This window comes from Eurytemora carolleeae, unplaced genomic scaffold, assembly GCF_000591075.1.
Source record: "Eurytemora carolleeae unplaced genomic scaffold, Eaff_2.0 scaffold416, whole genome shotgun sequence".
Lineage (NCBI taxonomy): Eukaryota > Metazoa > Arthropoda > Copepoda > Calanoida > Temoridae > Eurytemora > Eurytemora carolleeae.
Genome location: NW_019396362.1, coordinates 28831 through 100919, shown reverse-complemented (window position 1 = coordinate 100919; position 72089 = coordinate 28831). Strand labels below are relative to the sequence as shown.

The following is a 72089-nucleotide window of genomic DNA, read 5'->3' as shown; positions in this document are numbered from 1 at the left end:
AGATATATCTACAACAACAGAAAATTAGATATATCACACGTACTCTGTGCTGTAGGATAATAACTGCTTCCTTTATTAAGAATGCTGTTTCCATCAACAAACATATTTTGCGATATTTAACAGAAGCTATATTTATATCGCACAGTTTGTGTGATATTTCTTACTGTAATTTTCCCGTTCAATGCGAAAGCGTTTTTTTTGGCAATGTTTTAAAGCAGCAGTACCATTTAAAAAGAATTATTACAATGTAACAAAGCATCTGTAACCTGTAACAATTTATCAGTACAATTCAGCAAAACATCAGTGATCGTAACAAAGTATCATTACTTAGCAACAAAGTATCAGTACTCAGTACACTGAAAGAAAGCAAGAAACCCCTATAACAAAGCATCCGTTCTTTGTAACAAAGCATAGTACACTGAAACAAACAATTAGTACCCTATAACAAAGCATTAGTAGTCAGTACACTGCAATTAAGCATCAAAACTGTGAAAAAAAGCATTTTTACACTGTAAACAGACGCGCAACTAGTGGGGACCATGGGTTCAGCCCCCCCCCCCTAGCCTGATTAAGGGGTAGGCATGCCCCCCCCCCTATTAAGAAGGCTTTCCCCCCCTTTATGTGGGGGCAAGCCTTCTTTCGTCTTAATTTTCTCGAAAATTTGAAGGAAAAAAATAGGCCCCCGCAGTAATTTTAGTTTAACCTACACTCATTCATGCCCCCAACTCTTAAAGCAAACTCAAATTCCACTACAACATTTTTCAATATAAGCTCAGATTCATTTTATTTTTGCCCCTTTTCTAAAAAAAATCCCCCCAAATTGGATTTTTTAAATTATGCTCACACTTTCTTATTCAAATTGCCCCACCAGACTTAAATTTGCCCCTTTTTTAGAATGCCACCAAATATTTATAATTTGCACCTAAATTAAATGCTTTATAAATACCTCCAACTTTAAGGTAATAAATCGCCAATTAAGAAGTTTTGCGCCCAACAAAATAATAAAAAAGTCCCTTTGAAAATGCCCATAAAAAAATTTCCCTGAAAATAAATAATTAAGACTTTCCATACACAAATTTGCCCAAACTTAAAAAAGCCATCCTAAAACAAAATTTGCCCCGAAAACAAAGATTATGGTTTCCATTAACTGAGAATTGCCCTCAAAAAAAAAATTTGCCCCCTAAAAAACTTTTTGGGGTGCAAACATTTTTTTTCGCGTTTTGCGCGAACTATTTGCCCTTAGCGCCTTAGTACACAGTAACAAACAATTAGTATCTAGTAAACTGTAGCAAAGCAATTAGTATTTAGTACACTGTACTGTAGCAAAGCAATTATTATTTAGTTCACTATAGCAAATATTAGTATTTACTACACTGTAGCAAAGCAATTAGTAAACTGTAATAAAGGCTCAGCGCACTGTAGTAACTGTATTTGATATAACAAAGTCTTAGCAATTATTTCACAGAAACAAATGTTTATTTTTTTGATATATCAAAGTATTAATTATTAGACCTTAGGTCTAATTAAATGATATATGGTCGGCGCCTCCACCATTTATTAGACCTTAGGTCTAATTAAATGATATATGGTGGGGGTTTGAAATGTTTATTAAAACTTATTATGGAATATATGGGAGCGTTATGAAACTGTGGAATTAATTGCTGTAGGGGGATTTGGGGAGCTGTTCAACTGCTGGCTTTGATGAATCATTAGAACACGGAGCTGTCTGGAGCAGAACTGTTGAAGGCTGCTTCTGTAGGGAGCTGCTTGAGGCTGGTGTAGATGAATCCTAGATCCTGGAGCTTTCTGGTTCAGGACTTGGTCCGAAAATGATGTTTCTATTTTGATTTTAGAATATCAATAAAATCCCTTTTTGATGGTACAGAGTTGGTTTGGAACTCTGGAGCTGCTCAAGGGTTAGCTACAACTGCCCATATCATCTTTTTAAGATTTCAAAGTTAGATTTTATGCGTAGTCTTAACCTTGAGCCTATACGCAAAAATATGCACAGTGTTCACAGGATGTTCACAAAAAATACAAACATATAAATACATTTTAACCATTCATAAAAGCCCAAATATCAATTCTTAAAGCTAATCTGTTACATTTGTATGTGATTTTTACAAAAAAGAAGTTTTAGTTTATGTTAACACCCAGCAGAGTTCCCATATACAGAGATTATTGATTTCAACCATGTTCTAGCATTCTATGTTAAAAATACGTTCTTTGAACTCCGTTACATAATATTCTCCAACAAAGCACAGTTTTCCAGTTAGTACACTGTAACATGAAAGTTGTCTAACAAAGGCTGACTACTCTGTACTTATAATTATATATTTGTCTAAACCAACATTTTTATTTTCTTGAGAGACTAATAAAGTAAGACTTTGTTTTTGTTGAGTTGTTGATGGAGCTACTACACATTCTTTTAGTTCTCATTTTCTTAAACAATATTCATAACAAGGAAGATAAAGAGGAGTGACCTCAGAGACGACTGCACTAAATTTTTACTGTCTGTTTCCTTATGGAAATGTAAACTTGTTCCCTTCTATAAAATCGTTAAATAAGCCATAGAAGGCTTTATTTAAAGCAGAAGACTTAATTCATTCTTGGAATCCTCCTATTTTAATAGTTGCATGTCGTCTTCACAGTCCTTTGTGAACTATCCTGTAAACAAACATGCTATACTTCGGCGTCTGGCGTAGTTGTTTGTATTTCTCCCAGAAATTGCAGTACACTTCTTTCAATGTATCTTTACTGAATGAAGGTAATATCACTATATGTTTTTTTTTTAATGAAACCTTTCCAAATATATCATTTTAGTTTGGGTCGTATCAGAAACAGATTTATTTCTATTTTTTTAATCCCGAGAAATATTGACATTGTACAATATTTTCATGCACTTCAAAGTGTAAGAATGCTTTTTAAAAAAGCAGAATGTATTCACATAAGTTAAGGTAAGATTTTCGAGATTTGCGGAAAATTTGAATACATTTTACCCACTTGAACATTCGCTGCATATAGCGTGCTGGGTCAATTTTACGCTGGGTAGTCAAGACTGGTCAGTACGATGAATGCCTACATGCGCCATACAATTACACTAGACCGATGAATCCTTGTACCGGTTCGGATCATGCAACGATCGGTGCCATAGGAGTGCAAATAACCAATATATTTTAAAAAAACTTTAGCTAACTTTTTGGGATATCATGTTGTTAAATCGATAATTTTGTTATTTTTCAAAATTTCGTGTATTTTTGTGTTTTGTATTATTTTGTGTATTTTAGAGTCGGAATTTTAAGAAAATGTTGTGTAAGGAGCCTCCCGAATTTTTTATTAGGGTTTACGCATTTTGATTTTGGAAATATATAGAAGATAGTTGGTAACGTCAACTTCTCTTCGTAAATCTATCAAGCATTGATCTTATTCCTATGCAGGATAAATAAACATAAATAAAGGGATCAAGCATTTATTCTCAAATTTAAAAGTGTCCATATTGGATATCTAGTTCAAGTGTTCCAGATTAATGATATTCCACACAAAAGGTTCGACCTCTAATTTTTATAATCAGTACAAGACAGGCTCGGAAGGTTTAGAAGCAACTGATTTCAAGGTTTTGGGTTTATCTCCAGTATTGCTCAAGAATTCAGTATTAACGGTTGGGTTGAGGATTAGCTCCGAGGTTGAAGATTAACTCCGGGGTTCAGGTTTGGCTCTAGGGTTGAGCAGGATGAGTCTCGAAGCCCCTGGTTCCACCGCTTTCAGTTTTATTCTCCATCTTGGTTTGAGAACACACACAATATACTCCTTATAATAGGACCTGGAGATTTATTCTTAACAGTTATCATACAGTTAGATACTTGTTCTATCATCATATAGAGTTATGCATAAATAACGTCTTTAAAATGTTTAATTTTAGCGCTGTATGTATATTTTGATTTTGTTTGAATTTTGTTTAAACTCTGGATTAAGTTTTGTGTCTTATTAGTTTAATATTCCATATCCGATGAAACTTGAATTTATTAAACGGGTTTACACCCTGCATCACAGATTAAAGGGACTGTGAGCGAAATTTCAAGTAACCATTCATACACGAATGGTAATGCCCGATGAACAACGATACCCTTGAAACCATCTGATCAATAATAAATATTTTCTAAGTTTAAAGGTTAATAAAACTGATAACTCCCACATGTTTTCCTCCAGTAGAAATGCTCCAGTCACTTTTGTTGAGAACCCACAATTGAAAATAGTTGGTTTTCTGAACTATAAACTTTAATATCAAATAATACTTGATCAGATAAAGCTTTCAGGGGTATCGATGTGAATCAGAAATCCCAATCTTTGCATGGAGGGTCACTTGAAGTTACGCTTACAGTCCCTGTAAAGGTTTAATGAATGAGTTTTTATGTAATAGATTGTAAATTTAATTTCAATTTAATTTCTTGTAATTTCGAGGCTTTCTAAACAATATTTTTAATTTGGTGTTTTCATCCTTGTTGCCGACAGACAACATTTCCAAATTGTAAGAATTTACGGGACCGTATGCTTTTGAACTGTTTTAATTTCTAATGATTTAAAATATATTAAATATGGTCTGGACCGTAAAGGAACAATAAACAATATAATTAAATTGATATTCTATTTGTGCTCTATTTTGTGCTATCCCATAGACATCAAATTCAAATAATCATTTTCGTGATAACAGAAACATTTTTTGGTGCCAGGTGGGTTTTTTTTATAACTTTTATGAAATAATAAGTTTTTTACCTCATATATTATAAAAGTTAAATATTCCTCACCTTGCACCTTCCTCCCCTTCCTACCTCATCCCATTCTTACCCCCCCTCATATCTTAAGAAACTTTATAATCTTCCTTGGCCATGATGGATGTGACTTACTGAGACAAAAACAACAATTTGTAAACACAATCATAAATTTGAAAAGTTGTAAGTTAATACATGTATATATTAGGGGTGGAAGGAGATTGGCGTCTGAATAGCGCATTGTCATTGAAAACCAATATTTTGAAAGTAAGAGTTTCATGATTTGAGTTATTTTCCATTGTATTAATGACAAAGTATGTATATATATATATATATATATATAGGTAGATAGATAGATAATCAGATATATTGAATACTAATGTGAACATAATAATTCCATATAAATGCACTGTATAGTATGGTACATATATACTATATCACTTTACACATATAATGTTTGTTGTTAAATTTCATTTTTCTCTCATTCAAAGACACAAAGATTGAATTGAAAAAATGTAGAACTGCTTCCAATAATAAAAAAATATCTGTAACAAAAATCTGTACGATCAAATAATCAAAGTTTGAAATATTAAAGGCACATCAGGTTGAAAAGATAAAGAGATTAAAAAATGTGGCAAAAACTCCTTTCTTTCTGAAACTGTACTTTCTGCTCTAAGGCATATATGATAATATGATGCATACCATGTACATACAGGCATCAAAGAGAAATGATACATATATTGTACATATATTACACATATATTGTACCGGTCTACAAATTATCAATAAAAAGCACGTGAAAAGACTTAAATATATCTTGGCAGAATATTGGCGGGAAAAAGTGGTTGATGAGGTTTTGGCGGGCTTTTCTGAATATTGATAAAGAGAATATGGCAGAATTCCATATATTCATGTTTAGGTATAAGATGAGTAAGATGAATCAGGGGGGGGGGTCGTTTAAAACCATTCACAGGTTTAAAGATGACTTATTATTTTTTTTCCTATGAAAAATCTACAATTATATTTGAAAGCTTGCAATTGACGCGAAATTATCTGGTTGCTTAAACTAATTACGAATATATGATTTTGTAAAGAATACATGTTTTTATTTTAAAAATTATTTTCTCTGAACTTTTCACTTGTCATTTCATATTCTAAGAATATGTCAAATTTTATGATTAGTTTGGTTTTCTGAAAAATATTATTATACTCTAAAACAATTTTACATAAAATCTGTAAAACTTGTTGGTGATAGACCAAAAGGAAAAAAAGTATGAGACGACATTTTTTTTAAATTTCATAACACAAATATTATTTTTGGTATTTAGATTATTATTATCTTTTTTAATCATTTTTAAAACCCCTCTTTTTTTGCGAATACTTCCTGTAAAGTTTACTCAACAAAGTGAATAATATAAAAGAGCTAAGTATAAAATGACCAATAATAGGGTTAACTTTTCTAAAAACTTTTCTACAAAATAAGATTTCGAAAGTTTCTAAACTTCTAAAGACTAGAAAGAAAAATCAGTTAAATAAATAAAGACGAGAAATAAAGAAATCGAAAAATTTTATATACATTTTACTTCTCTATTAAATAGGGTTTAAAAGAACAAATCTAAAACAGATATTTCGACCATATNCAGCCAAGAAATCATTTTTTATCTTTTTTGAAATGCTGGTTTAGTATTTGAAAAGATTATAAATATGTATATTTTTTTATATTTTCTAAACATCGACCTTCCTACGCTTTTCATAAAAAAAAGTTTTAAAATAGAGAGCGATAGGACAAAAACATGTTGTAAACTATTTAGAAGGGGAGGAGGGGGGGGGAGGGTCCTTACCTACATTAGACCTTTCAAACTTCTTCAATTTTACAGCTTCATAATGTGCTTTCATAATTGAGCACATATTTTGGACAACTTTTTTTTCGATGCATAGGGTAGAGAAGAGGAATGCTGATCAAACGTCCGTGTTCAAAAAATCAAAAAGTAGTCCAGAACTTTTAATTTTATTTGTCAAAAATAAAAAATAAAATATTCTTAAAAATTTCTGACGTATTTTTATTTTCTTAAACCTCCCTAGGACCTTAAGTTGGTCTTTCCTTCCAAATAAGCAATTTTTTTATTTCGTATTTAAGAGTGTATGGTTAAGGTTGATATCGACACAAATTTCTAATTCCAATAACCAGTGCACTGCAATGCAGGGAGCAGCTGTGTTCATAATTATTATCATGTTTATTATGATCATTTTTATGTTATTTATTCCAGCTGCCGCCTGTATATTTTATATCCTTTTAAAGGAAATTAACGATTTCAAAAAATTCAGAATTTAAAAAAATATTTCTAATAAAAATGTTCAGAGCTTTAAAGAGAATCAGAGGATTAAAGTGATTTAGATTGTCAAAAAATATTAAGAGGATAATGAATATCATAATTCAAAGGATTAAAAAGATTAAGAGGAACAAAAGAGATTCAGAGGATTAAAGAGATTAAGAGCATCAAAAGAGATTCAGAGGATTAAAGAGATTTAGAGGATTAAAGAGATTAACAGCATCAAAAGAGATTCAGAGGATTAAAGAGATTTAGAGGATTAAAGAGATTAACAGCATCAAAAGAGATTCAGAGGATTAAAGAGATTCAGAGGATTAAAAGAGGTTCAGAGGATTAAAGAGATTCAGAGGATTAAAAGAGGTTCAGAGTTTTAAAGATTGGAGGATTAAATCAGGATTATTGAAAGTCACTCATAGGATTAAAAATGACGCAAGGGTTCTAAACTTCTAAAGGTACTGGTTTAGAGAATATAAGATTAAAAATGACGCAAGGGTTATAAACTTCTAAAGGTACTGGTTTAGAGAATATAAGATTAAAAAAATTAAATTTGGTTCGATAATTCTTTTTTTTTTGATTTCTCTTTTTTCAAAATCTGAAAAAAAATTAAATTTGCAAAAATCCAATTATCAGATATTGCAAAATTCAGTTACATCCAAAGTAAAGAACGTTTCAAAAAATTTGTCTAAAATATGATAAAATACATTTATTGAAAACCCCTAATACATTTTAAAAACTTTGATGTGAAATAGAAAAAACTGAAAATACACAGGTCCACTTTGAAAAGTTTTTGCAAAAAAATTTGCAATATTTTTTCTCAAAACTTGTGCAATCTGCTTACTTTTGTTAAAGGCTTTCCAAGAAGGTTTAAATGGTTAATGAATGGCACTAACAGAGTTTAGTTTGGCCAAAACAGAAAAAGTTCAATTTCATACTTCATAAAGGACTCAGGCAGTTAATTTAAAAGTCCGGTTTAATATAGAAGCTAGAGGTGTGAGATTTTATGAAAAGGCTAAGAAAACGTATTTAATCCTGATAAAAGCATATATTTATAAATAAAATAGATAGATAAACTAGATAAACTGTAAACAGGGTCAACAACTTTTTTAAATCACTAAAAATAAAAAAAAACGCAGAATTAACGTTTAAACCTTTTATTTGTGAGGCCTTCGCTCTACAAGGTTATAACATTTGTGAAAACATATCAATAGTCTTCCTTCATGGTAACTTTGAGTTTATTCAGTATATGAGAATGAGAATTTTTAATATTGCGCAGAATATCACCTTCTTTACTAAATTATCATTAATTATCGCAGGTTAGCTCCTCTTTTGATGGTGGGTCTTAGCTTCCAATAAGTTTCCATAAACCTAGAAACTAACCTCCTAATGCTATGACATTAAGAAATTTTCTTGAAAGGGTTTTATGAAGGCATGAAATTTCCTCCTTACAAGAACAACAACAAAAAACCTACTTTTTAGGCAAAACTTTAGTACTAAATTTCCACCAATTACCGTTCACTCTCTGGTCACAAGGCTTCGTCGACTAGATTACGTATATATGAGGTTTTGTATAACTTTGACACAGTTTATATCAATTTCTTGAGACAAGGACATCAGATAGAACGAGTATCGGTCGCGATCAACTCCTTAAATGTTTAGTCAACCTATACCCTCTTTCATTTTACCTTAACAGTCCCTTCAAGAAATATTTATTCAGTATATATGGCTATACTGTTCAGCATATATATTCAGTATATATGAATATACTGTTCACTATATATGGATATATATATAAAGATTTATTCACACACAAAGATATAAATACATATATAAATGGTGTAGTTAAAATTTGTTTAAATAAATTTTTTTTTTTTTTTTTTTTTTGAAAACACAGGTTTCCAAAAGAAAAGAGAAAAAAATATGCAAAATTATGCACAAATAGAAAACAATGATTTTTACTCACTACATAACATATTTATCATTTCAGTTANAAAACTTGGGTATTTGGAAATTGAAAGGAACTGTCACCACAACATTTCCATGCCCAGCTTTATCAATTTTCGATATCTTTTCCCAGAGATCTAGAAAAATGGTAGATATCTTTCGTTTTTCTTGGATATTTCCCTCTGTATCCTGCAGTTGAAAAGCTTGATAAAAATTTGATCTAGAGTTCTTCTTTATACTGTTGGTTTTGAGCAAACTGCACTTCCACAGTAAATCTAAAGAAGATTATGGATTAGATACAGCAAGTCCTTTTGATTGGTATAAAAAACAAGGGTTTTTACAATGCTTTATGTCTATACTACAATTCAAGGCAAAAATTTGCAGAACACATTTTTCCGTCACTATAAAATCCAGGTTTTGGAGTTTTTGTGAAAATGGACATTGAGACTTTTGTTTTTGCCTCTGCACCATTAAACAACATCATTTAACCAAAAGTTGAAATCTAAAGAGCTATTTGCGAATTTTTTATCTTCATATTAGTATGTTTTTTGCACCTTTGGAAATTTTCAAAATATACGTTTTTTGCAAGATTATTGGTAGATTTATAAAAAAGATACAAAGTGATGATAGATAGATAAACTAGATTTGTACATATATTGTACATATGTTGTACATATATTGTACGTATATTGTACATATATTCCAATATATTCACACACAAGGAGTTCTCATACTCACAATTCTACTAGAATCTAAGAATTTCTCTGTTCTTGTTTATTTTATAGGGACTGTTCTCGCAATTTCAAGTGACTTTCTATGCAAAGATGGTAATGCCCGATTCACAACGGTACCCTTGAAACCATTATCTGATCAATAATGTGGAAGATATTGTCATTTTTCTAGGTTTAAAAGTGTTTAATTATGATAATTCATCTACGTGTTTGTATGTTTTTGAAGTAGAATTCGTAAGTCACTTTTGTAAAGTTCAAAATTAACATTTTATTGAAATTAAAACATTGATATATAATTTATACTTGATCAGAACAAGCGTTTATGGGTTCTGTTGTGAATAGGAACTAGTCATTAGTCATTAATTGTGATTATATATGTGAATATATCTATTTAGTAGTTCTTATCTTTAATTAATAACCTTGCAATGCAATATTCATGTAAAAAAAAACTTTAAATTTTCATAAACATCAAAATACAAAAACCAAATAGCTAAAGACAACATTTTTTGGCTTTTCCATATTTAAAGAAAACGTTTTGTTTCGCAACTACCCTAATGTTGCTTAAAAAAGAATAAAACTGCACGGGTAGTATTCCTACAGAGCTTTGAATTGGAACCCTCTCCTCTAACTGTAGATCTCTCCATAATAAGTCAGGATAAGTCTTCTACGTTTATTTGAAGGTTCAATCTGGCAAAATATAAAGACATATTAAAAACGAATAGATCACAGAAATGCTTAAGATAGTTTAATATCCAATAAATCTCATAATTGAATAAATCATAACATACTCGGCATTAAAAACTGTGAGGAAGACTATTTAAACGGAACATTTACATTATTTAATATATATAAAAAGGAACTCACCACGATGGTCCTCGGAATACAAGCACCCAATCATACGAACATCTGTATTTACTGTTAACATGAAAGTTTAAAGCATACTGAATATTCTAGAATACGGCGGCGTACAGTACAACAAGCCGGTTACATGACAAAACTGGAAAGTACGAGTTTTACCGACTCTTCTTTTGTTTCTAAGACAGCCGCTAATTGCAGGGATGAATACTGACTTCTACAGGGATAAATAGTTTATTTCCATTCGCTACGAAAGTTGCGAAACACGTTTTTTGAATCTTTGGCCAATGTTTGAATAAAAAAGCCTCATGGAAATTAAGTAATGGTGAATATATTTACAATAAAACAGTGTCAAAGGTATGCATCCATTTTAATTTTATCATTTTACAAGTGAACCTATTTAATATTACGTTTGGTATTAAATAACGAGTTCTTTTTCTCATGTAATTTTATTATTATTCATCATGACATAATTTTTAAAGGATAAAATCTTTTCTAAGAAGATTTGATCACGTTGAACACAAAGGATAACTGTTATGTTTTGTGTTATTTTCTTTAAAAACTGCACTTGTCAAATAGGATCCAGAGAAAATTCTGTAGATATAGCTTAAGAGAATTGTCAGTATTAATCTTCAGAAAACCCTTTTTGAATTCCCAGTGTTGAGATTGAATTTGGTTCCAATGTATGGACCGTGCATATTGTTTTATGCACATATTTAAACTGATGTATTCTGCAAACAAATTTTTCACAGCTCACAATTTCAGTTTGAAAAACGAGTTTACTTTTATTTTAAGCAATAATAAAACCACAATAATATATACAATTAACGCTCAACTAGTGGGATGACTTTGCGCCCTCTAAGCTCCCTTAGTTTTGATTTTAAGCCAAGGTAAAAGAAAAATAAATTTGTTTTTTGCATACATTTTTGTTATTTCGAATAGCTTTTCAATATGAGAATTAAGTTCTGATTGAAAACATATCAGATTTTAATCTCATTTGAAAATTTGATGTCAAATATGAAATTCAAAAATTTAACAAATGAGACTTGGCAGACTTTAAAGTGTCTTCTAGCATTTTGTATACCCCTGGTCACGGTGATTTCAAGCTTTAGATCAATTATTGGAAAAATCCTGATAAAGTTTTCCAGAAGCAAAATTCTGCGTCTAAGAAACATTTGAACTTTTGCACACTTTTGCGCGGAATTACTGACACGACTTTGCGACCTCGTTCTTTCTTTAGCTCTCATTTAAACTTACGGAGTTGTCTTTTTATATTTCTTAATTTAAAGCGCATCCGCCGCGCGACTAAAAACTCAAGTTTAAAACGCCAAATTGTTGGGATAAGGACCGAACTTATCAGTAAGCGTTAAAAATTATGAGTTTTCTTCAAAAACATATATTATAATATATATATCCAATTACTTAAAAGCTGATATAAAATTAGTTCTATTTTTTCTGTGTAATCTACGATCATGTTATTTCAAAATTATCATAAAAAATCAAAAATATATTTAAAATTTCTTTTTTTTTCTTCTTTTATCAAGAATTTGATAGATGTTGTTCATTTTAATGAAAATAAATTCATTTTACAGATTAGGTTAATTTTAAGACATTTTCTTTTTTAAAATATTAGAAACAAAAATTTTTTAATTTAACAATTCTTGGCGTCTGAATAGCGCATTGTCATTGAAAACCAATATTTTGAAAGTAAGAGTTTCATGATTTGAGTTATTTTCCATTGTATTAATGACAAAGTAANGGATTATTTGCATTCATTATTAAGAATTATGTTAATTTTTGCAAACAGTACACACCAATACTGATTTATTAATTCCTATTGTTTACTGTAGGAAAGGTTTTATTTAAATTTATTTTATTTAGTATTTTATAAAAAGAAAGATTGCTCACAAAACAAGAATATTAATCTTTAATTCGCATTGTTCATTTCTTGATTGATCAAAAGAAGATGTCAAATTAATTTTGTTCAAAAATAAAGATTTTTTTCTTCAGTTTGGCGAACCATTTTTTAGCTTTTTAAAGCCCGGAAAATGTTGACTCAATTAGGTTGCAAATCAAAATTAATGACACATTGTAAAGATTATGGCTTGCGCAAAACTTATTTAAACTAGGCTTAAACATCAAATTTTTTGCATTATTATAAAGAACACAAAAACATTTCGCTGATTTTCCCAATTTTATCATTATTTTTTTTCTTTAAAGTCCTTTTCTGCATTTTTAATTTTTAATCCAAAAACCTCTGGGGTCATATGAGAATATGTTCATAGTTTTAATGTCTGACAAAGATGCTGAGTTTTTGCCACAAATTCTAAATTTATAATCCCTCTATCTTTTCAACCCGATGTTGCTGACCTTAGATATTTTAAAATATGAGTTTTTTAGATCAAATAGTCTAGGTATAAAAAAGTTTTAAACCTTCAGGTTGCAAAGATGTAGGGATTTTAACAATCACGTTTTTAAAAAAACTCAAATCCGTTTCCATTTAAAAACATTGATCAAAGTTTTGTTTGTAATTATTTCTGTTTTTCTGTTTACACCAACTTACAGGTTTCAAAGATATAGGGATTAGAAAATTTGGTTTGTGGCAAAGAGATTTCCTTTAAAAATATATAGTTAATCCTTTAAAAGCTAAAAAGTTTGCTCTAATTGGATTGTACAAATCAAATTGTAGGATAAAAAACTTCTAGAATTTTCCCTCTATGAAGAAACTAAATTGATAGTATTTAATTTATTTCAAAATAAATTCCAGAGGACATACAATTTTTACAAAAATCTGGATGTCTATGAATATAATGAAAAAAATGTATTCTATTTTACTGTTTTAATTAATGTTATAACAATATTCTGCAGCGCAGTTATAAGGTTTCCTAAACTCTATATAGTGTTTTTCAATTCACATCACATTAGAGTAGAGTATAGTAGAGTAGAGTAGAGTTGAGTAGAGTAGAGTAGAGTAGAGTAGAGTAGAGTTAAGTAGAGTAGAGTAGAGTAGAGTAGAGTAGAGTAGAGTAGAGTAGAGTAGAGTAGAGTAGAGTAGAGTAGAGTAGAGTAGAGTAGAGTAGAGTAAGAAGAGTAGAGTAGAGTAGAGTAGAGTAGAGTAGAGTAGAGTAGAGTAGAGTAGAGTAGAGTAGAGTAGAGTAGAGTAGAGTAGTGTAGAGTAGAGTAGAGTAGAGTAGAGTAGAGTAGAGTAGAGTAGAGTAGAGTAGAGTAGTGTAGAGTACAGTAGAGTAGAGTAGAGTAGAGTAGAGTAGAGTAGAGTAGAGCAGAGTAGAATAGTGTGAAGGGTTCTGGTAAGATTGGATCCCGGTAATAAATTGTCATTTCATCGGTTCACAGTTCACACCAAAATACATAGAAATGGAAAACTCGGGGAACTATCGGAGGGTTGATGGAGACACTGTCGCGAAGGAAAGAAGTAGAAACTATCGTAGGGTAGAAGGAGAGGCTGTCGGAAGAAAAAAAGAGGAATCGTCGAAGGGTTTATGGAGCAAGTGTTTGAGGGTATTTGTAGGAACTGTCGGAGGGTAAATAGACGGCGTGTCGAAGGGTAAACGGAGGGAGTTTCAGAGGGTTTGGTAGATGAAGGAACTGTCGGAGGGATGATTGTAGCAGGAAATGTGTTAAGGAGAAGAAGACATTCAATCCTGTTTCAAGAATTTTGGGGAATTAGCAAGAGAATTGGAGTCAAAATAAATTGGGATGGAAGAAAGATATGAAGATAGGTTAAAACATGAAGATAGATTTAGATCATTAGAGATAAAGGAACATAATAGGACAAGTTACATGGGTGTTGGAAATTGAGATATGACGAATAATAAAACAGAAACAAAAAACACTCTCTGAAACTAAATTAAATATCCAAAACAATGAGGCCCTGAAAAAGTATGTTAAAAATTCAAATTTCATGAATTAATGATTAAATTGCGATTTGTTTTCCTTTTCAGAATGATGAAAGATGTGAACCTACATGAAGATCGAGATTTACAGATTTGTCTTGGACACATAACAGACTCCAGGCTCACACAACCAAACCCATCCATCCTTAACTCAGGTATTGGCTCATCCAGCTCAGGGTCTCGGGTCAGTCATTCCAGCTCATCCAACAATTGCTCAGATACCAGTCATCCCATCCGTTCTACAGATTCATCGTTTAGTCATCCTGCTCCCAGTAATAGCACAGATGTAAGACTAATGCAGGCTCAATCTCTTCTAAGCTCAGGCTCACGATTGAGTTATACCGAACCCATCTCCGACCCTCGACTCCAATATCCAGAATCCGCTCAAAATTCTGAATCCAGACTTACACACCATGACCCATCCAATCCCCGGATAATTCCCCGCTCCGATTCTCTTAAACCTGAATTAAATAATTCAGTCCAACCACCTGGTGGCACAAATATACTTCAAGTAAACCTAAACTCTGAATCCTGGATTCATCCGCCTCCGACAAATGTAGAAATTCATTCTGATTCACCTTTTATTTCTCCGCCCGCCAACCCTGTAATTTGTCCGCCGGAGTTTTCAGATTATAATGCGAGCAATCCAGCTTCTCCAGCCAGCCGATACAACATAAACCAATCCATCAATCAATCTGATACTCGTACAACTGAGATTAAACCTGTCAACTCTCTGCCATTCATTGTTCAAAACCAGCCCTGCTCATTTACCCACCCAGAGAAGTGGTCAATCCAACCAAACCCGTCACAGGACGCTAGAAGGCATTCTCAAAAAATCTCTAAAATTCATTCTGAAACTATCCGACGGCATTCTAACTATGAAAACTTAAATCAGAAAACAGATTCTAACTCACTAAAATCAAGTTTTAATCATCTAAATTTAAAATTTGATCAACCCCAATTAAGCGATGGAGAAAATCAATTAAAATCAAATCAAGAAGGAGTTAAAATTAAAACGAGCTTGGAATCAAATCTTTTAAATCGAAGTCACAACAACGTTTTCATCAGCCAAGAGAAATTTCCTCAAAACTACAGGTTTGAATTAAAAGATATCCACGATATCAAAGAGAACACGGAGTCAACAATTCTTTCATCACCTCATACCGAACCCTCTAGACATCACTGTCATTCTCATCATCACAATCTTACACAGGTTCATCCTATACCCACTCCTCAAACTGGATACCTGGAACACAAATCATCCAGTCCTAAACTAAACCTGGAGCAAGGATCATGGCATAAACTAGACCTGGTTCACAATTCCTCAAGCTGTAAAAAAGACCTGGAGCAAGGATCATGGCATAAACAAGACCTGGAGCTAGGATCATGGCATAAACTAGACCTGGAACAAGAATCAAGGTCTAAACTAGACCTGGAACAAGAATCAAGGTCTAAACTAGACCTGGAGCACAACTTATCAAGGTCTAAACTAGACCTCGAGCAGGGATCAAGGTCTAAACTAAACCTGGAGCAAGAATCAAGGTATAACCTAGACCTGGAGCAAGGATCAAGGTCTAAACTAGACCTAGATTTAGAATCAGAGGAAAACCAGACACTAGAACGGACTGAGACAAGGGTTTGCTCTTCTCTACAATTAGGCAGGAGGAAGAACTCAGGACACTCAATCATTTTCTAGTTTCAGTTTTACATATTTTTCTTTTTCTTAATAATTCCTTTATTTCTGGCTTTGCAGGGACTGTCGACGTGATCCCCCAATGAGATAAGAGAATGCCTTTAACAACACGACACTAAGCCTTTGTCCGAGCAGAAATTGTGGTTTCTTTACGAAAGCAAAAAGAATAAATGAAAATGTCAGAATTTAAAACTTTTTTATATAGAAAACCGATAATATCTTCTTCATTGTTGATCAGATAAAGGTTTATTTTAGATTTTCAAAATCCTGCTTTCAGCTTTCAGGTTAACTAACGGTTTTCCTTGAGTTTTGTTATCTTAATGTTTGATAAATACATGAAGTTATAAACTCCAGCTTTTATCTGGCCTCATGAGATTTAGCTATAACCATAGAGAGGAATTTACTAGAAAAAACTGTATAACGGCCATTTTGTTGTACTGTTTCCATACTGCAGGTGTACTTCACATATTTATGCAATATAACCTGTTGGGCCCTGGAATATCATTTTATAGAAAATCTAAAATTATTGTTATAAGAAAACCAGCACAGCACACTATACACAGTACACAGCAGTACACCGTACACAGTACACCGTACACAGTACACCGTACACAGTACACCGTACACAGTACACCGTACACAGCACACTATACACAGTACACCGTACACAGTACACAGTACACAGTACACCGTACACAGTACACCGTACACAGTACACCGTACACAGTACACCGTACACAGTACACCGTACACAGTACACAGTACACCGTACACAGTACACCGTACACAGCACACTATACACAGTACACCGTACACAGTACACAGTACACAGTACACCGTACACAGTACACCGTACACAGTACACCGTACACAGTACACCGTACACAGTACACCGTACACAGTACACCGTAAACAGTACACCGTACACAGTACACCGTTCACCGTACACCGTACACCGTACACCGTACACCGTACACAGTACACCGTACACCGTACACAGTACACCGTGCACAGTACACAGTACACAGTACACATTACACAGTACACAGTACACAGTACACAGTACATGGTACACAGTACACAGTACACAGTACACCGTACAGTGTGCAGTGTGTACAATAAGCAGTGTGCAGCGTGTACAATGTGCAGTGTGCAGTGTTTACAATGAGCGGTGTGCAGTGTACATTGTGCACAATGTGTAGAGTGCAGTTTGCAGTGAGCAATGTGCATTGTGCATTGTGCATTGTGCATTGTGTACTGTGTAATGTGCAATGTGCACTGTGCAGTGTGCACTGTGCAGTGTGCACTGTGCAGTGTGCACTGTACAGTGTGCACTGTGCAGTGTGCACTGTGCACTTTGCAGTGTGCAGTGTGAAGTGTGCAGTGTGCAATGTGTAGTGCAATAAAAGCAATCATGTTTTCTTGAAAATTATGCCAAGTACAGTTTGAAGAAGAATAGAATTTACGCCACTCTAGTTTCAAAACTTTGAAAACTTTCTCAAAAATACCGAACTTAAATTGCTTTAACAAGTTTTCGAGGTCAAATTTGGGGAGAAAGAGTTTGGGGGGCTGGGGGGGGGGATGGGTAATATTTTCTCAGGGGCAAATTACAACTTCCAGTCCCAGACACATTTTCCCAAGCACACATTTTGAAAATTACATATTCAATTTATTTATTCCAACTAATCAATTTTTCAGATACGTACTCCAAACTACGAATTGTTATACATGATAATTTTTTGCAACACCTAATCGTTAAAAAATTTACATCAATTAGTATTTCGGAAAATACCATTATAAGAAAAATCCATTATTGTTTTGGCATTTTCGGGAGACTTAATACATGATCTTGACAACATTACTCATCAAAGGAATAATGAAAGATAACTAATTTAAAGGGACTGTGAACGTAATTTCAAACAACCCTCCATTCATAGAGTGGCATGTTCGATTCACAACGCTGACATTAAAAGCGTTGTCTGATCAAGTATGAATTAAATATTTTAAGTATGAACATGAATAAAAATTTGCCATTTTATCACGCCAAATGGGTCTGAGAAATGTAAAAAAAAATGTCATTTCTTTTTAGTTTTGTCAAGCCAATAAGCACAAAAGAAATATAATTGGATTGGTATGCAAAGCTATATCTTTACTCCATGGGTAAATTAACTATATTATTTGGCGGATTTTCCTTGAAAAGTTACAAAAAAAGATTTGCTGAATATTGTTTATTGTAAAGGAATTCTGAGGTTTATAAATGCATAATTTTACGGATTTAATGCTAGAAAGCTTTTCAAATCAAGAGTTTTAGATTAATAACCTTAAATGGTCGGATTAGTTCAGTCGATTCTAGTATTCTTAAAACTTGTGGGACAGTAATCGTCAATATAAAGCAATTAAGCGTCGTCTTCAATTTTACTATTAACCGGAGATACCACTTTGTTTTTGCATTTAAAGATTCCGTTAAAAAAAAAAACAATATTTATTTTTAGAAAATCTTTTTTTTTATTATGTACAAGTTATACTAAAAATGCCACTTTTTTATTGCATTTAAAGATTCCGTTGAAAAACAAATTTTATTTTTAGTAAATCTGTTTTTGTATTATGTACAAGTTATACTAAAAGCGCCACTTTGTTATTGCATTTAAAGATTCCGTTGAAAAACTAATATTATTTTTAGTAAATACTGTTTTTTATTGTGTACAAATACTAAAGTATTTGTAAAAAGAAGAAAATTTGTGTTTTAAATAACTATACACGTTATAAAAGTATGCTTTTTTATAACTAACTTCACCTTCACCACTAAAATATATCTAGACAATTATGAAAGTCATGCATCAAATTTTTGTTCATCCTCGTCTTTAAAGCGCTGCAACAACTTGGGATTTTGTTGAACCTCTCAAACTCACTTATATCGTTCTTTGTAGCCCTAGTCATATACATTCTAAAACTTTAACGCGCTTGTTTCTAGCTTAAGTTTGAAAGGAGTGATAGGCAAAATATAACTCGATTTTTGCATGAGAGCGTCGACTTTGAAGTGTCTCAACGCCTTGGGCTTAGATTTTACCGCTCTGGCTCGCATATATTTTTCGGTAACCCTTTACATGTATATTTCATACATTTGGTTTTTAAGATTTAATTGGCAAAAATCTCATCTATTTTTGCTTGAGAGTGTAAGACCTTTAAACTACAGTAAATGCACTTCTTGGTTCTAAGTATAGGGTAAACTTATTTACAAATTTTTTTTTAAACGCCCAAAAGGGAATTGCAATTTTGACAAAATTTGTTTACAACTTTTTTTTTATTATCCTAAGTTCTGGTGCAGATAGAAAATTGGATGATCTGAAAGATCTGAATGAACTGAATGAACTGAATGAGGATGAAGAGGATGAGGATGAATCATCAGACAACAAACTTCTGATCATCCCACCCTTCTCTCCTTCCCAGTCATCCCTGTCATCCTTTCATCCTTTCCACTCCTCTCATCAGAAACCCCCCAGTCATCCTAACCTGGTTGACCGGCTCGTGAAGCTGGGTAGCCAGCCTCATCTATCTGACCGGCTTGGCAAACTTGGCAGTCAATCCTTTCTTCCAGACTTTATTACGCTCAACAATAAACCAAAAAGGTAAAAGGGACTAAAGCTCTTGTAGCCCCCCCCCCCTCCATGAGGACGCCTCTGTGTGCAACCTGATGGTGTAATTAAACAAAGTCAACTAATAAAACTACTGTACGCTAAGTTCATTCACAAATTATCAAGTACATGGTTACCCACAAAGGATGGAAGGTAAAGACGACCTAAAACTTTTCAAATATAACGATTCCATTTAAAGTTTTTTCCATTTAAATAGGTTATTCAATGATTTGGCGGAAAAAGAAAGAAGTTTAAACAGAACAGAAAAATACAGACATTTTAAATTCTGTACAGCCGTCTCTGAAGTCTCATCCTTTGTGAGTAACCCTGTATACTATTAAAGACTTTGAATGAAAAAAGCTTTCAAATCTCCAATTTACATGGTTTCAGTCCAGGTCGTCAAAAAAGTCTCTTGGTAACCCTGTAGTTCAAACACGTTTTTCTATTTGTAATATTTTATAATAATTAGATCCGTGCAACCATTGATATATCAACATTAAATATCTGATATTAGAAAATTTAAGTTTAGTCGACAAGTTATATAAATAAGTTTCAAATTACTAAATATAAATTCTGTTGGCCTGATATCCTTTATATCTATATAATCAGAGCTGGGAACTCTTGTATTGTGGATATCGAGATCAACGCTTGATTTTGATCTCTTGTTTATATCTGCAGATTAATTTAAGCTTTATTCGATATACACATGGTATAATCGTACCCAGTTAGGGGTTGAAGGAAGCTTTGACCAGAGGAGTAACATCGGAAGAGATTAAGCAGTGATCCTCAAATTAAAAGTGCCCACAGAGGATATCGAGGTCAAGCAATCGGGATCATGAGCATCCAACACAAGAGATTTTCAGGATAACATTTTAGGCAGAAAATTTATTGTGAAGAATAAAGTTTTTTTTATAATTTCATAGATTAATTTTGATTGGTTTAGAACTCCTTCCGAGCAGTTAGATGAAGACCTGGAGCTGGGTTCTCCGGGTTCCCCTCAGGAGACTATTCTTCCAACCCGGATACCTGGAGACCTAACCCTCGGGACTAAACCGGTCCGGGGATCATGCTTCAAAAACAGGAAATTCCAGATTTTATAAACAGTTGAGATTATGAACACAGATTAAATATGAAAACTTGTGAAAAATAACGCTAGGGAATATACTTTTAACAGTCAACTGAATTTCAAGTAATCTCCCCCCCCCCCCCCCCCCTCCCCTTCAATTTTCAGAGTTAAATTACAACTTTAAAAAACACTTTTGAACCTTTTTCAGAGTAAAAATTGATGGAGATATCTTTGCTTTTATATCTGAAAATTGATAATTTGTAAGTGCTTTCGGCAGCAGAGACAACTAGAAAAAATCACATTGTAATTCAAATAAAATTTTGAGAACAGTTGTAAATCATGGATGTAAATTTTGAATGGCGGGTATTTTGAAACTTTAAATCAATTCATTTCTGAAAAACCTAAATCCTCCCCCCTCTTTCACCGGTGTGGTACGGGTTAAATCCTTCCCCCCTTTCACCGGTGTGGTACAGGTTAAATCCTTCCCCCCTTTCACCGGTGTGGTACGGATTAAATCCTCCCTCCTTTCACCGGTGTGGTACGGGTTAAATCCTCTCCCCTCTTTCACCGGTGTGGTACGGGTTAAATCCTTCCCCCCTTTCACCGGTGTGGTACGGATTAAATCCCCCCTCTTTCACCGGTGTGGTACGGGTTAAATCCTTCCCCCCTTTCACCCGTGTGGTTGCAGGTTAAAAAATATTGTTGTCATTTTTTAGAAATCAATGTCTATTGAGACTTTTTTATTAGTTTTATTCTGTCTTCGTGTATATGATGTATCTATAGCTGGTATAGGAAGGAAGGATTACTCTTGTTTATTTACTATATAGTGTTCACATGAATAGAGAAGGCATTGAAAGTAATTGATGAATAGATTTATGTTTATATTGAAATATCAAAAGAAGGAAAAAGATAAACCAGAATTTGTTTATACAAATATACAGAAATGTATACAGGGCGAGCAAAAAAGCTGGAATAATCAAGATTTAATAATTCTATTAAAAGTTTTATGATGATTCGGGTTCTAGGTTTATAAGAAAAAATTACAGTTTTTAAAATTAAGAAATACTATAATTAATTTTCACAAAATTTTCACAAAATGATGCAAAAGTTTGTCTGGAAGATGGCTGCACTTTTTAATATAATTTTATTTTTTTGCTTAATCTCTAATTTCAGGTCATTATACAATTTTTTCAACTTTTATAAAAAAAATATTATATCTATCTATCTTCAAATTATTATAATAGTGGATAGCTTAGTGCCAATATTTACAAAAGTTTCCCCCTCAAAGTTAAAAAAGAGAGAAAATGCCGTTTCTCTCTCTAGGGCATTGTTTAGCGATGAAAAAGGCTTAGTTTAAAACCTGTCAGCTCAAGTTCAAGAAATTATGTTTTTTTACTAACCATGGCACAATTCCGATCCAAAGGAGAAAAATATTTCTAAAATTTCTTTAAAATTTTTTTTAATCTGGTTTCACTGATCCAGGGTGGATTCATACAGTGGATCTTTGTGTGATGCTTATATCAGGAAAATATTTTAATAAAGTGAAGAGGGAAGGTGGACAAGGGCAGAAGAAACAAGTTGTTATCAACACAGATCGAAATACACAAAGCTACGGACATCTTTCAAAGACCAAAGGTAAGCATTAAAGGAACTATTGACGTAATTTCAAGTGTCATTAAGTTTATAGATTATAACTTGCATACAAAGTTATTAACAATAAAAAGCGTTGCACTACGTTAGCACTCAAGTTTCTGTTTGAAAAATAAGGATAAATCAGTCATCCTCATCCTCAGGGTCGCTTAAAATTATGTCTACAGGCCCTTAAAAAAAAAATTATTAAACATTTTTGATTCGTTAAAATGGTAAAAATGAAGCAAGTTATTGTAGATTTGTATTTTTTGCTCTTTATTGCCAAATATATTGAGTTTACGAGGTCTAGCAGATAAAAAGTAATAAACCAATTTACAATGGATTAGTATTTTTATATAATATAATTATTTATTTTTGTAACATTCCTTTTGTGAACAGAAATTCATAAAACATTCAGAAATGCGACTAATGAATTCTTCAAGATAATATGATATTTATTATTTATATTAATATTATTAATATATACAAGTGTTTATTAGCAGTCAATATAAGATTTAGGGTAAATCAGATACTTTCACTTTAACATTAGGCACAAATTTGAGACTTTTAAATGGGGGGGTGTTTTTGTGATGTGTGTTTGTGACTGTTTTAGTATTCCCATAAATCAGTTATGGCAGATTTGGCAGAATCTTCTCTACTCTACAGTTTACACAAGTTCCATCAGTTTAAATTAAAGTTCAGATAAAAACTGTTTTTCTTCATTTGTTTTATATCCTGTATCCTGTACTTAGTGTCCTTTATTCTTTATCCTGTATTCCCTATCCTGTATCACGTATCCTGCATCCTGTATCCTGTATCCCCTATCCTGTATCAGGTATCCTGCATCCTGTATCCTGTATCCTATAACCAGTGTCTTTTATTCTGCACTTGTATCATGTGTTATGTATTTAGTATCCTAAATACAGTATCCACCTGTATCCTGTATTTTGTATCCTGTATCCTGTATCCTGTATCTTATATCCTGTATTCTGTATCGTGTATCATATATTTAGTATTCTGCTCAGCTGATCCGAATTTTTCTAGTTCAGGTTTTGGTTTGCCTGCTTTTGTATAATTTTTCCTGATAAGAGACTCGGTATTGGTTCTGCATTTCCTTGGAAAAGCACGGGGAACGATTCCACCAGCTTCTATAATTATTTGTTATTTCAAGCTTTTAGCTAAAACAAGCTTTACAATACTGTATGTATTGTATGTATTGTATGTATTGTATGCATTGAATGTATTGTATGTATTGCATTGTATGTATTGTATGTATTGTTTAGTATTTATTGTATGTATAGTATGTATTGTATGTAATGATTGTATTGTATTTATTGTATTGTATTGTATGTACTGTATTGTATTTATTGTATTGTATTGTATTGTATGTACTGTATTGTATGTATTGTATTTTGATGTTTTGTATGTATATAATTTACATAAATTATATAAGAATGAAGGATGCAGAAAAAAGTGAAATTTATGGCCATAAGTTATTTGCGGTGATTTTTTTAGAGTGATTTCTTCGAAAGTAGAATGGGGAAGGGGAGTTTAAGGGGGGGGAGTAATGTTTATAAATATTTTAGTTTAAATATTAAATTGAAGTGAGTTCAAATCTCCTAATTCTCGTCTCTCCTCTACACAATACAGTTTCTCATTAGGAATACATCATTAAAAATAATTAATATAATAATAAGAACAACAATATTAAGTACAATCATTACAGACACAAAATATCTAAATAATAGAGGTGTTAATCATTTTTTCAACAATTAATAATCACAATGTTTTCAAAAAGTACTTTAAATACGTGGAAAACAGACTTTCCAGCAAAAATATTATGTTAAAACTTGTAAGAAAATCAAATTTCTAAGAAAAAATATTATTAAACCAAAGAATGTTTAAAAATACTTCATTTGATATCAGAAACTATTCTAAAAGTTTTGAAAGTATTATATATATATATTGTATAAAGTTTGAGTAGGCTAACTAAACTGTCTACTCTGTGTGTAAATAGATGTAAAAAAGTTTGGCCGAGAATATCTCTATTATCCCACAATATCCATAACATTTATCAAAATGATAAAAAAAACACTTTGAAAAATATCTTTATTCAGTAAAAATACATTTATGCAGCACAGGGTGTATCAAAATATTAGTTTTTTTAATAAATAGTAAAACAAGTAATCTCTGTAGGAACCACAAAAAATGTTTAAACCATCATTTCATTGTGTTTTTCATATCAACATCTTTGTAAAAAAATACATAGAACATTCTTTTTTTTCTTAAAGAATTAAAAATAGGTGATCCCTGTAGTCATATTTTACTAATTTTCTTACCTATTTATCTTTTGAAGCATGATGGTATAAACCTTTAATATTTCAAACTTAGATTATTTGATTTAACAAAATTCATAGTTTCAAGTATCTTTGGTTTTATAAATTCAGCTAAAAAGACGTTTTTGTCCGAAATATTACTTCCTTTTATTTATTTTATAATTTTTGCGCAATTTTTGAAGTTTTTAAAGAAAAATGTCATTATGAATTTTTGCACTAATGGTGGCTGAAAAACAATTACAACCATGTAACCACTTTTTTTATGAGAATTTCATTCCTTCAAGATTGGCTGAAAATGCCTATTACCATAAAAATGTTTGAGAAAAGAAATGAGATTCTTTATTTTTATTACGTGTGCATTTCTTTTAATGCAAGAAGAATACTCAGACTTGGGGGGAGGGATTAAGCTGAAGGGGGGGGGGGGTATATTAATAATTATTCTTAATTTTACTGATGGTTTGACTCCTCTAGAACGGATAGACACCTCAAGGCAGAAAAGTACAAGAAACGCTGAGACCCAAACTATCTCAACCCTAAGTGATAATAGATTTGAGATATCTAGATATGGGGCTCAGGAGATTAGAACTTTAAACTTTAATCTCTCAGATAAAGCGAGATCTTTATCTTCAACTAGTGATGAGATTCAAGGAGTACAAAGAGATTCAGTTAAAGGGAGAGATGTTCAAATTAGTGATTTTGAGATTCATAATGGACAGGACATGGAAATACATAGAGGGAAGGTGGGGAACGGGGGAGTTGTATATACACACATATTTTGAAGACCCTGAATATATATATGCGTAAATACACATATATTTTGTACATCATCTTGCTTCCGATCAGTTTATCCTTGTTTCTATGCTATATACTCGTAATATATATTTTATATATCTACTATATTAGACAGTGTAAACTATAGAATACAAATTATTGAAGATTACACTGCACTAAGCTCATACATCTTCCCCATCATCAACTTCAATTCACTTCCATATACAATTAAGAATTTATGAACTGATGAGTTGCTAAATTCATGAACTAGATATATTGAGGAATTGATGAATTTGTGAATTAATAAATTAATAAATTGATGAATTTTTAAATAAATAAATAAAACAAATTTATGCATAGATAAGTCATTTAGTCAAACGCTTTTCTCAAGTTCAAAGTTTTTTAGTTTTGTTTTATTATTCTACATTTATTCGATGAATGAAAATGGTTGAATTATTCTTGGTTTACTACAAGGAGAGGAGAATGGGAAAAAGAAAGATGTCCCTCTCAAATCCTCTCTAAAAAGCACTTGCTTCGACAACGAATTCAGGAAAATTTAATTATTTTGTAAATCAATTAATTTGATTAAATAATTAATAAAATATGATAAATGATAATATTCGGAATACAGGGCAGGAGGGGGGGGGGGGGATTACAAAATAGATTTGCATAATTTATTCAAGGATTGGAGAATTATGAAGTACAACTTTGTCTGACGTCATAGAATTATTTGGTTTGGTTTATTTATTAGTATTTACAGCTTCACAGCCTTTTCAAGAACTTTAAGAAATATTTGTCAATGAGTTAGTTACCTGACCGATTCACAACAGTTTCTATTTACTTTATCTGAGTATCAACTATAGAGATATCGTCGCTATTCAGTCTGGACAATTGAAAATGATACATTTTCGAAAGGAAAAAAGGAAATTTCCATCATTTTTACCCAGAGAAAGGTTTAACGTTATCATTGTGAATCTTTGAATCGATATCACTTGTATTTACGTATTAGTCAGAACTCAGTTTATTCCTTTAAATTTTCACGATAATTCCCTTTTCAGTAAATCGTCTTACTTCTCAACAAACTTTAGGAAACATTGTTGTTTTATGTGAATGAGACATGGTTCAAAAATGTTTATGTGAATGAGACATGGTTCAAAAATGTTTATGTTTTTCAATTCTTTTCATGTATAATGTATTTAGAGAGATCTACTTCAACACAATATAAGAAAAATATTTTTTTAAGAATAGAAACCTACACACTTATTTTTTAATAAATAAAGTACGAAGACCAATTGAGCAATCAATCAATCGAGCTGTAGAATTTATGCAGTATCAAATGTCCACAGTGGGTTTACATAGACTAGACCAAACATCGATTTGTATTTCTGCAATAAATTAATTAATTACATTAGTTTTTTTACTTAAACAATGGTTTTTATTATTCGTTATCGCTCGAATTTACATTTTACACAAGCCATAAAGTTATGCCAATTTGTATAGCAAAAAAGATTGAGATAACGCCCTACTCTAAGCCCACTGTGCATCATGTACATAAAGGTTGCGACATTAAGCACTTTCAAACGACATGTACCGGCTTATCAGACGCGTCAATGATACTTCTGTGCTAACTGTGCTGTTACGCAGACATAATATTCATTAACGGCGGTTCGCATTTAGTACATGAATTAAGAACTGCAGTATTGTACTGCAGCATTTAAAGTACAAAATTAGTATCCAGCTCCTACTATAAACTCATGTTGATTTCAAATACCAATAAATCTCAGCGCTAAGAGTTGGATCTTTTACACGCAAGTATAGGAAATCAACTGAAGGGAAACCAACTGTTGATATCTCACAGATGAGAGAGTACATGTTCCGAAACTACGCAATTTCCGGGAATATAGTTGCAGACATTATAGGCACTAGAATAGAGAGCTTATAAACTGACAGAATTAATACATTTAAACCCTAAAATTATTAAGATTATTGTCATTATGATCTTTTTCGCGTTTGAACTAGGGTTTCTACAAGAAGAAAAGTTAATTTTGCGAAGGCAAGCTAAAAAAAAGATCGCTTAAGATTTGCTAGAAAATTGTGCAAAAAACTTTTTTTTCATAGAAAATATTTGTCTTAGTTTTCACATTTTTGTTTGCGCACCCGGTGCAGTTTGTGCGAAATACAAAATTTGCGTTGCAAAAAGATTTGTGAGGAACGATTTTTCCATTTAGCTGGAAAGTCTAGTTTGAACCAACCAATCAATATTTCTCCGGTGGAAACCAAACTAATTTTAATCACACTTATAGTACAATTTATGCTTTTAATTACTTTATTTTTAATTCTAACCTCCTCTTATTAGCTTCATACTTCCTCTAGTCATTGGATTTTATTATTTCTCCTTTTTCAAAATTGGAAAATTTCCTTTCTTTCTTTCTGCAACTTTAAAAAGTGTTATTTCAGATTAAAACTTGTATCCAATAAACGTCAAAACGGCTGAACCGATCGGGCCACGATTTTTTGTGGGACATCACGTGACCCTAGGGAAGGTTTATGGATGATCGAAATTTCAAAAAATTTCCATAAAAATTCTTTTTTAAAAAAAATTTAAATCCACGAAGTTTTTTTTATAAATTCTACGAAATTTTTGTTTGTTTTTGTTTTACAAGTTACACAAAGAAAACATGCTCACAATTAAAATAGAAGAAGCCTAGTTTTATACGTTTATCTTAAAGTAGATGAAGTCTTTTACGCCATTTTAGACTAACTTTGAATTATAGATAAAAATATGACTGAAAATATCTATAGACAATATGTACTTTGTGAGTAGTTGTGTTCGAATTATCAAATTGCGGGCCTCTCCACCGGAATGGCGTAAATTGCGTAAATTGCGTAAATTGCTTCCGCCTAGTAAATAAATGCTGAGAAGAGCCAAAATAAATTACTCAACGCGTAAAGGAATGTTTTATGATGAAGAATTTATATTAATATATCGCACACATGTAGCACATAATCCTAGAAGGGGATGAACCCATTGGTGTAATTTTCTGTTTTGTATCTGTAGTCTATAGTTGTGTATTTTAATAGATAAATCACCGTTTATAAAAGTTACGATTTTTTTCATACAAAAGATTAGTAAATTCGTTTTCCTATTTAGAATTTAGAAGTAAAAGTATTTATTTTCTTTAACAAACAAAAACAAGAGAATTAAAATTTAGTTTTAAATTCTTTAAAAAGAAGAAAAAAATTCCTTTTCTAAAAACTGTTTCTTCTTACAGGTTCAAAAGGTGAAGAATTGTTGTTTCACTGTTAATATGATTTTTTTCAGTTTAAAACATTTTTCTAATATATTTTTTTGAATAAAGAAAATACAAACGCAACGTTTTTGACTTTATTTTAAATTTCAAATTCTTAATTAGTTACAAATATTATTTTGATTAGATTTGTTTTGTTTTTAATCTTCACGGATTAATTCTTCTCTAAACCTAACTTTCAATGGCTTCTTAACAGAATTCAAATCATAATAAGTTTTATGTGTGAAACATTTTATTACTTTACAAACCGTATAAAATTTTTTTTTCCCATTTAGTGTTTATTTTTTACACTTTTCCCATTCAGTGTATAATTTTTACACTTTTCCCATTCAGTGTATATTTTTTACACTTTTCCCATTCAGTGTATATTTTTTACACTTTTCCCATTTAGTGTATATTTTTTACACTTTTCCCATTTAGTGTATATTTTTTACACTTTTCCCATTTAGTTTATATTTTTTACACTTTTCCCATTCAGTGTATATTTTTTACACTTTTCCCATTTAGTGTATATTTTTTACACTTTTCCCTCGCGCTTTTTGCGTATATACATTTTTAAGAAAAAAATGTAAATATATCTATTTCTTTATATTGAACAGATTTTTTACAGTGCCATTTTTTATTAGTAATTAATTGTACTGCGTATAATCTCCTGAATTTGAATTGTCAAGTAATTTTACAGTAAATTTACAGTTATTTTACAGTAAATTTACAATAATTTTACAGCAAATTTACAGTATACTAGAGTTTTAGAGCGCTTCGCGCCCATCTTCTATTTAAATTGTAAACATGTTCTTTTTGTTTACATTTAAACACAAAGAAGAAAAAAACTTTTGCGGATTTTTAAAAAAAAATTCAAGGATTTTCAAGAATTCAAATTTTTTTACAAAATTAAAAACCTTTAAAACACATTTTTAAAATGTTTATCATTCGTAAACCTTCCCTGGGATAACGCGAGGTGCCACAAAAAATTTGGGCCTGATAGGTTCAGCCGTTTTGACGTTTATTGTATACAAACAGACAAATAGACAAGCCAAATTTATATATAGAATAGCCTTAGAGGGCGCTTCGCGCCCATCTTCTAAATTAATTGTGAACATGTTCTTTTTGTGTACATCGTAAAACAAAACAAAAATAATTCGCTGATTTTCACAAAAAATTTCGTGGATTTTCAAAATTTTCAAAAAAATAATGAAGATCGAATTTTGATGGAGACAAATATTTAAAATTTTAATCATTTATAAACCTTCCCTGTGGTCACGTGATGTCCCACAAAAATTTTGGACCCAATCGGTTCAGCCGTTTTGACGTTTATTGGATACAAACAAACAAACAGACAAACAGACACCCAGACAGACAAGCCAAATTTATATATAGATGAGAGTGTTAAAAAGTAGTGTGGGACTTTTACAATGTGAGAAGTAAAGTACTTTAGCAATAGTTATTGCAAATCTAATGTACTGCGCAATAGAAGATTTATAAGAATCTGGATTCTCAATCGACTGTTTTCATTTTTCATTCTCTTATTCATCGTTTTACTTTAAAAAAAACATTTTATTCCTTGTCTGTTTGTTTGTTGGGCAGGTGCGAGGAATTTTTAATAAAAATATATACTATTATTATTCTACAAAAATTTGTCGCGTCAAATATAGTTTCTTGTCACATGTCCCTGACCAAAAATTTCCGAAATTTTGTGAAAATGTAGAACATTCATGAAAATTGTAAACTAAACTTCGTGTGTAGGAACTAAAAATGATGCATTATTAGTTCAGAATGGAAAAAACAATGATGCACCAGGGAAAAAATGATACATTAGGAATAACAATGATGCGTTTGGAAAAAACACTTATACATTAGTAATAAACACTGATGCACTAGAAATAAACAATGATGCATTAGGAAAAAATAGTGATGCATTAGGAATAAACACGAATGCACTAGGAATCAACACTAATTCAAAAGGAACAAACATTGATGCATTAGGAATAACGATGATGCATCAGGAGTAAATATTAATGCACTAGGAATAAACACTAATTCAAAAGACACAAACATTGATGCCTTAGGAATAACAATGATGCATCTGGAGTAAATATTAATACATTTAGAATAAACAATGATGCACTAGGAACAAACAATGACGCATTAGGAATAAACAATGATGCACTAGGAATAAACAATGATGTACTAGGAATAAACAATGATGTACTAGGAATAAACAATGATGCACTAGGAATAAACAATAATGCACCATGAATAAATGATAATGCACTAGGAAGAATAAACAATAATGCGCTAGGAATAAACAATGATGCACTAGGAATAAACAATTATGCATTAGAAATAATCAATGATGCAATAGGAACAATCATTGATGCATTAGGAATAAACAGTTATGCATTAGAAATAATCAACGATGCACTAGGAATAAACAATTATGCATTAGGAAAAATCAATGATGCATTATGAATAAATGATAATACATTAGGAATTCAATTACTCTAAACCATAGTGCCATACAAAACCTCATCTAATGGTAAGTTTGTATAAAGAGAAAACTAGAATAAAGTAGTTAAAAACTTCTAGATGAATCTGCTCCATACCTCTAGAAAACTTCTAGATGTGTCTACTCTATAACTCGATAGAAAACTTTATACCTCTAGAAAACTTCTAGATCTGTCTACTCTACAACTCGATAGAAAACTTCTAGATGTTTCTACTATACACCTCCACAGAAAAATTCTAGATGTTTCTACTATACACCTCCATAGAAAACTTCTAGATGTGTCTACTCTACACATTTAGAAAACATTTAGATGTGTCTACTTTACACCTCTAGAAAACTTCTAGATGTGTCTACTCTACACCTCTAGAAAACTTCTAGATGTATCTACTCTACACCTCTAGAAAAGTCTAGATGTTTCTACTTTGCAACTCTAGAAAACTTTTAGATGTTTCTACTCTAAACCTACATAGAAAACGTCTAGATGTGTCTACTCTACACCTCTAGGAAAGTTCTAGATGTTTCTACTATACACCTCTAGAAAACGTGTAGATGTGTCTACTCTACACCTCTAGAAAACATCTAGATGTGTCTACTCTACACCTCTAGAAAACTTCTAGATGTGTCTACTCTACATCTCTAGAAAACTTCTAGATGTATCTACACTACATCTCAATAAAACGTCTTGATGTGTCTACTCTACACCTCTATTAAACGTCTACATGTTTCTACTCTACACCTTGATAGAAAACTTCTAGATGTTTCTACTCTAAACCTCTAGAAAACTTCTAGATGTGTCTACTCTACACCTCCATAGAAAACTTGTAGATTTGTCTACTCTACACCTCTAGAAACTTCTAGATGTTTCTACTCTACATCTCTAGAAAACTTCTAGATGTATCTACTCTACATCTCAGAAAACGTCTAGATGTTTCTACTCTACACCTCTAGAGAACTTCTAAATGTTTCTACTCTACACCTACATAGAAAACGTCTAGATATGTCTACTCTACACCTCTAGAAAATTTCTAGATGTTTCTACTATACACCTCTAGAAAACGTGTAGATGTGTCTACTCTACACCTCTAAAAAACATCTAGATGTGTCTATTCTACACCTCTAGAAAAATTCTAGATGTGTATATTCTACACCTCTAGAAAACATCTAGATTTGTCTACTCTACACCTCTAGAAAACTTCTAGATGTGTCTACTCTGCACCTCTAGAAAACTTCTAGATGTGTCTACTCTACACCTCAAGAAAACTTCTAGATGTATCTACTCTACATCTCTATAAAACTTCTAGATGTATCTACTTTACACCTCTAGAAAACTTCTAGATGTTTATACACTACACCTCTAGAAAACATCTAGATGTGTCTACTCTGCACCTCTAGAAAACTTCTAGATGTGTCTACTCTACACCTCAAGAAAACTTCTAGATGTATCTACTCTACATCTCTATAAAACTTCTAGATGTATCTACTTTACACCTCTAGAAAACTTCTAGATGTTTCTACTCTACACCTCTAGAAAACTTCTAAATATTTATGAAAACAATGTTAAATTCTAGTGTTGGAGTCAACTTTTAAGGTTGGGGGGGGGGGGGGTTATGGGAGAAAATCACCAGAAGGAATAATTGGAGGAGTGGATGAACAAATCCGGTTGATTGGAGATGTCTTATCTATAAAATGTCCTCTCTGTGAAATGTTTTCTAGTCCCAACAGGATATGCCTGTATATCAACTATCTATCTATTCAGCATTTCTATCTATCTATCTATCTATCTATCTATTTTTGATTCCTAGTATCCCGTAAATTTGCTCATCATTTATTTTTGTTTACTTGGTTAGATTGGAACCCTACTTCACTGTATTACCTAATATTGGATTGTTTATTTACAACAAAAATGATGCACTAGGAATAAACAATGATACATTAGGAATAAACAATTATGCATTAGAAATAATCAATGATGCACTAGGAATAAACAATTATGCATTAGGAAAAATCAATGATGCATTATGAATAAATGATAATACATTAGGAACAAAAATGATGCACTAGGAATAAACAATGATACATTAGGAATAAACAATTATGTATTAGAAATAATCAATGATGCACTAGGAATAAACAATTATGCATTAGGAAAAATCAATGATGCATTATGAATAAATGATAATACATTAGGAAAAAAATGATGCACTAGGAATAAACAATGATACATTAGGAATAAACAATGATACATTAGGAATAATCAAAGTCATTAGGAATAATCAATGATACAGTATGAATAACAATGATGAATTGAGAATAAACAATGAAGCACTTAATAAGTAAACATTAGGAATAAAGAATTGGTGATTTTAATGGAATTAATTTTTTCGTCAAATTTCTAGCTTCTCTTCTTTTCTCTGCGTTTCCCACCATTAATTTATAAAACTAAGATCTGCAGCAAGAGAAAACCTTCCCTGCTTTTTCCCACTGCACATATATGCAAGTGCAGCCATCCNGGGAGGATGTTGGCTAGGTGTAGACTGCCCAGTAAGCACAGATCAGGTAGAGAAAAATTCTGGGTTGACGCATCTGACAACTTGGTGCCTCTCGATGGAAAGTGTTCAATGCCTAAAAAAACGCAATATTAGAATCTCCATAATTACTGAGACTAAGTTCTTGCTACGCTCCCTCCCCGGACCCTCTGGACACACTGTGGAGAGTTGTGCAGACAATAATAAACCCCAAAATATGCACCTCGATTGATTGATTAGCTCGAAATATACACCTCGATTGATTGATTAGCTCGAAATATACACCTCGATTGATTGATTAGCTCGAAATATACACCTCGATTGATTGATTAGCTCGAAATATACACCTCGATTGATTGATTAGCTCGAAATATACACCTCGATTGATTGATTAGCTCGAAATATACACCTCAATTGATTGATTAGCTCAAAATATACACCTCGATTGATTTATTAGCTCAAAATATACACCTCGATTGATTAATTAGCTCGAAATATACACCTCGATTGATTGATTAGCTCGAAATATACACCTAGATTGATTGATTAGCTCGAAACATACACCTCGATTGATTGATTAGCTCGAAATATACACCTCGATTGATTTATTAGCTCAAAATATATACCTCGATTGATTGATTAGCTCTAAATATACACCTCGATTGATTGATTAGCTCGAAATGTACACCTCAATTGATTGATTAGCTCGAAATATACATCTCGATTGATTGATTAGCTCAAAATATACACCTCGATTGATTGATTAGCTCGAAATATACACCTCGATTGGTTGATTAGATCGAAATATACACCTCGATTGGTTGATTAGCTCGAAATTTACACCTTGATTGATTGATTAGCTCGAAATATACAGCTGTATGCAGGTGTATGCAGGTGTATGCAGGTGTGCGATTTGTAAATCTCGCCCAAGCTGCATGGGCAGGGCGGTCCGTGTCAACGTGGCGTCTTTATTTAAGTGACATGTGACAGTAAAGTGCAGTACAGTACAATACATGTACCATCTTCAAGTAAGATATTTAAAGCAAAAAACCCTTACTATTTGATTAAGTTAAAATTAGTTGAAAGTAAAATTAGAAAATAGTTTTCTCAAAATTGTTCAGATTAACAATAAGCTTACACTAAAATTATATTTTCTAATCTAAACCTAAAATTTAAAATTTCTATTGATAATTTTCAAAATAAAAGTGGTTTAGTAAGTCACCAAAATCAATATAAAAATTAAACCGTCCGATTTAATATCATGTGATCCTCAATTTATACAAAGTTTTAAAGGTTACCATTCTGAATCGGACATATTAATCTTTAATTGTGAGGTTGCTTATTAGGTGGACACTGGACAACTCCTTTAGGATTCAGAATAAAAGTTTTAAACCGAAAACGATTCCTTTGTTTAACGATTTTTTTATGTTTTCAACTTGTTTCCTCGCCATAACGACCACAATACAAAAGATTTTTAGAAAATATATATATTTGTCCAGAAACAATGATAAGTTTGAAGTTTCAAACTTCCTTAAAAATAAAAAGTTGAATTTTATTTTGCACTTATTTCCGCCAAAAATGATAAACATTTTCTTACTATTTATACTGTCAAACAAGGTACTAATGCAAGGAAAGTTAATTGCGGTCGCGTATACTTTGCGTACATAGTGAAACCAGTTCTCTCTGGGCGGACCTTGTAAACAAGAATAGATGCATCAGTGTTCGTTTAGTATCCGAGGTTGTTAAAAGCATTTAATTTTAACAATTTTTAAAATTCACATATTAGTTTCCTATGACCAGAATATTTCATTGATTATTTTCGTGAAAATGGATTCCATATCCAGGCTGTGACATCCGTCTTGTGTTTACTTTTCCGCCCAAAGACAGTACACTGCAAAACAAAAGATGCGCACACCTTTGAAATAACTTTCCTTGTATTAGTACCTTGCTGTCAACTAAAAGTCTTAAAACCCGATTTAGTTTTGATTTGAATTTAATCCGGGTAAATGCTGTGATCCTCTCCGAATTAGTGTAGGACCGGTTTATAACCTTATACAAGCAAAGGCACATTTTTTCTAAACTTTTCTTTCTTACTTTTATAAGAAATAATTACAATAAAGTTTGAGACGTGCGTCATGAAATTAAAAATAATAAGTAGATTAAAAAAAAAATAATTAAATTTTTGAAACCAGTGAGATAGTTAGCGAAGGAGTAGATGAAGAAGGAGAGAAAGAAGGAGAAGGAGGAGGAGAAGGATGGGAGTCAATTGACTCCTACGAAATGGTTGAATATGGAATCAATCCTTTTAATTCTTCACCAACACTTAAACACTCCAGGGACATTTTTCATCATTATCATTATTATTATTATTATTATTATTATTATTATAAATATTATTATTATTTTATTATTATTATTATTATTATTGTTTTTAAATCATCCGGCCTTATTTAATCTTAAGAAGCTTTTTGATTGGTAGAATTATTGAATAATAGATATTGCAAAAATATTCTTTATAAATGCAATGTTTATCTGTCAGGCACTATTGCATGATCATTAATTCAGGGGAAATTAGTTCGGAACTGTTATATTGAGCCAGACCTCACTTTATTCTAAATATCAATTTAGAATTTAGAATTTTTAAGTGTTTTATATTTTCAGCTAATGAATAAAATGTCTAATCGTTGAGTTTGTTGACCTCGTCAGTCATCAAGCTTTCAAAAACGTTGAAAAAAAGTTTAAGCTCTAAGTTTCTTATTACATTATGGGAAAGTCAATAGATTTAAAGGGGCTGCATCTGTGGGACCCTTTATATATAGAATGGTATATCCGATTACTAATAGTACCCTGAAACTTACATCTATACTTAACGATATATATTTCTTTGTTGCAAAACTTTCAATTGTGGGTTTTCTACAAGAGGGACTTACAGGTTTATGCAATAGAAAAAAAGATGGTAATTCGCAGAATGTCACACTAATTAACGATAAAAAACTGAAGATATATATCCAATTGCTACTCAGGTAAAGATAAAGGGTACCATTGTGAATAAAAATATTTAATTGTGAAGTCATTCTAAATTGTGTTTACAGTTCCAAGAAGCTGAACCAGGCGTAATGCTACGAACTAATCCTTCCTTAGCTGGGAACTTTAGAATGGGATACCTTTAATCCTGACTGCTTAATCCGAATAGACACTTTTAATTTCTTGCTTAATCCACTCTTTTTTGGTTATAGTACAGAAAAAATCAAAGACCACTTTTTCAAAAGTAGAGAGAGTCCTTCCCGCCTCTTTATATTAATCCTAATTAAATAAGGAACTCTCATTAAATGGCGCGCAAAATTTCAAAATTTCCCCGGCTTCTGATACGCCACTCTGATTGGTTGAATTTTATTCACTTTTCAGGATACAAACACAAGAGTAGGTTAGTCTCGAGATTAAGAAAAAGAAAGGATCAAGCATTAATCACAATATCCACCATTCTTAAGTTCCCAGCTCTGCACACTGTATTTCCGCCGTCCAAAAGCATCCTTCCTCGTAAGTATTTCTATTGGAAAGTTTATATGCAGTAAATGATAAACTGCATGATACGAGGGTTAAAATTCCTATATCAGAGAGAAAAAATACATTTCTAAGGCAGTAGGGTCGAAATGTCAAATGACCCTAGTGACTTAGCAATAAACTTTTACTTTTCTAGATAATAATTTTAACCACCGTAATTCATGTAATATATAATATACTGCATGTCAACTATCTCATAAAGAAATAAATCATCCCACAAAGAAGTTAAACTGCCTTTTCAAATACTAGGCTTTTCGGGCGCTTTGCACCCATTTTTTATTTCAATTGTGAACATGTTTTATTTGTGTACATTGTAAAACAAAAGAAACAATAAAGGAATTGAGTCTTTGCCACAAATTCAGTTTTTGTAAAACCAATATCTTTGCAGCCTTATGATGTAAACCTTTGATATTTCAAACTTACATTATTTGATCTAATATCATTCATAGTTTGAAATATTAAAGGTCTACGACACCGGGCTGCAACGATATTGAAATTAGAAAATCAGAGTTTGTTGCAAAAACTCAATTCCTTTGCGGATTTTATAAAAAAAAATCGTGAATTTTTAAAATTTTTAAAATATTTTTGAAAGTAGGATTTTGTTATAGGCAAATTTTTGAAAATTCGATGATCCAGGGGTCACGCAATGTCCCACACAAAATTTGAGCCCGATCGGTTCGGCCATTTTGACGTTTAATGGATACAAAAAAACAGACAGACAAACAAGCAAAGTATGTATATATGGACACGCGGAAATAGAGTGAAGTATCTTTTATAACTATTAACTTATTTTCTTTATATCTAAAAGTATATAATTTACAATATTAGTATTCTTATTTATTACTTGTTTATCTATCTATTTATCTTCTTTATATCTAAAGGTATATACAATTTACAATATTAGCATTCTTATTTATTTCTTTTTTATCTATCTATTTATCGTCTAGGTGTCGGGGTTTCTTATCATCCATCTTTTTTTATAATTTTCTACTAAAAATTAGAATTAATAATTCAAACTAAATACATAATAATGAAAAATGTTAACAGAAGAAAAAGTTGCCTTTGCTGGAATTCAGGAAAAAATATAGATTTTTAAAAAAAAAATAAGAAAAGTTTCTTTTGGGTAGATTATAATGTAAGGTCTGGTGCATAAAGTTTTAGAGAGGAGGGGGAGAATTGAAGTTAAGGGGCGTTTTGTAGTATATTAAAAGTTCTATCAAGCGAATCATATTTTAGTTCAATTTCTCATTTTATTTTTAGTTTTGTTTATTTGTTTTTGTTTTTAACACATTGATCTATTGTACCAAAAAAAGTTTTTTGTCTGTTTTATTGGTCGAAAATTTTTTTTTCAAAGAAATGCATTGTTGGTAGATTTAAGTCATCTTTAAGTCGCTAAATAAAAAACTCTATTTTGGCAAGATCAAATTTAAGTCAAATAGGAAAATTTCATTTTATCTTATTAGAATGGCCAAACAAACTAGTTTATCGGCAAAGTTTATACAAAGTTAGATACAATCTTGATAAGACAAGGCTTTAAGAATACAATGAAAAAAACTTAAAAAGCTAAAAAAAATGAATAAAATGGTAAATTATGTTTTTGGGTCATTTTATGGGTGATTAATGTTTAGACCTCGGCATTGTAAAGAAAAATATATTATCTTTTATAAATATTTCTCTCTTAAGTTATAATCAAACCCACTTTGCAATATGATGTTAGAAATATCAAAGATTATCACCACCAGGTTGCAATGATAAAGAAATAAAAAAAGTTTCTTTAGAGTGAAAGTTAAAGAGATTGCTCTGAAAATGTAAAGGGATTGCTCTGAAAAGTTAAAGGGATTGCTCTGAAAATGTAAAGGGATTGCTCTGAAAATGTAAAGGAAATACTTGACGAATCATGATTATATAATGAATAGATTATCACTGTCAAAAAAAAATTATAACTTATTCCTTATAAATTATAATCATCATAATCAAATTTTCTCAAAGCCCCCTTTTAGTTTTTTTAAAACTAAATAATCGTCTCAAAATCTAATAAATTGATTTTTTGACACAAAGTCTATTTTCTAATCCCTATACTTTGCAACCTGATGGTTTTAGTCTTTGATATTTCAAACTGAGAGGCTTGATTAATCACAGTTTGTGGGAAAAACTATTTCTTTTCTTATCCCTAATGTTTATTAACCACCATATTGTGCACTGTTTTCAAGTTCCTATATTTTAACATTTGTGCAGAATCCAATCCAAGATCTGAAGCTGTAGAGGCGGAGAGGGATTCAGGGGGCACAGAGAGTATGGACAGCGAATACATGGGTCAGCATATAGATTAATATATATATATATATATATATGTATATAGATAGATGGATAGATAGATGAATAGGTAGATAGATAGATAGATAGATAGATAGATAGATAGATAGATAGATAGGTAAATAGATATATAGATAGATAGATAGATAGATATATTATATAGATAGATAGATAGATAGATAGATAGATAGATAGATAGATAGATAGATAGATAGATAGATAGATAGATAGATAGATAGATAGATAGATAGATAGATAGATAGTTAATTAGTTTCTTTAGCAACATGGCTGTTCTTTCTGTCGTTGGAAAGACCTTGAAAAATTCAATCCAATGATGCTTTTTGCTTTGTCATCTTTTGGCACAAGGTGTCTCAAAAACAGTCAAAACTACAGAAAAAAATCGAGTATTGCCCATCCCTAGTTACGAGAGACTCGAATTACCAATCAGAGGGAAGTTTGTGTATTTTCTACAAGTTTAATTATATATTAACAATAAACATGGAAACCTAGTCAACACAACTGACAATGTAAAAAACTAATTATTATACTTAAACATGTAAAACTTCAAAAATATAATTAAATTTTACAAAAAAATGGAAAGAATATTCTAGAAAAGATGAATGACTGTATACCGCCTATTTCTCACCCTTTAAAGGCACTGTAATCGTATTTCCAACCCTGACCCTCCACCAAGAGGGGTACATTCAATTTATATAAGTACTCTTTAAACCTATTGTTTAAGAATGTGGATGATATCGTCAATTTTCTAACTTTAAAAGGGTTTAATTCTGAAAATTAAGGTCTGATAGAAAGTTTTCAAACTTCTATTTTATGCTTGAAATACATTTTTTTATTGTTAAAATTTTCTCTATCTGACATGACAAATTTTAAGGTTCGACTTACATGTATAAAGCTTTATACAGGCTTTTACGGAGCTTCGCGCATTTCTTTTATTTTAATTGTGAACTTGTTCTCTTAGTGTACATTGCACAACAAAAACAACCAAAAATTTCGTGGAATTTACAAAAAAGTTCGTGGATTTTTAAAATGTTCAAAAATCTAATTTTTTTAAATGCAAATTTTTGAAAATTCGATCCAAAAACATTCCTTGGGGTCACGCAAGGTCCCACAACAAATTTTTCGGTTCAGCCGTTTTGGCGTTTATTGGATACAAACAAACAGACAGGCAGTATATAAAGATTTATTAACAAATGAATTGAGTTAGTGCCAAGAACTTTTTTTCGAATTCCTATATCTTTACAACTCAATGTAGGAGACCTCAGATATTTCAAACTATGAATTTATCTAAGTTAGATATATCAAATCAAAGGTTTACTCCATCCGATGGTAGAGATTTATACAATAGAAAATCAGAGTTTGTGGCAAATACTTAATTATTTAAAAAATTTAAAGAAAAAACCCTATACATTAACCAATAAACTGATCCCTAACACATAAATGTTTGAAAAATATATATTTTTATTTTCTAGTTCGGAACTACATGACGTACACTCCTGAGAAGCGTGGAGGAGAGAAACTATTTACCGGATTCCTTCTCCTCGCAACTCTTCTATCTGTCGTCTTCCTTTTCTACTATCAAAACTTCACAGCGGGACTTCTTCACTAACAGAACGCGGCATTTATTTTAAATAGATTTTAGACGTAATTTTATGTAACTCTACATTTATGTCCAATACACGATGGTATCCTTTAAACCCTTAAAGCAACTATAGTTGAATTCGGACAATTTCCTAGATTGTTTCTTCAGTTTAAATCTGCATCTGCCATTTAAAGGAAAATCCAGAATTAAAAATAATAATTTTTTTATTTTAATCAGCATAGACAGATACAGGTTGAAGAGTACTGTCGTGAATGGACACAAAAAATGCAAGAATAATTGAAATTACTTCTACAATAATATGAATATCTATTGTTTCATTTGTTTTATAAAAATCAAAATAAGTACATTGATAAATTCCAATGCTCAACAAATGACATTAAATCTGAAAAGGGTTGAAATTGTAAGTTGTAACGCTTAATGAAGAAAACCCTAACACCACATAAAAGATGGATTTTGATCGTTTCCCTTGCTCGATCACCTGGACTACGTAAAAACCATATTGTATTTCGAAACTATTTTTAAAAACTTTTTGACTTTATAATCCAACCGATTAGAGACACACAAATAGAGATGCATGATATTAGAGGCTTGAGTGCTTCTTTAGACCCAAATATTTAGAAAAACAGATATTTTTTTATTTGATTTTATTATGAAAAATGTTCATGGTTATTAAAATTGTTATGCTCTATACAAATGCAGTAAAAAGCGCTGTAGATATATTTTTGAAATTACTTTATCAGGAAAAAAACTCCAAAATTTTCAAAAGCAAAAAAAACTATTTAATCTACTTTTTTTAAATATTATTCACAATTAGCTTTCTTTTTGTAACGCTTTTGCTTACATGCTTAAGAAGTTAAAAAACGTTGTAATTATAAAAAAAAGTTAATGGTCAAGTTTGCTGGGTTTTAAGGTTGGAAAGATTTTTAAAAATCATAAAAAGTTGAAATCTAATTCTGAAAAGTTTAAATGTGCAAAGGATCAGGGCAAGCGAGGCTAAAATGAGAAACAGAATGTTTATTAACCACCATATTGTGCACTGTTTTCAAGTTTGGAGATGGGGGGGTCATTACAGGGAGGGGGGATTATGGGGAGAATTACATGGAGAAGGGGGGGGGGGATTATTCCATGCCAGTAGGAGGAAAGAATGCATCTATGGAATATTAAGCCCCAAGTATAATATATGAATGAGGGTATAGGGAGTTTGTATTGACTTTCAGAAGAAAACCTAAGAACTATTTTTAAAAATTCAAACATTATTTAAATCAAAACTTTTGTCCTTGGTGTCCCGGTTTATCATAAATTTACTGTTTTTGTCAAGAATTGAGCAATTGTAAACTTATTTTGATTACCATTATTAAACTTTCTATTTTGAAATTACTATTTTTTCATTATCACAGATTAAAAAGATTTATAAATTAAACCATTATATCAAGCACTTTTTGTTGTAATTATTTAAAGGATTATTTTCAAGTAACCCTCCATTAATGATAACGAAAATTAATAACGGTATCCTTTAAAAAATAATCAATAATTTAATAAAACAAGAGGTTTTTTCGAAAAAAAATTTTAAATTTTAATTATCATTTTAGAAAAAAGTAAAACAACTAAGACTGTTAAAAATCCACCTTTAATTTACAAAAAAATAAAGTACAGGGAAATGAGTCTTTGCCACAAACTCAAATTTTCTAATGCCAATAATTTTGCAACCTGAAGATGTAAACCTTTGATATTTCAAACTTAGATCATTTGATCTAACCAAATCCATAGTTTGAAATATCAAAGGTCTACGACATTGGGTTGTAAAGATATAGCGATTAGAAAATCTGAGTTTGTGGCAAAGACTTAATTCCTTTCTAATATAAGTTTAATTGTAACATGTTACTTCTAAAAGTTGATATTATTGTCACTATAATTAGTAACATGTTACAATTACGTTTTTGTGAAATTTTTACCTGATCGTACTTTGTAGTGATGGGAAAGTGTACTTTTAAGAGGGGAGGGTATTCTTTGATTCCTTAGACACTTGATTTCATCATTTCTTTAACTAACTTTTGTGCCAACAACATTTTTATTTAATTAAATAAATATGTTTTTCATAATGAAAAAGTAGTAATCTCCGTTTGTCTATTTATTTGTTTGTTTGTGTGTCCAATGTAAATCACACGCAAATCTGCCCGTTTGGTAAAAGTAAATTCAGCAGACATGAAGCATACAGTCTGACCGCGTCAACCTTGTTGCACGGGCTAGTCCTGTCCATAAAGCTAGGAACAGTACAAACTGGAACCGGAAACGTTGACCCGGCTCGGAAATTCAAATATACTACGGCTGCCCGAGCTCAGGAACCCATTGACCTATTCGCCTAAATTTTGATTAGGGAACCAGGAAGAACCACGGGAATGTTTTAGCTTGGCTGAAAGGTTTATTAGGTCGACTTTTAAAGAGAAAAATACTGCGTTCCCATGCAAGTTTTTGATAAAACAAAAAAATAAGTGACTGATTAAAATTAGTAAGAAATGATTCCATCTTCCATTTTTTAAATTATTTATTTAATTTTTACTGAAACAATTGAGACACAAACACTTACAAGAGTGATCAAATAAACCAGCCTTGAACACGGTTAAAATAACATTGAGAAGAGTATTTAACACAGATATGTTAATTAAAGGAAAGGAATTGAGTCTTTGAAACAAACTCTGATTTTCCAATGCCTATATTTTTCCCATCTGATCATGTAAATCTTTGATATTTCAAACTTTGATTCTTTCATCTATCATTTATCTAAGGTCTACAGCATTGGGTTGCAAAAATAGAGAAATTAGAAAATCATAGTTTATGACAAAGACTCAATTCCTTTACATTAAAAGAATGATTGGATGTTACACAAATTTAAACATACAGATTAATATCACCTTAAAATGAGCCGAATTAAAAAAAACGATGGTTCCAAGATAAACAAATGATGATTTTAAAATTGTTACGGTAAATTACAAAATCTTGGAACTATATCAATAAAAAAACCACTAATATGGTTTCTATTTTTTTCGAGATTTTTCACGGAAAGGAATTGAGTCTTTGCTACAAACTCTAACTTTCTAATCCCTTTGCAACCTGATTGCTCAAACTTTGATATTTCAAACTTAGATTTCTAACAGAATTCATAATTGGAAATATCTATAGGTCGAATAAATTGGTTTGAAAAGATATCGGGATTAGAAAAGCAGATTTTGCGGCAAAGACATAATATTTCAAATAATTTGTAAAATTTAATATTTTGATGTTAACAAAAATAATTGTTAATCGTATATAATCTATTCATAGCTTTTTGCTTATGCACATTGTATAGATTGAAGATTGCATAAGTTAAATTTTATATTTTTGAAATATTGTTTTACATAATCATCTTAACCATAGATGCCATGGTGCTATACAGTCAATATAGTTTTCAAGAAATATAGATTTAGATTTTTTTAAATTCTTAAACTGAGAGAAAAAAATTTTCCTCTAAATAATTTTTTTTCACTATACTTAGATTAATGCCTCACCATGTTGTTATGATCATCTTGATCGAAATAATGAACAGATTTCAAAAATCAATTTTCATAACAATCTGTTTGCAGTTTCGAACATACAGAGTTACCAATAAAGCTTGAGACTGTAAAGACGACTTGAAAATCTTCAAATGAGTCAATTTCAAGGATGCATTAAGTCTTCTCCCTTAAAGGGAGTGACCGTCAATGTACTGTACTGATAATATAGCAGCGGATTCATTTGAGACATATAAAAGGTCTTAATGATGTATAATTACTGAGTTTGATCGCAAAGTCGACGTTCAAAATCATCCGTTTGGGTGGGTACGTTTTGAGAATCGATTTTTAAAAAATTATTAAATAACGACGACGAAAAATGTAAAAAATTATTAAAACATTATTAAAACTTTTTATGTCTCAAATGAATCCTAAAGAATTTGTCCATAACATTGCATACTCAGTTCAAATGCCTTACATAGCCGGTCTGTCCCTTTAAGGAAGAAGACTTAATTTAACCCAAGGATATAATGCAAGGAAAGTTATTTCAGAAGTTTACGCATCTTTTGTACTGCAGTATACTGTCTCTGGGCGGTAATGTAAACACAAGACGGATGATACAGCCTGACATGGGATCCATCTTTCGCATATGATGAAATATTCTGTTCATAGGAAAACATTATGTGAATTATCAAAATTATCAAATTTAATGCTTTTAACCTCCTCGGATACTAAATGAACACTGATGCATCTATTCTTGTTTACAAATTCCGCCCAAAGAGAACTGGTTTCAATGTGTACGCAGAGTATACGCGACCGCAATTAACTTTCCTTGCATTACACCCTTGATTTAACCGGTTCTGTTATATGAGTTCCAGGTCCTCATATAAGTCTCATCCTTTCTAGGTCACCCTGTCTCATTCAAATGAATGTGAGTAGAAAGAGAAGTACTAACTCATAATTTTATTAATATATTATTTTAACTTTTATAATCATACTTTAAAGATTGTAACATTGAAATATATATCCTTAAAGGGACTGTAGACATTATTTCAAGTGACCCTCTATTAATAAAGTGGTTATATGTCAAATTCACTCTTTAAACCTTTGTCTGGCGAGGGAGGGAACCCTCGGACGCCATGAGCTTCCACTATGCAGACATGAGCCTCCCAGATTTGCTAGGCAGATCGAACCTCAACTATGCAGACCAAGCCTCCGCTAGAACCGTGCCTCTGCTATGCAGTAAATGAGCCTCCACTCTACAGCACAGCTTTTTTTAAATCTTGGTTTTTATGTGTAATACAAAATTTAAACAATTTTTTTTGACGTAGTGGCATAAGAATTTTACTAAAGATTAGAAATATTTTTTGATTGTCATGATTAGAAACATATATGAACTCATAAAGTGGTTTATAAGATTTATACTAAAACTTTAAACATTTCTTACGCAGAAAGGAAGATATTTGGAGAAATATTTCTGGAGTAAACTAAGTTTGTTTTGTTATAATCTTTGGTTTAATATATACCTTTTTTAGAAAAATGTTAAGAACCAAACCAAATATATTTTAGATAAATGATACAAATTTTCTAGATTTAATTTGAACTACAAAAAAAGGTATTGCTTAAATCAAAGATTAAAAAAGATGAAATGAAATTCTATTCAAATTTTTTTCTCTAAATATTTTCCTTTTCGTGTAAAAAATGTTTAAAGTTTTAAAAACCACTTTATTAGTCATAATTAGGCGCTATTTATGCTAATTGATAAAAACTTATCATTTTTGAGAAACCTCTCATGCCACTATGTCGACAGAATTGTCAAAAACATTTTATTATAAATACGAAACAAGAGTTTTAAAAATTACTTCTGTATAGCGAAGGCTCGTTTACTGCATAGCAGAGGCTCGGTCTGCATGGTAAAGGCTCGGTCTGCATGGCGAAGGCTCGTTTCTGCATAGCGGAGGCTCGGTCTGCCTAGCAAATCTGGGAGGCTCTTGTCTGCAGGGTTGGAGGCTCATGGCGTCCGGGGATTCCCTCCCTCGTCTGACCATGCATAGTGGAGGCTCGGTCTGCCTAGCAAATCTGGGAGGCTCTTGTCTGCAGGGTTGGAGGCTCATGGCGTCCGGGGATTCCCTCCCTCGTCTGACCATGCGGCGACATTGAAAATCAATTATTTAAATGCATGGTTGTTTCTTTATGTGTACACTCGAGTGAAATCAATGTGCAATAAATCCATCAAATCCCACACATCCTGAATATATTTCTGAATATTTCTTTTCAAATATGTTTTTTCTAAATTCAAAAGAAAATGACAATGTTTATTTTCTTTCTCCCCCAGAAAAAAATAATGTCTTTTAGATTTAAACCTATCTAAGGCGTTCGGTTTATTCAATTTGAATTCAATCTTGGTTTGGTTTTAATTCAACAATATTTAAACTTACGGAGTTGTCTTTATAATTTCTCATTAAAACACACACCCCGACAGAAAAGTATATAAGAGAAAAATTATGTTAATAATTTTGATCAAAAGTCAAAACTTGCTGGGAAGCGGCAAACAGAAAAGAATATATTAGAGTGGAATTTACTCGAAAAAAGTGTAAAACGGCCATTTTGTTGTACTGTTTTCATACTGCAGGTGTACTTCACACATTTTTGCTATATAAGCTTTATTCTATTCTCTTTAGGAAAAGGGCAGAATTATATCGATGGACAGTTATATATATATATATATATATCTAACTATTAATCAACAGTGAATCTTATTTTTATAAATTAATTAAGCAATTGTGGTTTTATTAAAACATAAAATTATCTACAATATACGATATCAAGAATTTAAGAGAGAAAAAAACGAAGAAATCCCAAAAACACGTGATGTAACTTAAACACGTGATGTAACTTAAACACGTGATGTAACTTAAACATGATGTAACTTAAACACGTGATGTAACTTAAACATGTGATGTAACTTAAACACGTGATGTAACTTAAACACGTGATGTAACTTAAACACGTGATGTAACTTAAACATGTGATGTAATTAAACACGTGATGAAACTTAAACACGTGATGTAACTTAAACACGTGATGTAACTTAAACACGTGATGTAACTTAAACATGTGATGTAACTTAAACACGTGTAAACATGTGATGTAACTTAAACACGTGATGTAACTTAAACATGTGATGTAACTTAAAGTCACCGCTAAACTTTTATGTAAACTTAAACTCCCAGAGTTCGACTAATGGAATTTGATTTTTGTTTGTGAAGAGAGAAAATTACAATATTCTTAATGAATTAGTTTAGTTAGGCTAGGGGAGAAGGCGAGCCACATTCATTTTTGGTTCGAGCCACATTCTCCTCATTTTTGAGTTTGAGCCACCTTCATCTATGTTTTAGTTAGAAAATATTAAAATCCTAAATTCATCAATTCTATGGATTTTGAAAACATTTCTAGGTAAAAATAAATTACATTAAAGAAAAAATCCCATCTCAAATAACTAATGCGCATTCTGTTCAAATACAATTTAAATTTGAGATTCAGAAAGGATTAATATTATCCCAGTAATAAATATTGTAGTAAACCCTATATTTTACGCAGTAACAAAAGTCATAATATGTTTGTCATAAATTTGTTTGTCATAAATATGTTTTTCATAAATACGTTTGTCATAATGCGATTTTTATAAATTACATTTTTCATAAATTACAAAAGTCATAGATAACACAAGTCATAAATTCCATCTGTCATAAATACGTTTTTTTATAGTATACAAATCATACATTTCTAATAATTTATCCCATTTTAACATGTTTAAGAAAGTAGAAAATTTGCAATTGTCTTAAAATCAAATCTGCTAAACTATCTTTTCTCAGAAATTGCATGGAACATGGATCGTCTTATGAGATTTGAGAAAACATCTAAATATGTCGAAGCTGTTGATGCTCACCACTACACGTATTACCTCAACATCAACAAAAACTAGGTAAACTACTGGTTATGTTCTAGTAAAAGCTGCAACACAAGGATTGTTACCCGAAAATCGACTGGAAACATGGTATGTGACTCTATCATCTTGTACCCCAGGATGATTATCTAAAGTCTCAAGCCAGTGAACTTGCTAAGTTGGACAAATAGCCAATCTTGTATTACAAATATAATGTAAACATATTTGAAAATATAATAGAAATAATATGAAAATATGATTATGTTTGATTAGTATACTATGAAAATCGTATTTATGACAAATGAAAGTTATGACTTTTGTAATTTATGACTTGTGAACTTTATGAAAATTGTAATTTATGACTTTTGTAATTATGACAAACGTATTATGAAAAACATATTTATGACAAAAGTATTATGACTTTTGTTACTGCGCCCTATATTTGTAAACCTGAACATTATATATATTACGTTGTACTGTAACCCCTTCAGCCCTCATACAGACCCGGAGCAAAGCTTGGATTGCAAGTAGTCTGGCCTATAAACAAGACAATGTATTAGCTCCTTTGTATATAGCTATAGGTCGGACAGAAAGTGGGACAGATAACAAGTCATCTCATCTATATACTGTAGGAAGATTCTACCATTAAAAAATGCCAACCAAGAGAATGCTTGAACGCATGTTTGGGCGGGTGGAGAACCCAAGCCGCCGTTGGACTGGGAATTAAATTTTCTAAGTTTGAATTCAATGGGCATGAGACATGGCTTGACATGAGGCGTAAGAAAATAGAAAACCAAAACAGAGTTAGTGTTCATGAAGAATTCAAAGACAGAAGATTAACTTGTCGTATGAGGCAAATGAAAGGCAGAGAGTCTGTCAAAGAGCTTCGGCTTTCCATGATTTATTAGTATAGTTTTTATAAGTTCATTTTTTACCTATAAATACATTTTTTCCAATACTCACATCAGTTTTCAGGCTTTGGATTTCCTTTATTTCATACCATCTTTATATGTTAACAGTACATTATCTGTAACCTAACTGCGCTCATTATTTATTACATTCATTGCATTACAATTTAACTAAATTGCGTTTATTAATTTAACCTTTACCATAAAACTCAAAATATACATTATTTGGAATAAGACTCTGCTTGATTACCATATTAGAGTGATTTATTCTTGTATAGTTAACAAGGCGGAGCTGAGTTGTATCTTGGTATCTGTATTGCTACATATTAAGGTATTATTTTAGACCAGGCAGTTCTATGGCAGTATGTACCTAGGCGATATATTCTGAAGTCATATCCAGACTGATACCGACTGAGTATATTGAGAGATTGAGAGAGGTTTAGAGCAGTCTGTACCTAGGTGATACAGACTAAATTATTATTGTAGACCACAGAGTTCTACAGAGTACAGAAGTTGTACATGGATTGATTGATACTGACTTAAGAAACATTACTGGAGTAAGGTATTTACTACATCCCCATTATTCCCAACATTATAACTTAACATAACTATGTGAAATGTCCTCAAATAAAGATTTCAAATCTAGAGTATATATAGTAACTGTTACAAAAACAAAATATAATTTTAAAATACCAAAATGTGTTGAATGGGAAGGATGGCAGCGAATCCTGGAAGTTCTTTAACCTTATCTCTAAATGTTTAAGAACTGTAAAAACAGAAATGCACCAGGTCCAGAAAGTGCTTAAATTGCGTTCAGTAAAAACATTCCCCATTAAAAGCTTAAACTTATAATCTGTCATCCTATTTAAATTGCTAAGAATTTTAAAGAGATTGTAAACGTAATGTTTCGGTTGATCCTCCAATTAAAGAGCGGAATATACGATTCACAACGGTACCCTTTAAATATGTATCTGAGAAACTATTAGAATGATGTTGTCTTTTTCTTTGCCAAACAGTTTTAATTTCTAAAAAAAATTCATTCTCTCTCTGGAGTATAAATCCGCATATCACTTTCATTGAGAAACCACATTTGAGAATATCTATCTTTTAGCTAGAAATAAAGGATATGGCACAAATTCAATCCTCAAATTAAATCCCCTTCTCTCTGTTTTGGAATTTTACGGGGCATGTGCGCATAACAGAAAATGACAAATACCAAAGCATCAAGAGCAGAGACATCTGGTGGCCAACCTTTTCGGCGTTTCAAGGCATTGTATACAAAACGAATAAAAAATATGAAATATTAAATATATACGAATGCGTCAAAAAATAATCGATGACTATAGGTTGTAATATCTGAAAGATTTGTTTGAAATTAAATTGATTTTTTTTACGATCCGAGCAATTTTCTGAATTTGTATGAACGCTACATATTTCAGTTTTAACAATTTTCTCCTTATAGGCATATGCAACAGATAGAATTAAGATTAGCAGCGATAAAAAGCGATTATTTTTCGCCCGAAGCCTATACCCCTTTCATTTTTCGCGAATACTCCCTTTAAGAATGTATATGCCTAGGGCTACAAAAAAATTTAAATGAGTTAGTTCGAGGTTGAAACAAATCCCAAGCTGTTGAAACACATTAAAGCCAAGATGAATAATTAGATAAAAGACTTTTATATTTGTCATGTACATTTGAATTTGAGCTGAACCGACTATTACGGTCCTAGTTTGTACTGCCCCGCCCGGTACACCAAGTTCGATGCCATACATACAGCAGGGGTCAATAGTTGGCCTTTGTCTTCATGCTGGGCTAGCTAGTGCAAAAATCTTGACACAGTCTGAGTTTAGCCTGTATCTGGCTAAAGGAATTCAGTCCTTACCACAACTCAAATTTCCTTATCCGTATAACTTTGCAATCTGAAGGTGTGAACCAAAAATCAGAGTTTGTGGCAAAGACTCAATTCCTTTAGAATCACTAAAGCGGCATTTTTGCCTGATATAAAGACCAGTATACAATATTTAGAAAAAAAACTATGTGGAGTTCTTTATATTTTCATCAAAAATAAAAAATAGAAGTCGAGCTTTGATATTTGGATAAAAGAAACTTGAAAAAATATCACGAAAACAAATTAAATGAATCAGATCCTTCATCTTCATGACAGAGAGAAATTAATGAAAGAATGAAAGGAAAAGATAGAAGATCACAATATGAATGAAAGAATGAATGAAAGGAAGGAAAGAAAGGGTAAAAGGGTGATAAAATTATGGGAGAAATGCGGGGTGAATGGAAGGGTGAAAAGAAGGGTGAATGGCAGGCTGAAAGAAAGGGTGATAAAAGGTGAAAGGAAGGGTGAAAGACAGGTCGAAAGGAAGAGGGAAATGACAGGGAAAAGGAAGGAGGTAAGGAAGGTTTAAAATAAGGGAGAAAGGAAGTGGAAAAGATGGGGAAAAAGAAGGGGAAATGAAGGAGGAAATTAAGGGGGAAAGGAAGGGGGGAAGGAAGGGTAAAAGAAAGGGGAGAAAGAAAATTTAAAAACAGGGTGAAAGGAAGGTGGGAAAACAGATTGAAAAACAGGTTGAAAGGAAGGGTGAAAGGAATGGTGAAAGGAAGGGTGAAAGGAAGGGTGAAAGGAAGAGTGAAAAGAAGGGGGAAATGAAGGGTGAAAGAAAGGGGGGAAGGAAGGGTGGAAGGAAGGGTGAAAGGAAGGGTGAAAGGAAGGGGAAAGGAAGAGTGAAATGAAGGTGAGGAAGCAGATTGAAAACCAGGGTGAAAGGAAGGGTGAAAGGAAGGTTAAAGGAAGGAGGGAAAGCAGATTGAAAACCAGGGTGAAAGGAAGGGTGAAAGGAATGGGGAAATAAAGGGGGAAGATAGGGTGAAAGGAAGGTTGAAAGGAAGGGTGAAAGGAAGGGTGAAAGGAAGGGTGAAAGGAAGGGTGAAAGGAAGGGTGAAAGGAAGGGTAAAAGGAAGGGTGAACAGCAGGATAAAAAGAAGGTTGAAAGGAAGGGTGAAAGGAAGGGTGAAAGGAAGGGTGAACAGCAGGATAAAAAGAAGGTTGAAAGGAAGGGTGAAAGGAAGGGTGAACATCAGGATAAAAAGAAGGTTGAAAGGAAGGGTGAAAGGAAGGGTGAACAGCAGGATAAAAAGAAGGTTGAAAGGAAGGGTGAAAGGAAGGGTGAACAGCAGGATAAAAAGAAGGTTGAAAAGAAAGGGGAATGAAAAGGTTAATCGCACACATTTAACAGTTCGGTCCTTGTCCCAGAAAGTTGTCACTTTTATTCTTTACTTGACCAATTAAATTAAACATCATTTTTCATTTTTTTTAATACATTTTTTTCTTGGTGTATATATTTGTTTAAATGAAACAGTAGAGAAAGACAACTCTACGAGTTTAAAGATTGTCCAGAGCGCCGAATTTTTTTTTGTGCATCCCTCTAACGGTTGATGTGCACGCCACTAAAAAACCCGTATTAAGAAAAAAATTTAAGTTTAAAATCTATAATAATAACTATTAGTCATCGGATCATAATTACCAATCATACCATAATTACCATAAAATCTAGTAGAGAATAAGCAAAAACTTAAAAAATATATATCTTATTTTTTTTAGTAAATCTTATAAATCATATTAATATCATTCATTTTATGACTACATTACACTGGGGGCATTATTTTCTAAAGCTTTTTAACGATACCTAAATCTGTATTTTGTACCGTTTTGTGAGATGTCCCAAAACATTGTTGATAAAAAATAACTCTCAAATTTCCCTATGTAAATATTCCTTAAGTAATAAATAGGTCCGGTGGGTGATATAAAAATAAAAGAAATTTTAGTAAAAAGTTATGGAAACATGCATCTGTTTTGAACCATTAAAAATAGCGTTCCATTCAAATGATATGGCTTTAGAATTAAAAATAATTAAAAGCATTAATAATACTGCCTCCAAATTCAAGAACTCTTGGCTTGTTTGCAACAAATATTTTAATATTTCCTCATTCGAAACCTGAGCTGGGAACTTTTGAATGGTGGATATCGGGATTAAGGCTTAATCCACTCTTTTTCTTAATCTCCAGATTAGCATAATTTTGCAAGATTATCTTAAAAGTGGATGAAAAACGATAAAATTCAAATTAATATTTAATCATCTGAGAAACTGTAGCAGCCAATCAGAGAAAAGCGGACAACCAATGAGAGAACAGAAATATTCTCATTGGTGAAAACGATTAACGGATATCCAAGGAGAGAGAAAAGAGTGGATTAAGGCCTAAAATGAAAAGTTTCCACAGTGGATATTTGGATCAAGAAGTCAGGATTAAAGTTTATCCATTCTAAAGTTTTCAGCTCTGGTCCAGGAAGTCGGAGTGCATGGTACATCCTGGCCAGGTTGTACAGCCTCCCGCTCGCAACCGAGAGACTGAAATGGATTTTAAATGAAACCCCGCAAAAAAATATTGTAAATATGATTAAGGTACAAGAAAGAATTTGAGAAATTATGAGAAAATGGACCAATTGTAACATTTTCAAATGTCAATTGATAAGAAAAAAAATCTGAATATTTATGTGGAATTTAATATATTAGAGCCTACCTGTGAGGCTGTGACTCTATAAGGGTGCACAGGATATATGTCTGCAGACTGGAAGGATCATAGGAAGAGTCTGTAAAAGGAAGAAATAAGTCTGCAGCCTGGAAGGATCTAGAAAGATTCTGTAAAAGGAAGATATATGTCTGGAGCCTGGAAGGATCTGGAAAGATTCTGTAAAAGGAAGATATATGTCTGCAGACTGGAAGGATCTGGAAAGATTCTGTAAAAGGAAGAAATATGTCTGCAGACTGAAAGGTTCTAGGAAGATTCCGGAGAATGAAGAAATATGTTTGAAGCCTGGAAGGTTCTAGAAAGATTCTGTAAAAGGAAGAAATATTTTTGCAGACTGGGAGGATCTAGAAAGATTCTAAAGAAGGAAGAAATATATCTGAAGCCTGGAAGGATCTAGAAAGATTCTGTAAAAGGAAGAAATATGTCTGCAGACTGGAAAGATCAAGAAAGATTCTTTAAAAAGAAGAAATATGTCTGCAGACTGGAAAGATCTAAAAAGATTCGCAAGGAAGAAATATATCTGCAGACTGGAAGGATCTAGAAAAATTCTGTAAAAGGAAGAAATAAGTCTGAAGCCTGGAAGGATCTAGAAAGATTTTGTAAAAGGAAGAAATATGTCTGCAGACTGGAAGGATCTAGAAAGATTCTGTAAAAGAAAGAAATATGTCTGCAGACTGGAAGGATCTAGAAAGATTTTGTAAAAGAAAGCAAACATTTCTGAAGCCTGGAAGGATCTAGAAAGATTTTGTAAAAGGAAGAAATATGTCTGAAGCCTTGAAGGTTTAAGAAAGATTCTGTAAAAGGAAGAAATAAGTCTGAAGACATGGGAGGATCTAGAAAGATTCTATAAAAGGAAGAAATATGTCTGCAGACTGGAAAGATCAAGAAAGATTCTTTAAAAAGAAGAAATATGTCTGCAGACTGGAAGGATCTAGAAAAATTCTGTAAAAGGAAGAAATAAGTCTGAAGCCTGGAAGGATCTAGAAAGATTCTGTAAAAGGAAGAAATATGTCTGCAGACTGGAAGGATCTAGAAAGATTCTGTAAAAGAAAGAAATATGTCTGCAGACTGGAAGGATCTAGAAAGATTCTGTAAAAGCAAGAAATATGTCTGCAGACTGGAAGGATTTAGAAAAATTCTGCATAAGGAAGAAATATTTCTGACGACTGGAAGAATCTAGAAAGATTTTATAAAAGGAAGAAATATTTCTGAAGCCTGGAAGGATCTAGAACGATTCTGTATAAGGAAGAAATATGTCTGTAGACTGGAAGGTTCTAGAATGATTTTGTAAAAGAAAGCAAATATTTCTGAAGACTGGATGGATCTAGAAAGATTTTGTAAAAGGAAGAAATATGTCTGATATCTGAAATTAAATCTGACCACGGCTACACAGACCACATGGTTACAATAGGAAAACAAGTAGATTAAGATTACAAGGTTAGATATTTTATACCCTACCCCCTCCAAACACCAAACTAAATCCCGCAATCTAAATTATGAAATAAAAAGAGTCGCTAATTTGGCAGCTAAAGGTGGATAGCTGAAAATTCAGCAACAAAAAAATCGCTTATTTGACAGTTAGCAAACATTTGCTGCAGAGTAAGCAAATTTTTTATTTTGTAATTTAGAGATTTAGAGTGTATCCCCCCCCCATCCAAGTAAAATGTAAATGTTTATTGTCACTTCCTTTCAATAAACCAAATACAAGAACACTCACTTTAAATATATCTAATTCATGCAGTTTCTTTCTGGTTGCGGCGTTGAGAGGATCTCTCTTAGCAGCTCCTGGTTCCAAAGTTAGGAAGAGCAATACATAGAGTTGCTCATGACTTATCCTACAGGGGAGAAGCAAAACATAGGATTTAGATTTTGTGGATTTTCTCTCTCTCTCTCTTACCATCTCTCTTACCGTCTCTCCTGCTAGCAAGCAAGAAAAATAGAAACTCAAAAAGTATAACCCATGATAGATACACAATGATACCAGTTTTTTACTCAGCCGGCCGACTAAACTGCTGAGGATGATTCAACCTGATGGGGCTTTAAAGCTTACAACTCCCCATTTTGTATAAGCGGTGTAGTTATGTTTTTTTTTAATTCCACTTAATTGGAAAGACCTTAAAATGAAGGAAAGCAAGAAAATACAAGAACAATCCCTTTAAATATATCAAATACAAGAATAATCCCTATAAATATATCAAATACAAGAACATTCCCTTTAAATATATCAAATACAAGAACACTCCCTTTAAAAATATCAAATACAAGAACACTCCCTTTAAAAATATCAAATAAAAGAACGCGCCCTTTAAAAATATCAAATAAAAGAAATTATTTTGTTGGAACTAATTATGCCCACCTATACTTCTATTGTGACAACTACAAAAGGCTTCTTAACTCACTAAATAGGAAAATTTAAAAAAAGAAAATCTGAAGAAAAAACTTTCTGGAAAAAAAATCTCAGAAGATACGTTCAATTTAAACGACACTCTCTAAACCTTTGTCTGCTCAAGGATAAAAGAGCTTTCCTTATAGTTCTTCCTGAAAATTGATTAATTTTAATTCTGTTTTCTATATTGAAAGTGATAAAGTGAAAGAGATAATAATGAGATTGTCAGAATTTTGTTGTCGCTAGGTGTTGTTGGAGTCTCTTCCACGTGGAACTCCAGAAGCATCGAGAGCAGAGAGGCGACCAAACGGCTGGACCGAATTGGCTGAATTTTTTCAAGGAACATTAGGGGTATCCCGGGGGCCGGGAGTAACAAAGGAAAAAAATAAAAAGTTTTTTCCAAAATTTTTTCAGCCAGTTGTATAAAACAAGTGAAAAATATTATAAAATATCAAGTATGCAAATGCGTCGGTAAAAAATTCGATGATCTTCGGCATGAGTCGTGTTTAACAATTTTCTTGTATAGACTCAACGAGGGGGGTAAGTGCAGAAGTCCTTTATGAGTAATCAACGCCACCCAAACGTGTAAGATTAGAAACAATCAACATCGAATATTTTTTGACATTTTCCCCTTTAATTTTTCGCGAACACTCCCTTTAAGCGTAATTTTTAATTTGAAACTCTCCTTTTAGGGACAAGTATGAACACTTTTCTTTAAAAAAACGAGCCAAATATATGTTTTATGTAAAGTTAACAACATAGAAAAGAAAATAAACCTTTTAACTATGAAAGGAAACCTCTTTCAATACTTAAATACTAGAGCAATCACTTTAAAAATATGAAAACTAAAAATTCCGGCTACTTCAAACATATGCGTAAAAAACATCCATGTTGATGGTTTGAACAATTTTTGTTTACAAACTAATTTTAAACTTTAAAATGGAAGTTGCTCCTTTTTGACACACTTGATATATTTTCAAAGGTGATGTAGAAATAATTTAATTCATTTCCTTTAAAGTAAAATTTTTGATAGGAAAGACAAAAAGTATAAAAAAATACATTTAAATGAATACCTTGAACAAATATTTCTGTAAAAACTCTCAAAAACCTCAAAAAAATTGAGTCTCTGCCAGAAACTCATCGCTCAATGCCCATATCTTTACAACCAGATGGTGTAAATATTAGATACATTTATAGTTTGAAATATCTAAGGTCATGGGTTATTATTATCCCCGTGAGAGTTCAAGACCCATGCTATTTACTAATATTTACAAATATTTTTCGATTATCATTTTAATCTATCAACATTTTAAACGTAGAAACTTTTGAATTTTAAAATTCTTTTGATCAGGAATTTAATAAAAAACTTTTAACTTGGCGTTTCCTTAATAAAAATTCATATATTTTATAAATATAGGTTAAGTTAAAAATATCTTCAAATTAAGTTGAAATATTTCATCGAACATGTACAATATATTTTGCACTGCAACAAAATTATGCAGCTAGTATCTCTAATTAACGAATACGCCGAGATGCTCGTTTTTCAATATTTCAAAAATACTTATAAAATACTTATTCTGGAAACAATGTGATATTGAAAGAAATATTAACAAAATATGTTATAAAATTTTATATTGTATTAATTCTTTTTTAAATTTGTCAGGCCTTACATTGAATTGAGTATTCATGTTTGTACATTAATTCATTCATTAAATAACTAGCTGAAGTGCACGGCGTTGCCTCTGCAATAAAAAATTTAATTTTGAAAGAAAAAAAAATATTTTTTTAAGTCAGATATTTGAAGAAAAAAAATTCGAAATTTTTCAAGCCTTTGTTACTCCCAGAGTACCATGGGTTTCCTCAAAAAACTTCAGCTTATTCGGAACAGCCGTTTAGCCAGCTATAGCTAACATTTAAACAAACAAATATATACATAGACAAAGAGCTTTATTATATACTAGCCTTATAGGGCGCTTCGCGCCCATCTTCTAAATTAATTTTGAACATGATCTCTTTGTGTACATCGTAAAACAAAACAAAAATAATTCGCGGATTTTCACAAAAAATTACGTGGATTTTCAAAATTTTCAAAAATTTAATGAAGATCGAATTTTGATGTAGACAAATATTTGAAATTTTGATCATTCATAAACCTTCCCTGGGACTCCGTGAGGTCCCACAAAAAATTAGGGCCCGATCGGTTTAGCCGTTTTGACGTTTATTGGATACAAACAAACAAACAGACACCCAAGCCAAATTTATATATAGATACTATGGGATTCATTTGATACTATTCAGATGTTTTTTACGTCGTGTAATTGCTATAAGTAAAGTCGCAAACCCAGTTTTTTTTTCTCAAAATATCACGAGGCAAATTCTTCAATAACCCTGATAGAAGACGAAATAAATATTTTATTGAAACTAATGAAGGGCGGTTATGCTTATCCATCATAAATATGATTAAAGTCTAGGAATATAGATGATATGTATATGAAATATAAGTATATGTACCAAGAAAAAAAAATATTTTACATTTTTTAGTTTAATCTATATTTATATTTACGACATGTCAAGATTAAATTCCTGATCAAAAGAATTTAAAAATAATATTCTAAAAAAAAGCGATTTTTAAAGATTACAAAGTTGAAACGAAAGAAAAGAGATTTACGTCATCGGTTATTTTTTGAAACTACCCTTTGTTTGGTTTGGAAACTCTGGTTTCCACTTTCCATTTTTCCCTTAAAGAACTGCTAGCTTGGGAAGCCAGCTTTGCCTAAAAACTAAACTTTCTCTATTAAGGTCAACCTACTCAAGATAAAATTTGAGTTATGATCGGACAAACTAACAAACAGACACCCAGACAGAGACTACAACTTTAAATATTTATATTTATTATACAAATATTACAATTATTATGTATCATGTATGTACTAGCAGAAAGGCCCGGCGTTGCCCGTGGATAAAAAAAATTCTTGAAAAAAAATGAAACAAAAATTTAAAAAAAAACGTTTTTTTAGCCTATAACACCCCCAGGCCACCCATGAGTGTCCACAACAAATTTCAGCCCAATCGGTCCAGCCGTTTGTCTAAAGCCGGATATATATATATATAATGTGAAGACTCTCATGTGTTACTGCAGTTTCCTTAGTTATTTTTTATTAAGTAAAGTTTTTGAAATTGTCAATTAATTTCTTGAAAATCCGTTAAAAAAAATTAGAAAATCCATAATATTTGTCGTAAAACATCAGTTAACCCATGTTTATTGACTGATGAGGATCGAGAGATCTGAAACAATTTGTATTAATAAATATGAAAACTGAGAAGCTGTTCTGATTATTGCTTTATAGCTATATAAATATATATACATATATATAAATATAAAAAATACGAATGTCTTGTTTTATTATATAGATTATGTATTTATCTTTAACTTTTAAAATTTCCTATATTTACCCCTAAATATATTTGATCAAGTTCTGCAGATTTTGTCAAGTTTTCTAAATGTGTTCATCGTAATTCAGTTTATAAAGTTCACCAGACTTCTCGTTTCCCTTTACTCTTGTTTATTTAACAAATATCTAAAATGTGAAATATTTCAAAATTGTTAAAATATCAGGGTCTACGGCTACAAAAAAGTAAACGCGATTTAATGTGGTTAAACCGCGTTACAAACTTCAAATATTACATGGTTTTTAAAATCTATTAATATAGCTCTCTGGATCTCTGTGTTTGTCTCCAGTTTACATATTGAGAACATATAATATATACGACACGTAAAATCGGAAAATCTTATCTTTTTGTTTTTGGTTTCATTGCAGGCCTTAATACTAAAACTTTCAGAGAAAATTTAAAGAATTTATTTATTTCTAACTAATATGAACACCCCTACTCTAATCCCCCAAGTATCGAATAAATTGAACACCCCTACTCTAGTCCCCCTCTACTGAATAATATGAACACCCCTACTCTACTCCCCCTCTACTGATTAATATGAACACCCCTACTCTATTCCCCCCTCTATCGAATAATATGAACACCCCTACTCTACTCCCCCTCTACTGAATAATATGAACACCCCTACTCTACTCCCCCTCTACTGATTAATATGAACACCCCTACTCTAGTCACCATGATGAGTTTCTGGTGACCTGGAAATATATAGATTATTCTTCAAATAAAGGAAGAGAAGAAGATGTTGCTTTGTTAATGAGAAGGGTGCAGCTGGTCCTGCAGTCATAAACTGGGTTTAAAGTTGGAATTTTATAATTCGACCTATTTCTCCTAAATTCAATCTTAAATTAAAAATTTGTTTATTAAAAATTATAATCTGTATAAACGTTCCTAAAGTAGTAATCTCTGTTTGTTTGACCCATTATATCAAAGGAATTCCTTAACCGATTTGCTTCAAATTCTGATTAGCGTTGACTTTTATAGCGAAAGTTACGTTCCCATGGGCAAAGCTGGGTTCCCAAGACAGTTTATATAATAAAGCTCTTCGCTCATATATAAATATATAAGCTATAGATAGCTGGTCAAACGGCAAGACCAAAGTGGCTGAATAATAAAAATAAAACATTTGGTAATATGTTTAAAAAATTCCACGGGCAACGCCGGGCACTTTAGAGTTTGTTATAAAAATGAAGTTTAGGTAAAAAATATTTTTGTCATCGAAACAAAATTTCGAGTCATAAAAACAACCTTTTTCAAACAAAAAAATTAATCTCACTAAGTCTTAAGTCTTCTTAAGGCTCAGAAAGTCACATTTTCAAAACCTTGCAATTGGATCGTTTTTCCGTTTTTTTTGCCGATATTTTCTTTTTTCGGATTCAAAAATTGGCATAACAAGAGAAGCAAATGTTTTCTAAACTTTTTATTCTGAACATTTTGCCTTAATTCTTTAAATATGTCAAAATTTTACCATGACAGAAGATATATGGAAAAAACCACCCAAAAGCGATCCAAAAACGAACGCGTTATAACGATCGTTTTTGGATCGTTTTTGCAATTTTTATTTTTGTAGGATAAAGATCTGGCAAAAAAAAAAACAAAAAAAAAGTTTTATTGAATTTTTTCTAAAAACGATCCAAAACGATTAACAACACTACAGTTGTACATTCAACAAATTTTTGCTTGTGATTTGATTGAAAGTTTTTAGAATGAAAAAGAAAGTTTAAACGTTTACAAGGAAATCTGTAAAACTAGTTGGGGGGGGGGGGAGGGGGTTGTTTAATGTTGTGAAAGGGCACCAGCTGTGAATTGTGATGAATATGAAAACTTGATTTTTATTTTAAATCATCAAAATATTTCAACATAGTCAAATGTTCTAAGTGTGGTTTTGAGAAACTAAGTTGAGTGGGTCGACTTTTATAGCGAAAATTTAGTTTCCCGGTAAAATTGTTCAAGTGCGGGTAAACGGCGGGAGTAACCTTTAGTAGCCTGGGCCACGCTGGTTTCCCAAGCTAGTATCTATATATATAAAGTTTGTATGTCTGTTAGTCCGATCATAACAAAGGAACCCCTTGACCGATATGCCTCAAATTTTGATTGGGAAATTCAGGACACCCACGGGAATGTTCTTAGCTGGGATTTCAGATTCTAAATTGAGTGGGGCAACTTTAATAGCGAAAATTTAGTTTCCTGGTAGAATGTGATGGGAGTAGCTTTGCACTGGTTACACGGCATGAGTAACTTTTATTAACCTGGGTTCCCAAGCAAAGATGGAAATTTCCGATTCACAACGGTACCCTTGAAACCTTAATCTGATCGAAAGTGTGGAAGATAACGAGGTTTTCTGACTTAAAAAGAGTATATTTTTCTGCGAGTTTCTCTGTTGCTTCTTATTGCCAAGAAATGTGCAAGTCATTCTCGCAGAGAAAACGAAAACTAATATAAACACTTAAAATAAACAGAAACATTGAGATATATATAACTTATACTTAATCAGACAAAGCTTTAAAGGGTACCATTGTAAATCGGGCATCGCTTACATTCCCTTTAATCTTAGGAATTAAACTTTTCCTAGATTTTTCTTTTTTTGAAAAAGGACTGATTACTTGTCACAAACTTAAATTTTCCAAACCCTATATTTTTGCAACCTGATCATGTAATCAAATTCTTAGCATGAATCAAGTAAACCTATTTTTTGGCACATTTTTCAACCTCATCCGCAATGGTTTCATGCTTAAAATATGTTCATTCGGTTCAGTTCTTCTTATGATTTAAGTTCCATTCAGACAAACAAGACAAATGTATTCATTATTCTGAACATAATATGTCTTCTAATTGAATGAAGGCAGAACTTGCAGAGCTGATGTTTGTCTAGAGAATAAATAGATAAACTCAGTAATCTTCATATATATATATGTACTTCGTGATTATGTACAGGGTAAGAAAAAAGTGTGATTATTTTCATCTTCTTAAATACTATTTTTTTCCTGTGAAATTCTCATAACTTGTATTTTTCCCGTTTGTTTTATAGAATTATTTTCACTTTTGTAACTCACATGGCTCCATAAAAATCCACGAAATTTTTTTTTCTCATCAAAATTAAGCGAGCAGAGAATAGATTAATAGATTATTTCTATCAAATTCTAAAATTTGATGAAGATCGGGTAAACCAATTCAGAGATATTTTTCTAGTATCTCGAAAACTTGAATGAAATCGATACAATTTATTGTTCAGTTTGCGTAGAACAGGCTCTGTCTGTCTTGTAATAATACCCGTCCTTCCAATATCACTTCTTATCCTTCCAGATAAAACTATTTTTTAAGAATCGGGCCACGTTAGGGCATAAATGAAATATTGAATATTTGTAAATCGAAAAAAAATGTTTTAGTTGAATTCAAGTTTTCAAGTTTATTGTTCATAGAAAAGTTCAACTTTTTACAGATATTCCTGTTTTATAATGCCTTAAATAATTCTAAGTTTATTGAACTTTTTTGTTAATTATAGTGAAAACCATAAGAATTCTCTGGATGGTTCCAAATATTTGGCTATTTATTTCATATCACGAAGATTAGCCTAACGGAGACAGAAGAGATTTAAGTTTTACTTAAATAAAGTTTGACATCATGCTTATGTGTTTAAAGACTCCAACATGATGTACTCACATTGCAGTACTTTAGTCTATCCATATTTTATGCCCTAGCGTGGCCAGATTTATAAAAATAGTTTTAACTTAGAGAATTGGAAACTTTAAAGCACATAATATTCGAAGGACAAGGATTTCGAGGCATGACTTAAAGGAGAAAATGAGGAGAATGTGGCTTGGACGAGAAAATACTGTGACAGGCCTCCCCCCCTCGAAGGGGAGCAGGAAACTGGAAACTACATAGTGATGAAAACTGGTCACCAAATTTTAAAGTCGGCTTACTTCCTGACGAAAATGCTTTTCTTGACAATCGACTAACAAAGTCAGCAGACAATTGAATCAGTAACGTTTAAAAAAAGGAGGGGGGGGGGGGTTGTGGACTGTTGATAAGGGTTAACATGTCGATTAACGAATCGTTAAAAGGCAAATGTCGAGTTTTAGACACATCTAGGGGGTTGTGATGTGCTTTCATAAATATAGTTGGTTCATTTTTGCCTACATTTTCATTCGAGGTTAAAATTTTGCCCACTGACAATTTTGATCCTGATAAAAGATAAATGCAAAAAACGATCGAAAAACGATGCAAATACGAACGCTTTGTAACGAATAGGTTAGTTTTCATATTTTTTCAGATCAAAGATATTTTACAGGATGAAAAAAAGTAAAATATAATTAAAGTTTTGAAATCTTGACAGGTTTTTTTTTAAACGATCCCAACGCGATCGATGAACAACACTATTGTAGGGGGACAGGTTCAGTTGTGGTTAGGGGGGGGGGGGGTGCTGATGGAGTAGAGGAAGAATGCTAGCCTATTGCTGGGCATACAGACAAATTATGATAAAGTGGAGATATTATAATATATATATATATATATATATATATATATATTACGTAATCAGTGTAAGCTGTAGAACACTCTATGTAGATATATTCTGCATTAAGTAAATTGTTATTCACAAATTTGTAGCGTTGGGCACCTACATAAATAAGATATTTATTTTGAAACCTGTCTGTTTTTGAACTACAGGTTTAACCACAAAGCATGAGACGGCAAAGACGACCTACAAATCTTTAAATATGAATATGACGATCCCAAAGCTAAATTTAGTCTTCTGTCCTGAATATCTTCTTTTTTGTTTTATTAATTTTTTTGTTTTTGAAATAAACAAGGACTGTTGCAAAGAGTCATGAATCTAAGGATATAGACAATATAAATTCTACATTGTCGTCTCTGAAGTCTCATCCTTTGTTGGTAACCCTGTTGCATAACAAATAGACCCAACAAGTGATAGGGTTTCCATCGAAAAGGAAAAAATCGTTTCGCGACCAATTCGCATAATTTTTGCACTTCGTTCGCTCGCGAAAAATGAGAAAAATTTCGCATTTCTCTCGAAATTTTGCTTCAATCTGTTTCGCAAAAAAACAGAATGTTAAAAAATAAATGAAAAATTTTAACGGAAAAGTTGCGAACATATATCAAAAAAGGCAACTTTTGAGAATACAGGGCTTATTTTCAAAGAGGGATTCATCCGCGTGTCTAACTGATGGATCAACACAAAATATAAATATAGATTTAAGAAGGACTAGGAGACATCAGACATTTCGCGAAATTTTCACATTTTACGAAAATATTTTCGCACTTTCGCGAAATTAAACTACATTTATTTTCGCGAAAAAGCTTGCAAACTGCGACCGAAAACTTCGCGAAACGTTTCGCTCGCTGGAAACCCTAGGCAAGACCAATAACTTTGTTAGTTTTTTCTAAAACTTTCGGACTTTTAGCAGGCACCCCAAAGTACTATTAAAACATTCGGAAAAAAAACTTACAAAAACAAATGTTTTTTTTAGCTAGTATCTTTTCTCAGGGTTTAATTTTGGTATGGCATAAGAAAGGCAACTGTTTGAAGAAAACCATTTAGAAAATTTGTACATTTTTCAGATTTTTGTAGAAACCCGTTTCAAAAAAAAAATTTAAAAATAAAACGTGATTTTCTGTTGTTTATTTTAAAAAATATCCGTTTGTTCACAATTACAAATCCTTGCCATCTTTAGTTCTGTTCTTGTAAGCTTGGTTCTCAAAAATGCACATTTTATTTAAGATACGGATTGGAATAGTAAAGTTACTCGGAAATAGTTGACAGTGCTACCATAAGGATATCGCTGTTCCCGTTGCACAGACATTTGTAGGTCGGATAAACACTTTTTGTAGATCGGATGCACAACTTTTGTAGGTCGGATGCACAACTTTTGTGTCTCGGATGCACTGCAGTTTTGTAGGCCGGACTCACAACTTTTATAGGTCGGATGGACACATTTTGTAGGTCGGATGTTAGGTTTGTTTAAGTCTGGGCCGAGAGCTGCGGCCATATTACCAAATTAACAATGTGATAGCCGAATTGTGGGGTTAGGCCTGCAGTTAACACAATTTCTGGGCCGAGCGCTGCTGCTATGACGAGGGAGGGAAGGCCAAGCAGCCATGAACCCCGTGGAAAAGTCTCCGAAACCCTGCAGAAACAGTCTCCGAACCCCTATTTCTTTAACTTGATTATTATATTTATTGAGTCCATATGTCGAGAAGATTGGAAAATTATTGCTAATTTACAAGTAATATTTATATTTGATAACGTTTTTTTCAAAAAACCTCCTCCACGGGGTTCGGAGACCATTCCACAGGGTTCGGAGATTTTCCACGGGGTTCATGGCTTCTTGGCCTTCCCTCCCTACTATGACAGGCTTTAGGGATGAACGCGGCGGCCACATTTTTCAAATTAACAAAAGTGACCCGATCTGTAGGGTTATGTAGACAATTTCTGGACCGAGCGCTGCGAATAAGACAGACCATGGGGCCGAACGCTGCGGCCACAGTTATCAAATTGATAAGTCATAGCCGATATGTGAGGTTAGGTTTGGTTAAGACAATTTCTGGGCCGAACACTGCGGCTGTTTAATAACTGTGCATCTTTCCATACATGTGTCATCTGACCTGTGCATCCGACCTACAAAAGTTGTGCATCCGACTTACAAAAGTTGTGAATCAGACTTACAAAAGTTGTGCATCCGACCTACAAGGTTGTACATCTGAACTACAAATTCAGTGCATCCAACCTACATTTAATAGTGCTATCTATAGGTATAACCAAAGTCACATTATGGGTATTGGTTACGTCCGCAAGAGCACTTTAGATAGATAGATACGACCTACGGTAGCACAACTAAGAAATTAGCCTTAAGGAATTCCTTTTCTTTTTAATTTATTTGTCAGTAATTTATTTTATAATCATTTTCTCCGGACATATGTACAGCATTTAACTGAAGTCCTGTATTCCTTCATCCGCTCTGGCCTGTATTCGATGTTTTTCTTTACACTTTTGCGAATTATCTAGGCTTAAGAAAATCCTTTTATTGGAAATAATTCTGTTTTCCCCCCTTGTAAACCCTTGAAATAAATAGTAATCTAACCAGGATGTGTTCAAGCTGTATTCCTGTTCCTACCCCCTGGTAAACCTATGAAATAAACTCTTATCTAACCAGGATGTATTGAACCAGTATTTCTTTTTCTACCCCCTGGTAAACCCCTGAAATAAATAGTAATCTAACCAGGATGTATTCAACCAGTATTTCTGTTTCTACCCCTGGTAAACCCCTGAAATAAACACTAATCTAACCAGGGTGTATTCATCCAGTACTTGTTTCTACCCACTGGTAAACCCTTCAAAAAGTCAGTAATCTAACCAGGGTGTACGACGATCTTCATGACACCTCTATATTCTCATGTTTGTTGGGACACCCTGAATGTAAAAACTTTAGTTTATTTTTAAAATATGAAACTTAAATTTTAAGGAAAATAACTATCCCCCGAATCTAAACCTATCCATTATTACGAGGAAGACCAAAATATTTAATGTAAACAAAAATAACTATTTAAAATTGTTTATTGAGAATGTGTTTCATATTTATCTATACTCGACTACACATTAAACTTTAAACCACCTTCACTCAGCTCCTGAAATAAACAAATATGTTACATGATGGAAACATTTTTAACATAGGCTTGAATTTAAAGGGACTGTTCACGTAGTATTAATTGACCCTATAGCATGTCCTATCAGATTCACAACAGTAACGTAAAGTCATTTATCTGTGTAACAATTTTTTATCATAAAAAAGTTTTTATCGCAAAAACGTTTTGAAATCTGACAGTCTCTACAGCAAAATCCTTTAAACAGGAATATCTCGTCCATCCTTCAGAAAAAGGTTTCGAGAGTACCTTTGCTTTGCTTTTTGGGAATAAAACATGTCTATCTCTAAATAGAGATTAACTTGAAATACCGCCAACAGTCCCTATCAAGTCCAATGCACAATAAAAACAATACAGTAAATGAAAAACTGAAAACAAAGATGAGCCCGTGTATGATAATTTTATTTTCTAAAAATGCAGAGTTTAAAGAGTCAAGACCCCAAAACATATCATAAACGAAGAATCTAAAAAAAATGACGCAAATGAAAAATGGTGGGTTTTAGCCTCGACAGAAATGGAGAAGCTTTGGCAATTCAATTTTGACAAAAAAATTCTACAAGTACTTTCTCATAAAAAAAATAAGGAGGTTATTCATTTATATACCACCAGATTAAGTGCCCGTCGTTGCCCGTGGAATTTTTTAAAAATCGAATTTCAAAGAAAAAAACCATTTCTGAAAAATGAAATTTGATTTTTTTAGTAGCCTAAGTAACCCCCAGGGTACTCAAGAGTGCCCTCAAAAGAGTCAGCCCATTCGGTCCAGCCGTTTAGGCCAGTTATAGCTAACACACATACAAACAAATATATTTATATATGAGGGAAGAGCTTTATTAAATAGATTTAATCATGGTACAGCACATCCTTTCTTAATAAAATGATGTTTCCTATTAAAATACATTTTTCTCACCTTTGTTTACCAGTGATACTTGGCATTGGTGTGGTGGGAGATACCGCTGTAGTTCAGACAGTAGAACAGAGCAGACCAGGCAACAGTCAACTAAATATTAACTTGTAAAACCTGTGACAAGGATCCATAAAGATATAAATTCAGATCTAAATATTTCTTTACGATTTACTGATTTTTATCTAAAGAAGAATAAATACTTGTTCTTCTTTTTTTCGCTAACATTGTTCACTGAACCATTTAAAGATAATAAAGTTAAAATAATCTACTTTTTTAAAAACAGATATAGGCCTGAACGCAACAGTTATCTTTACAGTTTCTGGACGATATTTTTCCCCATAGATCCAGATCTGTGGATCCGCATATTGCTGCGGCGGATCCGGATCCAGGAAGCAAAAATATTGGGGATCCGGATCCCTGTTCATAAAAAACTTTGAGCAATTAAAAAGAAAGTTTTTAACACATTTTCAAGTTATAAATACAATTATAGGTTTGAGCGCCCCGGTTATTTTTACAGTTTCTGGTCGATATTTTGCTCCTTGGATCCAGATCTAGGAAGCAAATATATTGGGGATCCGGATCCTAAGCCTGTTCATAAAAAAACTTTGAGCAATTAAAATTTCAAGTTTATAAATACAATTTCTTAGCTTGAAGAAACGTCAAGTGATTTGTGTACCATTAAACCGGGTGGAATTGTTAATACCGTTTGGTTAAATATGGGCTTTGGGATATTTTTAAGGATAAGGATAAAAGAAGATACAATGTTGCTGATCCAATGGATCCAGATCCTATAAGCTAACAGTACGGTGGTGGAAAACCGACTCTACCTGAAGAACAGGGGTGATACCGCTGTACTTGGGGAGAACGTACTTGTGGTTCCATCTCCAATAAGCCCTGAACACACAAGTCTTTTAAAAATACTGAAATTTGAGGATTTAAAATAAATTTCATGAAGTAACTCTTCGTACCGATTTTAAAGATTTTTAAATGTTCGTTAAATCAGACCTGATGTTGGTAATCCAACCCAGCGTTCAGAACGGAAATAATTTAGCTAACCAAATCTATTTTAACAACCTTTGACATAATCCTACCTGCTGACAGCTCTACCCATAGCAACAGGGGAAGGATTTCTCCTGGCCAACCAAGCTGGGAGCTGGTAGAGCTTAACCTATTCAGAGATAACATGTGAACAATATTTTATTGGATTTCAAAATAATTTTGTAAAACTTGAGATTGTAAGCGTTGTTTAAAATGACCCGCATTGTAAATATGACAATGGCTCACTCCTTAATACCTTTGTCTGAATAATATTGTGAAAGATGCTGTCATTTTTCTAGATTTAAAAGTGAATAAATCTGACGATTCCTGTATGTTTTCCAGCACTAGAAAGTTCATTTTGAAGAGAGTCCCGATTGAAAATAATCAGTTTTCGAAATTTTTATAACTAATTCATACATGATCGTTTTTAACCCTAGCCCGTGTGGCTATTTCTGTCTAACAGATGGGGGGGGGGGGGGGCTGTTTCCACCCCTATGATTTTGCCCTTAGAGTTGAAATACAGGGTGGCCAAAACTTTTTTGAAAAAATCCGTACATTTTCAGAAGAAATCCGTACAATTTTCGAAAAAAATTCGTACAATCCGTACAATTTTCGAAAAAAAATCCGTACAATCCGTACATTTTTTTAAAAAAAGTCCGTACATTTTTTGAAAAATCCGTACAATCCGTACAATTTTCGAAAAAAAAAATCCGTACAATCCGTACATTTTTTTGAAAAAAGTCCGTACATTTTTTGAAAAATCCGTACAATCCGTACAATTTTCGAAAAAAAAAATCCGTACAATCCGTACATTTTTTTGAAAAAAGTCCGTACATTTTTTGAAAAATCCGTACAATCCGTACAATCCGTACATTTTGGCCACCCTGTATTTGAATGCTTGGATGAGAACCCGGAAATAATGAAAAAATGAGATTAACTGAAGAAACTCAACTTAAACTCAATTTTAAAATCCATTTATCTTTGCAACCTGAAAACCTTTGGTTTTTTAAACGAAGCCTAATTAATCTGGAAGAATTCACAGCTTATAATAACAAAAGTCTACCACATAAGGTTGCAAAGATATTAAACTTAAACATTACTATTAAACACTAGAGAGCTGGAGAACTAGAGAACTTGAAAACTAGAGAACAAGAGAACAAGAGAACTTAGAACTAGAGAAATAGATAACTAGAGAACTAGAGAACTAGAGAGCTAAAGAGCTAGAGAGCTAGAGAGCTAGAGAACTAGATAACTAGAGAACTAGAGAACTAGAGAGTTAGAGAACTAGAGAACTAGAGAACTAGATAACTAAATAACTAGATAACTAGATGACTAGATAACTAGATGACTAGATGACTAGATGACTAGATAACTAGATAACTAGATAACTAGAGAACTAAAGAACTAGAGAACTAGAGAACCCGAGAACAAGAGAACAAGAGAACAAGAGAACCGAACCAGAGAACCAGAAAACTAGAAAACTAGAAAACTAGAGAACTAGAGAACTAGAGAACAAGATAACCAGAGAACTAGAAAACTAGAAAACTAGAAAACTAGAGAACTAGAGAACTAGATAATAGAGAACAAGAGAACTCGACAACTAGAGAACCAGGGAACCAGAGAACTAGAGAACCAGAGAACTAGAGAACCAGAGAACTAGAGAACCAGAGAACCAGAGAACCAGAGAACCAGAGAACTAGAGAACTAATGAACTAATGAACTAGATAATAGAGAACTAGAGAACTAGATAATAGAAAACTAGAGAACTAGAGAACCAGAGAACCAGAGAACCAGAGAGCCAGAGAACCAGAGAACCAGAGAACCAGAGAACCAGAGAACCAGAGAACTAGAGAACAAGAGAACCGGAGAACTCGAGAACTAAAGAGCTTTGATTCTAATTTTTAAAACTGTTTAGATCGGTGATTAGGCCATTTAATAACCAAAAAATTAAGTTATAATTAGAAAGAGTGGAGTGTAGATTTAGGATCTAATATAATTAAAAATAGCGTGGTACAGGGGTTGCACACTTATTAAAAGAAAGTTAATATTAAACTAAAAATGAAAAAATTTACAAATAAACGGAAGAAACCTGAGAGGATGTTCTCAGATCTGATAAAGAGACAAATAGATAGATAAACAGACAGACAGATAGATAGACAGAGAAACAGATAAGACGCAT

At 32.2% G+C, this 72089-nt stretch overlaps 2 protein-coding genes across 2 annotated transcripts in view; one reads left to right on the top strand and one right to left on the bottom strand.

Annotated features, from left to right (window-relative positions):
• Positions 1 to 13998: 13998 nt before the first annotated feature.
• LOC111701736 (uncharacterized) lies at positions 13999 to 42556 on the top strand. The gene is made up of 12 exons (XM_023473145.1): positions 13999 to 14165; positions 14586 to 16195; positions 19556 to 19856; positions 20806 to 20943; positions 22411 to 22452; positions 24163 to 24218; positions 25365 to 25633; positions 34888 to 34907; positions 36196 to 36339; positions 38612 to 38640; positions 39800 to 39877; positions 41368 to 42556. Exons 1-12 carry the CDS (start codon positions 13999 to 14001, stop codon positions 41502 to 41504), a joined length of 2991 nt encoding a protein of 996 aa, XP_023328913.1. The 3' UTR covers positions 41505 to 42556.
• Positions 42557 to 67864: 25308 nt separating this feature from the next.
• The window catches only part of LOC111701735 (putative ATP synthase subunit f, mitochondrial), a 5368-nt gene continuing 1143 nt past the window's right edge, over positions 67865 to 72089 (bottom strand). The window contains exons 3-6 of the mRNA XM_023473143.1: positions 69964 to 70040; positions 69700 to 69766; positions 68876 to 68965; positions 67865 to 67953 (exon numbers count right to left, since the gene is read on the bottom strand). Coding sequence (XP_023328911.1) covers positions 68882 to 68965; positions 69700 to 69766; positions 69964 to 70040 — 228 coding nt within the window. The 3' untranslated portion in view covers positions 67865 to 67953; positions 68876 to 68881. The remainder of the gene's footprint in view (positions 67954 to 68875; positions 68966 to 69699; positions 69767 to 69963; positions 70041 to 72089) is intronic.

Coding starts and splice junctions, on each gene's coding strand:
- LOC111701736 (XM_023473145.1), top strand. CDS start 13,999: ATGGAAAACTCGGGGAACTATCGGAGGGTTGATGGAGACACTGTCGCG. Junction 19,857..20,805: donor CTCAACAATAAACCAAAAAG/GTAAAAGGGACT, acceptor TGATTGGTTTAG/AACTCCTTCCGAGCAGTTAG. Junction 22,453..24,162: donor TTGTGTGATGCTTATATCAG/GAAAATATTTTA, acceptor ATTAAATTGAAG/TGAGTTCAAATCTCCTAATT.